At 43.9% G+C, this 71,612-nt stretch overlaps 3 protein-coding genes across 5 annotated transcripts; 1 reads left to right on the top strand and 2 right to left on the bottom strand.

Moving 5' to 3' along the window:
* The first annotated feature begins 1,146 nt into the window (after window positions 1–1,146).
* Window positions 1,147–5,630, top strand: LOC123409802 (craniofacial development protein 1). 3 transcript variants are annotated; one of them, XM_045102674.1, is made up of 8 exons: window positions 1,147–1,253; window positions 1,534–1,610; window positions 1,692–1,765; window positions 1,888–1,952; window positions 3,194–3,274; window positions 4,406–4,530; window positions 4,645–4,827; window positions 5,107–5,630. In XM_045102674.1, the coding sequence occupies exons 5-8, from the start codon at window positions 3,205–3,207 to the stop codon at window positions 5,479–5,481; spliced, it is 753 nt and encodes a 250-aa protein (XP_044958609.1). In that variant the 5' UTR covers window positions 1,147–1,253; window positions 1,534–1,610; window positions 1,692–1,765; window positions 1,888–1,952; window positions 3,194–3,204; the 3' UTR covers window positions 5,482–5,630. The 3 variants fall into 3 exon arrangements, with proteins under 3 accessions (XP_044958609.1, XP_044958610.1, XP_044958611.1); XM_045102675.1 differs by lacking the exons at window positions 1,147–1,253; window positions 1,534–1,610 and having other exon boundaries at window positions 1,673–1,765; XM_045102676.1 differs by lacking the exons at window positions 1,147–1,253; window positions 1,534–1,610; window positions 1,692–1,765; window positions 1,888–1,952 and having other exon boundaries at window positions 3,188–3,274; window positions 4,369–4,530.
* Window positions 5,631–6,385: 755 nt separating this feature from the next.
* Window positions 6,386–10,530, bottom strand: LOC123407493 (protein DETOXIFICATION 27-like). The gene is made up of 8 exons (XM_045100634.1): window positions 10,144–10,530; window positions 8,135–8,676; window positions 7,884–7,970; window positions 7,722–7,778; window positions 7,383–7,621; window positions 7,148–7,266; window positions 6,959–7,045; window positions 6,386–6,771 (listed from the first exon to the last, which is right to left on the bottom strand). Exons 1-8 carry the CDS (start codon window positions 10,429–10,431, stop codon window positions 6,724–6,726), a joined length of 1,467 nt encoding a protein of 488 aa, XP_044956569.1. The 5' UTR covers window positions 10,432–10,530; the 3' UTR covers window positions 6,386–6,723.
* Window positions 10,531–36,050: 25,520 nt separating this feature from the next.
* LOC123407492 (probable LRR receptor-like serine/threonine-protein kinase At1g06840) lies at window positions 36,051–51,496 on the bottom strand. The gene is made up of 21 exons (XM_045100633.1): window positions 51,371–51,496; window positions 50,236–50,423; window positions 49,889–50,039; window positions 49,369–49,440; window positions 49,187–49,258; window positions 48,831–48,974; window positions 48,680–48,751; window positions 48,532–48,603; window positions 47,840–47,914; window positions 47,559–47,627; window positions 47,369–47,437; window positions 47,172–47,243; window positions 40,762–40,848; window positions 40,576–40,644; window positions 39,985–40,475; window positions 39,058–39,207; window positions 38,393–38,676; window positions 37,891–37,942; window positions 37,075–37,325; window positions 36,749–36,883; window positions 36,051–36,620 (listed from the first exon to the last, which is right to left on the bottom strand). The coding sequence occupies exons 2-21, from the start codon at window positions 50,333–50,335 to the stop codon at window positions 36,243–36,245; spliced, it is 2,865 nt and encodes a 954-aa protein (XP_044956568.1). The 5' UTR covers window positions 50,336–50,423; window positions 51,371–51,496; the 3' UTR covers window positions 36,051–36,242.
* Between the last annotated feature and the right edge of the window lie 20,116 nt (window positions 51,497–71,612).

Below are 71,612 nucleotides of genomic sequence, written 5' to 3'. Positions count from 1 at the left end.
TTCCTCCCCCTCCGCTCTTCGGTGGCGACGGACCTTCAAGCCTCCGCGACTGCCGCCACTTCCTCTCCCCTACAGCGCTCCTTCCTCTGCCTCGCGAGCCGGCGCAACCCCTGGATGTGGCCATCGTCGTCGGCACCGGCGCGACCTCCATCCTCGCCACATTGCTCCAGCGCGACCTCCATCTCGGCTACCTTGCTCCGGGGCGACCTCCATCCTGGCCACCTTGCTCCGACGCAGCACCTCCATCCCGCCTACCTTCTTCCCCTTCTCCTCTGTCATCTTCTCCCCCTTCCTCTTCCATCTTCTTATCCAGTTCCCTCGAGCCCCTTCCTTCTCTCCCCTTGTTCTGTTGCTCCCCTGATGTGATGTCGATGTTCTCATCCCTTGTTCTGGTCCCATGAATTACTGAAACACATGTTTATTTTTTGCAGGTGTTGCTAAGGGGAACCCCTGGAGGCTGAGTTAAGATATGGTCTGCATGGATATGTGACTAAAAATTGTGTGGTATTGATTGAGATTTTGTGCTAGTCATATTGTTTGAGATTTTGTGCTATTGATTGAATGATGCATGGTTGTGTGACTAAAAATTCTGAACAGGATTTGGTATTGAGATGCGTGGCCCGATTCCATGAGCAACCGAACACGTGAATTCGTAATCATGTCCATTACAATTTCGGCTCTGAATTAGAAATGGAACAAATTCAATACACAAGTCTCGAATACAGACATCCACACACAGCATTGGGGACTTCTGTTCCGGATGAAGCATGGGGGCTTCGTTATTGGCGGTGGGATTAGTGGGGGTTTCGTTAGCAAGGAATCAATTTTGTTGACAACGTATTTAGACTGTTGATGATGTGATTAGACACTTTAGATTTAAAATTGAATTTGTTCTCTCTTCCTTTTACAAGGGCAGTACATAGATCAAGGGGAAAACACCCTTCATTGACACACAGGGATTGAAGATTTTTTTTTGTGTGCCCTGTTTTGTTGCATAGAATTGAGCATGGAATTAAGGAATCTATAGAATTGAGCCCCTAATTCTTTTGTTTGGTTGTACTAGGAATTTGCATCCGAAAACACACGCCCAATTCCGAGCCAATCCACGCGGGTGCGAAGCGAGCAGCGAAAGATTCCGACGTCTCGAGCCAGGAAATCTCGCGGAATCGAACCGAACCGGCCTCCGGCCTCCAGCCTCCAGCGACCTGCAGGCTCGAGCGACCTGCAGCTCCTCGCCGCCGCCGCCGGCCCAGGTGCGCTCCATCTCCAGCTCTTCCTCCTCTTCCCCGCCCACCTTCTCCTAGCCGCCTCCCTCTCCCCATCTCGCCCCTACCCCTGGCCGCCCCTCCCCATCTCGCCCGACCTGGAAACCCTAGGCGGCGGCGGCGGCTGGGTCGAACGGCGCCCTTCATCTCCTCTGATTTCATGGAGCCCTCCCTCTCCTCTGATTCCTACCTTCTTCACATTCTTCATAGACTAATTGCCAGAGTCTATGAAGTTCTTTCTAATCCGTTCTTCACATTCTCCTTTCAGCCTGCGAGTTCTTGCCTTTCCTCACCAATTTGGTCGCTTCCCAATTCTTGGAAGAGGCCCATAAGTGAAGCCTGAAGGTATGAATCCTGTGTCTATCTTGATTCAGCTACTCCGATTGTTTGTGCAGAATCTGTTTTTACTGAATCTCCAATGCGCAGTTGCCACTGTGTATGTTCAATCTCCATTGCGGAACCTGAAGAAGCGGGTTGAGCAAACAAGAACTGCTTTCGAGGTGTGCTCTCAGTCTTGCATTCTTGTTCCTTTGCCAAGAGTTCAATAAGGGCTTGACTCTGGTTTCCCTGATTCGATGAATTTCTTGCTGATACATTTATTTTCTCTTCTTGCAATCTTCAGGTTCTTGCTTTTCCTTACCAATTCGATTGCCTGCCATTTCCCGCAAGAAGACTCGAAGCCTTCAGGTACAAATCTTTTACCATCTCTCACTAGCTACCGCCTACTGATTAGTAGATGAAGTTCCTGTCTTTGATGTGACCCCTTGTATGCAAGAATGCTTGAAATACAGGAATAAATTAAGAAGGGGGGGGGGGTCATCCGAGAACCAAGTTCCAGTTCATGTATGTTCGTGATGCAATGACTGTGTGTCAGTTCTTGGTCTGTTCTCTTCGAAGAAAAGTTTGATGTGATTCAATTAATGTGTCTGTACAAATGGTGGAACTGTGTGCATGGTCATGTGTTGTTTGCATTCTTAATTTCATAGCGCATCTGTATTGAAAGTGGAAGGTGGTTCTGTACCTCTTGCTCTGTAGATATCGTCAAGTGCTAATGATGTTATAATTATATGGATCGTGTTGCTTGATTTTGGCATTGACTGATTGGATATGATAGTGTTTGGATCAAAGCCCAGGTTCCGATTCCTTGCCAATATTTTGGTCAAGTAGTTCAGATTCACGCCCACGCGAGGGCGAAACGAGGGCGGCCGATTCCTGCACCAAAATATTCGCTCGCCCCGATTTGGCGTGGCAATCTTGGGCGTAATCCAAACAGCCCCGTACACATTATCAGTAGTAACTCGATACAGAGAATAAGTATTTTCATGTGAACTACTACTCCAGTTTGTTCTTTATACATTGTGTGAGGTGAATGAATCACAGATTATATGTGTTGTAATCCAAAAATCTCAACGTGTCTGCATCCATGTTCATATGCCAGAAGAATTTTTTAATTCTTTTTGAAATGTTCCAGAAAGATGGAGCCAAACATTAACTGTTGTTCATCAAGTCAGGAAATTATGGGAACTGGGTAGCTGAAAAATCTGTGAATTTGTTCTTCTCTCCTTGTTGTGATCTTCTTCTATAGCAGTGGAGTGAGCTCGTGATGACTCCATTTTAGGACAGAGGAGTGTGCAAGTGTGCGTCTTCTTAGTATTATTTCTTTTTTGTTTACTCCTCAGATATTTCATTTCCTTTTGCTACAACTATTGAGCTCCAAATCTTCTGTGACTCTTTTCTGTTTACTCAGAAATCATTCTGCAAAGATTTATCATAAAATGTAAAACTTCTGTTGAAATACTCAGCATTCAGCAGCTGCCAGATAGTGCAACTGAAGCCTAATCAAACCCCAAACATTGTTGTTAGCGTGGGCCTTCTTTTCCAATTAACAGTCACTCGAGTAATTCTCATATTGTTTATGTCAATGCCAGGGTCCAAGGCTATGGATGCAGATGAAACACTGCCAGCTTCGGGAGATGCTAACAACTCAGAGCAGCAGCCTCACGATACTGGTCTGTACTATTAATTCATCTCCATGCTTGATTTTCTCTTCTCTGAATTGCAAAATAAAGTTGGTGTTTCTCCAGACATCAATCAGAGTGGCTTAGCTGTTAACCAATGCTGCCAGATATCCATTGCTTGAGTTTGTTTGTAGCTGGGTCGGTTTGGGCAGCCTATATATTGAGGCCCTGTGTATGTGTTTAAAAAGTACTAAGCTTGTGGCAGGATGTTGCCTCTAAAGCATAAATAAAATACAAAGAGCACATGTGTGTGTATCATGTGTATGTGTGAGTACGGGGTGGGGGGGTTAGAGCTGAGTGATTCAGTTCTAACATTTGTACCAGGAGTTGAGCGATTCAATTCTAACAGTAACCGTTAGCCATTTGGCTGCCTTTGAATTTTCCTCATCTTTTACTCCCTCCATTTGTGACATGGACATGGTATCTGATATGCAGCTTTAGCATTAGTTCTCATGTGACTATGCTAGTAAAATTGTATGAATTTGTGATATTATGGAATATTTTCCATGAATATTAGGGCCAGTTCTAATAGGTGGCTTAAAAGATAAGCTGCCTCTCTCCAGCTTAAAACATAATCCGCCTCCAAAATTTGTTGAGACTTCTAAATTAGTTGTCCCATAACTAGTTTAGAAGCTCCAGTGAATAAGAGAGGCGACTTCTGGGAAAAGCTTGGGAGGTGGTGGCTTATTTTTTAAGCTGCCAAAAGAACTGGCCCACATGACCAGACTAAATAAGTTTCAATATAACATCATCCAAAGTTAGACAAGTTTGAACGCACACATTCTGGGACATCATGTTAATAACTGGTCCCTTAATTTGTTAATGACAAGTAGGCATGGATAGCAAAATACCAGTCAAGGAGAAATAGAAGAAAGTGAACATGAACTTTTTTTTTTTTTAAATATTGTTTGTCCTGAAGTGAACATGAACTTGTGTAGGCCACCTGTTTCTATTTCTGAGAACTGGACTTACGATATTCTCAGATGCATGGCCCGTGTTGAACTTTTGACAGCAGTGTAGCATCTCATGCCTGTTTGTTCCTTATGCATATTTTTGTTGTTTTTATTCTACAAATGCTTTTGTAGAGATAAGCACATGGCGTGAAGCTTCATTTTTTGGCAGACAAAAAATCTCGTGTGGAGGATATGTGGAAGAAAATGAACAGTGGTTTGCCTGCGAAGATGCCCAAACCTGCAATGGTTAAGCTCAAAACGGCAGCAAAAGAAAAGAAAACCAAGGCGACAAATGTGAGTATCTTTCTGGTATTAACCATATGGCAAGCTGATGCTCAAACTGTTATGTTTTATATTTCTATTTATGGTAGGCTTATTTTTTAACAGTTCTTTTCTTAAATCCTGTAGAATAATTGGATGACCATTCTGGGCCTTCCACCAAAAAAGGTTTCTGCAAATGATCAAGTCCCAAAAAATGAGCAACAACAGACACAACAGAAAACAAGCGAGGATACCAAAAAACTTGCGGCAAATGCTCTTGCAGCTGTTAAAGATGCCGCCACTGCTGCATCTGGAAGAGGGAAAGTGGAGGTAAAGCTGTACTGTCATCATCACATAATTATTTATATTATTAAGTCCAAGTGAAGCTTCCATCTAAAAATTTGTACCGTCACTGCCGTTGCTTCTTACATTCTTATTTGCTTTTCCGTGTCCATTCCTGTAGAGTAGCTTAAGTTTAACAGGCAACAAGTTTGGAACGACCCTGATAATTGTGGATACAGATGACAAACTTGTGACACTTTGTATGATTTCTGCATCTGATTCCACATGATGTTTCTAATATTCTAGTTTTTTTGTATGATCCAATAGATAACCGAGGTACGGGACTTTGCTGGCAAGGATATTGAAATCAAGAAACTCGTAGATGCGGATTCAAAGGAAGCGGTTGAGAAGGCCAGTGCAGTGGGTGCTGCACCGTCTGCTGTGGACAATATCCTGGAGCAGATAAGGAAGAAGCAGAAGCTGAGTGTCCTGGACAAGACGAAGAAAGACTGGGGAGAGTATAAGGTAGAGAAGGGCGTGGAGGAGGAGCTGGGGGCATACAAGAAGAGCTCGAACCAGTACCTTGATCGGCAGTCGTTCTTGAAGAGAGCCGATTACAGAGAGTATGAGCTCGAGAGAGACGCCCGGTTGTCATTGATGGCGAAGCGGAAGAGCGAGAGTATGCAGGACGATGATGCCTAAGGGCTTTGATGAAAATTGCTATCATGCTGGCAGCACTTTTACCTTCTGTTGGAGTACTTGGTAGAGATTCTTTTGAGATAATGGTAAAGACATTATTTCGTCGATGCCTTGTCCTCTTAATATTATATACAATCAGCTGGTCAATGTGAGTGATGTCCCGCAAAAATCAAAAATAAAATCGAGCGCTAATGAAGAAGATGCGAATGGATTTCTCAATCCTTTTTTTTTCTTACATGCTAGGGTTGGTAACGTTTCTGAAACTGCATCAGGACCAAGGGTTAGTGAATCTTCCTAGCTTCATCTCTCGATCTACCCACCCTTTCTAGTAAATCAAAAAGAAATTTACTTGCGTGATATCTTCATAGTTATATTTCTTCAGAATTTCATCCACAGTTGCTGCGAAAACCAGCACGTTACTGGCAAGATGGCCTGCAATCTTGTTTTGATGATCTTTCCACTAAAAATATGCATGTTTGGCGCTTGCTATAGAAACCTAAGAGTAATGAGCAGACGGAGTAACTTTTTTCATCAAATGTAACTTCTGCTGGTGACCGTACAGAAGCACAAAGTGATGGTGGCTTGTATTCACATAGCAATGGAGATACGCAGAGAGAGAGAGAGAGACGTGAGTACGGCAAACAAACTAACACTAATATTTTTTGGGTCTGCACATTTCTGGTGGAGAAGTTGACAGGGATTTCACTAATTGTCGTCTGTCCGAGAATTGCAAAAATGTTGGATAAAATTGCATATTAATTGTTTCTTCGATGTGATTTGTTTGCGCACAGTTACGAAAATCTAGCGGTTATGATCTGATCAGGTGAATCATGCAGAAAACAGGTCATGAGTGACAGGTGCAATTACGAACATCTAAGGATTATATATACTAATAAAGCAAGGTCCATCAAATCAACGTCTCGATGTTTTGCTTTCGTCTTGGTGGAATTTGAATTTATACCACATTCCTCCTTTTCTCTTCGTACTACATATGGTTTTAGATATCGTAGAAATACATGGTTTTGAGCTCTCTGATACCACACTGAATTTTCGTGACCAACGGATATCTTGAGAAACAGGCCGCCGGCATGCTTGCTCCCTAGCGAAACACACGCCCGCATTTTCTTCTCAACTACTTCCTCCCCATATTCTGAACGTTTTTACTTCTGAACCTCCTGCTGCCGAGCTCCTTTTCCCCTATGTCAAAGGGAGCTGAAAGTTGACAAGAATATTGTCGAGTAGCTCTCATTTTGTGCTGGCCCATTTTCTCATCCGTGCACTGGTGGTCTTGGCCTGCAATCACACAAGCAATGAGCTAAAAGACCCGAACAAGGAAAAGATTGTTCACACTGATAACAGAAAAGAAGATACCTAATAGACTTGAATTCCATGACAAGATAAATCAGACAGACATAAATATATATATATATATATAGAGAGAGAGAAAGAGAGCAGAAAAGATGATGGAGCTCTCACGTACCTCATCGTCCCAATCACATCTCATGGTGAGATAGACCAACACCAGCGTCTGAACAGCGGTCCCGCCAATCAACCCAGACCAAATTCCCTGCAGAATTTAGCCATGAACGATCAGAAGATGCAAACTTTCTTCTTCTTCTTCTCATTTTTTTTGTTTCTCCATCCTTGTGATGATCCATCAATTCCCTACCCGAACTCCGAATCCGAGTGGCCAGCCCAGTATGACCCCGATCGGCACCCCGACCAGGTAGTAGGATCCGATGTTGACATAGGCGACCAATGCTTGCCATCCAGAACCAATAGCCACCCCTGCAATGCAATGCAACCGCCCACAGTTACAGGAGAATACAACACAAGCGTGTAGTAGAGCTTCAGTGGCATTTCTCGAGCTATATATATAGAAGGAAATGTATGTATGTATGTACCAGAGAGTACGGGCTGCACGCTGTTGAGGAGGATGGTGAATGCTAGCAGCATGGAGAGATTGTGCACGGCGTCGAGCACGGCCTTCCCCGACGAGAAGAGGAGCGCGATCTGGTCGTTGTAGGTGAGGATGAGGCACCAGAAGACGAGCCCGATCACCACGGAGGTGGTGATGGAGACGACAATGGAGAAGCGCGCCCCCTTGCCGCTGCCCGCGCCGAGCTCGTTTGCCACCCGCACGCTGCATTTTCGGCAGATCGAATTCGCCGTCTGTTAATTACTCGGGCCAAATGACACACAATGCGGCGCTAGTCGTGTGAATTCGGTTGGCGTTAACGTACCCAGTGGCCGCCAGGAACCCTATGGGAATCATCATCTCCCATCCGTTGATCGTCAAGCTGCATATATACGTTTCAGCCGACAATAAATGAACGCATATTGTTGTGGAGCACTTTAAGAAGCGAGGATTGGAAAGGGGAAGTTTTGTACTACCGCGCGCATACCATATGGAGAGGGCGTCCACGGCGATCTCAGCGTTTGGCAAGTACCCCGTAAGCAACACAAGCACTTTGTAGTACCAGTTCTCCAGGCTGAAAAGTAGCAAAGAGATGTCAAGGAGCCAGAAAGAATTAATTCCCATATACACTTGTTTGTTTGTTGTACTCCAACCAATTAGTGCTAGTGCTGGTATAAGTAACCGTATATATAACAATGAACGGAAGAAACTAATGGACGGAGGGAGGGAGGGACGCACCAGAGCATGACGCCGGATGCGGTGGAGAGCTTGATGAAGTCCCAGAAGTCGGCGAAGGCCTCCACGGAGAAGCCCCTCCACGAGAGCGGGCAGCCGCCGCAGACGACGTACAAGAACTGCCCCAGCACGACGACCCACCACGCGACGTCGGCGGCGACGACCACGCCGGCGTAGCCGAGCTGGAAGCGGGTGACGAGGAGGTAGGTGACGAGGACGTGGAGCGCGAGCGTGACCCCCGCGGTGGCGGCGGTGACCCAGTTCTTGAGCTGGCTCTGCAGGAAGCGGGTGAGCGGGAGCAGCATGGCCATGGCGAAGTGCTGCGGGATGAGCCACACGCTCATCTTGCCGGCGAGGCGGGACAGCTCCGGCGCCTGGCCGAGGAGCAGCAGCAGGTCCTCCGTGAAGACGTATGTCGGCGTCAGCGCCAGCGCGAAGAGGAAGAGCACGATCCATGACCGCTGCAGGTAGACGCCCAGCATGTGGTGCTTCTTGGCCCCGAACGCCTGCCCGCACAGCGTCTCCAGCGCGCTCGCCATGCCCAGCTGCGCTTGTCACCACCAGAAACACAAGGAAGTTCACGACCACGGCCATTGATGAACATCATGCATTACATCACATCAGTTTTCCACCATATATATAGCCTGAGCCATGAAGATTTTCTCTTCTTTTTACCAAACATTTTCACTGTGACGAAGAAATTAAACAGTCCTACTCGTGTTGATGGTACGAGATGGCTATGTGATGCCGTGAGCCATGACCAACTGGACCAACAGGTGCAGACGGTGACCACGACCCAGTACGCCTGATTGGTGTCAGGGCGTGGACACAACACCTGCGCAGGATACAGTGTACGTACCGCGGCAGCTAGCGGCCGCCGATCGGGGCGCCGATCAGTGCATTTATTCGTTCCGACAAACATGTGCTCAACTCAACTAGGACACGCACGGCTCATCTTCCTCTGGCTTGCAAAAGAGCAACATATCTCTGAATGTTACCGCAGACAGCTACAGAAAGCGACGCTGAATATCGAAATCGAATCCCCTACTACGATTCCTTCCCTTAAAATAGCAAAGACCGGGTTAATTACGAGATTGAAATCTGAAAGCTACTCCTACGGTGGCTGTAGCTGTAGCTGTATCGGCAGCAACCACACATATATGCATGATCCCCGCGCCGCGCGCGAGCAGGAAAACGGGATGGTGGTCGGCATGTTTCTGTATTGTGTAAGTTGGGTAGCTAGTATGCAGCTTTACGCCGCGGTGCACAGTCGACGACGACGACGACGAGTTTTCTGTGTGAAGAAATCCGGATGACAACTCCTGGCCGTCCGTGTCGGCAGACAGCTACTACAGCCCACACAAAATGAATTGAAATGCGACACCAGAATATATGCAATCGTGAAGGACGAAGGCCGCATGCGCCGTCCGTCTCCCTCAAAGAACAGTATCGCTCCTGTTCGTCGGTCGAAATGAAGATCTGAAAGCTGCTGGCGGCGAATCGGCGATGCTGCTGCACGGCTGCACCCCTGTTCGTCAGTCCGCAGTCGTCGGCCTAAGTAACAACCACGTGCCCCGCGCGTCTGGGAAAATGGCCGGAGATGGAGGAGGAGTAGTGGTCGACATGTATGCATGTACTGAAAGCCATGTATCCAGAAGATTGGCACGAGCTGGGGCGTGTTGATTTTCGATAGGATACGCGCGTTTTCGGCGTTATCGTTGACCAGCCTGCACTAGTTTACACGCCGCACTGCAAGTGCAAGGTACGTCGACTGTCGTCTGGTTCAAAGTTACAAACCAATTTGGTAACCAACCAAATGCCGTCACGCATTCCTGGCTTAGCCTAGTCGATCCTGTCCCCTGTCTTTTTGGAACGACCCTGTTGTACATATGCCTCTAATCTAGTAAGTACTAATTAAGATCTGATCTAATTATATGCTCCAAATTCAATCAAGACATGCGTCGACGAGCAAGCAAGGAGACGCATATGGATGGATGAATGCTTATGGTTACCAGGAAGCCGAAGTTGAAGCCGGCGATGACGGTGGAGGCGATGGAGAAGGCGGCGAGCTCGAGGTCGCCGATGTGGCCGATGAAGGCCTGCGAGACGACGTTGATCCCGTACAGCGCCACCCGCTGGAAGATGGCCGGCCCCACGATCCGCCACAGCCGCTTCGACTCCTCCCACCACTCCCGCGCCACCCGGCCGCCCTCGCCCCCCTTCCCCTGCTGCGGCACCGGCACCAGCAGCGGCGCCGCCGCCGCCGCCTCCTCCTCCTCCCCCCCGTCGTCCCCTCTCATGGCTCCGCACCGCGCAGCTCTGGCCTCTGCCGGCGAGGCGAGCTCGCTCCTCCGGCCTCTTCCTGGTCTGCAGGTGGTCTGCTTCTGCCTTCTGCGTGTGTGCTTGCGGTGGAATCGATCGGGTGGCGAGTATATACCCGCCCCGCGCGTGCTTAATTACCTCATTTATGTGGAGCTGGCGACACCTGCGCTGCGCGCCTGGCACTGCCATACATACATACGGTAGCAGGCGTATACCGACGGAACTTTGCGACGGCGAGTATATATACATGACATTTTATGTGGACGGCCAGCACGTCCTAGTAAGGAGTACGCGGTCCATAGCGCGCGATCGAGCCGGTGTCATCCACGCACACGCACCAACCAACCATGGGCCACGGTGCTTTGCCACACCCATCCGCCCGGCCGGCCAGAGAGTACGTGCCAGTCAGAGAAACCGCAACGAACCTTAGCCGCTCTCAGGAGAAGGCTAATCTTTTCTAACGCCCCCCCCCCCCCCCCTCTCTAGCGAGCTCCGTCGTCGGCGGCGAGGAGGGTCATCGGATCCACATATGTGGAGTGTTTTTATTCCGTGTAGTCTGGGATTTTTAGTTCGTTCATCGTCTTGCTTTTGGCGACGATGATGACGGCGTTGAATAAAGATTCTCCGTATCTTTTCTAACGAAGCCATTCGGTCCTATGGTTGGGGTTGGATTTAGAAACCAGCATGTTCAAGCAAGGATGATGTGGCGATGACGGAATCCTTATGGTGGACCTGTGTTCTCGGGCTTCACCGTTGCGACGACGTTTGCTCCAGCGTCGGCTTGGAGATTGAGAGGTAGTCCAAGACCGGCTCGAACATGTACTGGTTTCATGGACGACACGTACGGTTTTCTCCTTCGACGTATTAACTAATAGTGGCGGGGTATTGGATCTGGAGTTCAATGACGTGTCTAGGGTGTTGCCCGTGTCTGATTCATTCAACAACAAGGGCTTCATTTGTGCTGAGCCATCTTCAAGGTCCGCAAAGGCATATATCAGCGATGGAGCCGCGTCGAGTTTTAATGAAGAGATAATCCGTCATTTTTTTTCACTGATTGTTGTGATGGTGTCGGAAACAGAAGACGGTCATTGGTATCAAGATCAAAGATGTTCTAGTTTCATTTCATTTTTGTCATGTCGACTGTTATGTTATAATTGATACACTTATTACCACGTAAAAAGCAAACCGCAACAATTTAGAGGATCTTCTGGTGAGCTGGCACGGCAGTCAGCTCGAACGGTGTGGCACGCACGCACGCACGCACGCACGCACGTAGTACGTCCAGACCGTCCAATGCGAAACCGCGGATGAGCTTCGCCGGCGGGATCATATCGGACCAAGATCTAGTACGTCGCTGTTGCGCATCGATCCAACGGGAGCAGGTGCGTTCGTGCATAGGTACATCGGATACGGTCACGGCACCAGGTGGATCCGGGCCATATTGGTTGCTTTCGCTTGTCCTCGTCTACTCATCTTGTCGACAGGTAAAGCTCTCTGGCCGCGCGCGCATCATTTTGATCAAAAGTGAAGACATCAGCTCATTTTTTTATTGCATCATTTGATCAAAAATGAAGACATCAGCTGATTTTTTTATTGTTCATAATATAGGCATATAGGAGTGGATTAAGAACATCTTCAGCCAGGCCACCGACCGGACCGTCTCTTATTTGACCGTCCATACAGTCATATTTTTCAAAAAATTTCTCATTGATTGATTGCACGAGATTGGTGAAGAGGAACAGTGAAAAAGAAAAAAATAAACAAAGAAAAAAGGTGCTTTGGGATGGGGTCGTGTCTTATGTGGCAAATTGACTGGGCGCGTTTGTGAGCCTCATATCCTCCCATAATTGAGATGGCAACGAGGGTTTGTGGACAACTCGTACATATAGGAACGATATGAGGGGTCCGGTTGGGTCTTTTTTCCCTTCTCTCTCTTGTCCAGTCACTGACTGGGAGCGTCCGCGGACATATGAGGGATCATTTTAGGGGTCTGACTGTAGATGCTCTAAGGCCAACTTCAATCGTACGACCCCAAACGGGCATTCGTTAGGTCCGGATTTGTGCCGTTTGGGATGAGAAAACCGGACAACTCCAACGGCGGTCCACAAACCCTTCGCACACATTTTAGACCTCGGAAGCCATTCAATATGGTGCGCCAAACAGTCCGGAGTAGAGCGGAGACCTTTGAAAACAAGTGCATGAATTGTTTCACTCAGGAAAGCACATTGCTCCCTATAAATGTACATCATTCAAGGACGTGATGTGAGGTCGTTATCGTATCGCTGGTATGCTATCCACACGAGGGTCGCAAAGTTTGTAATGTGATTGCTGAAGGCAAGCTGGCCATTGCATGTCGAAGAGGATGAGGTCGTAAGTTTTGCTTCCTCTTGCTTAACTTGTTGATTGATTCGTTCATTCAGTGTTGGTCTACACATTATGTAGCCCGCACGCACTGCCCTGATGCAGCACAGAACAAAGGGATGACTATTTGCATGCACATATTCTTGGATGAAGCTGAAGGAAGGGTATGTGTGGAAGGGCATGATTTGTTGATGAAAATTTTGTTAGACATCTAGTTAATCTAGTCGAATTTAATATATTATTGTACTAGACATAATTTGCATACTATGTATAGATGATTTGTGCTATTTTCTATCCAAACTTTGATGAATACTGGGTGATTTGCATGAATTTCGCGAGTTGTTCAAATGCGGGTTGAAGTGAATGCGGATAACATTAGATGACGGCCTCCCGCAATTTTTCCATGGATTGGTCCCCTTGTTCGCCAACGGATGCGGGAGTAGATTTGTGAGTTGTCGATGCGTGTCCACGAACTGCTCCCTCCTCCCCACCGCTTATGGACGGATGCGGAATTAAATTTGCGAGTTGCCGATGCGTGTCCACGGACTCCCCGCCCCCGGTTTGTGGACGAATGCGCGAGGAAATTTGCGAGTTGCCGATACATGTCCACGAATTGTCCTCCCCCGTCCCTCGTTTGTGGACGAATGTGAAAGAAAATTCGCAGGTTATCGTTGTAGATGTACTAAAAACATCTCTAAGCTAGCACTAGTAGAAATAAGGGCTTTCGTCCCAGCTCGAAAAACACATTAGTCCCGGTTCCTTTACGAACCGGGACTAATGTTAGTATTAGTCCCGGTTCGAGCGGCAAAGGCGCCGGTCGGGCATTAGTACCTGTTCAAATGGGACCTTTAGTCCCGGTTCGTGTCTTGGACCTTTAGTCCCGGTTCGTGTCTCGAACCGGGACTAAAGGGTTTGGAGGATTTAGTCCCGGTTGGTGTCTTGAACCGGGACTAAAGGGTAGACCTTTAGTCCCGGTTCGTGACACGAACCGGGACTAAAGGTGTTCAGATTTTTTTTTCTGTTTTTAAATTCTTGTTTGTAGTTTCTGTTTAAATTGCTTATATCTTTTAGGATATTTGATGTTTTTGATTGATTATTTTTGCATTAGATTCAAAATTTTGTCTAGTTTCTGTTCGTGCCATTAGTTTTCAAATTTGAATGGTTTAAATTTGAATTTGTTTAAATTTGCTTCAAACCCAGTTTTTGAATAACTTGAGTTTACAAATAGCTTTTAATTTAATTCTTTTTGCTCCCACTCATGTGTTAGATTGTTGTCACAGTAAGATTTATTTGGTTATTTTTAGAATAATTTAAATTAGGATTTTAATTAAAGAAATATTGTTTTGCTTATATAGTTGTTTTAGTCAATTAATTGTTGTTTTTTATTATTTTTAGTTAGTTCTTTCTGTAGATTTTAACATGTTGTAGTATGGTGCATATTTAATGCACAAAAAAAATCTACAGTTCAATTAATTTTAAAAAAATGCCTTTGTAGCAGATGGGTTTTCGTCTGAAACCTTGATACTTTGAGTTTTGTAGAAAATAAACAAAAATGATAAAATCTTCAAAAAATAAAAAAATTGATAAAATCTTCAAAAGATAAAATCCTTTGAGATGTTGTTAGGTTTTAGTGTCTAGTCGGTATAGAAATTTTGAGATATGAATTTTGACCGTTTTTGCAAAAAAAGAAAAATAAAATAAACGGCCATAACTTTTGCATACGACGTCCAAAAAAATTAATATATAAAAAAACTAGAAAAAATTGGTACTCGATATCATCCGGGCTTGCCCGGTGAAGTTTTCTCACATGCTCAAAATTCCAAATGGAAAAAAAGTTATTTCAAAAAGAAGTTTTTTGCAAAATAAAAATAAAAATAATTTTATTTAAAAATATTAGGTTGTTTTCATTGAAATTCACTATTATTGTTACTTATTAAGTTTATTTTAATAATTGTTTGTAATTCAAAAAATTAAATCATTTGACATGACATCAAGACCCAAGTTGTTTAGGATTGATAGCTTACTATTGTCAGGAAAACAACAAGTGCACACTTGGCAACTAGGGGCGATAGAACCAGAAAGTTAAGCGTGCTCGGGCTAAAGCAGTGAAAGGATGGGTGATCGGCCCGGAAGTTAGACGATTTGAAATGAGTGATCCACGCTAGAGCAGTGAGGATGGGTGATTAGAGATTAAATTGTCAAATAATTCAAAGATTAGAAAATTGGAATAAAACATAAAAAATATTCAAAAATAAAATTTGAAAAGAATTAAAAAAAATCTACCTTTTCGGATTAAAAAAAAACAGACGAATCATTTAGTCCCGGTTCGTAAGTAGAACAGGGACTAAAGATACTCCCTCCGATACGGCCACGTGGAGCACCTTTGGTCCCGGCTTGGAACAGGGTCGGGACTAAAGGTTAGGCCTTTAGTCTCGCCCCTTTAGTCCCGGTTGGTGAACCGGGACTAAAGCTCCTTACGGGCCGGGACTAAAGGCTATGTCCCCACTAGTGTAGCGCATATGTACAGTGATTAATAAAACAGTTTCATCTTAAAAATCCATCACGTAATGTAAAAAAGGTTTAAAATAATGTATAATGGTTATTTTCTAGTCTTATCTTCAATAATAAGATGTCCCTAAACATGTGGTGTGATAATTGTTGCTGAGAGATCATCTCTTAATTAAAAAAATACAAGCATTTTCTCATGGTTTCTCTATTCTCCATCTCATCATTTACCTTATGAGATCCTTTCCATGGTTTCTCTTTACTCCACCTCATCACTTATTTTATGAAGCCCTCTTAACATAGCATCATTTTACACACCCTTAACTGTTACCTAAGAACTCCTCATTTTACTCCTCTAACCACACCTAACCGACCTCTCAAACCATTAGTGGAGGTGGAAAATTAAGAGTCATTCGTAAAAGGCAGCCCAACTCTTTCAATTATACTCGACTTGCGCCTCGGCGTCTCTCCTTTCGCCCGAGAGCTCGTCACTTCCTGTCGCTGCCCATTCTCCACCACCACCATCGATGCCCCTGATTCCGGCCGCAATACGTAAGTCTTATTTTGGATAAGTTGATTTTCTAGGCTGTTAGATTAAAAATCCAACGTTCAACTTCCTTTCTTCTTCCTCCAACTTTGTTCCTCCTCTCACAAAATTGTCTTATCCAAATTGCAAATCTTAATTCAGAAATAATAATTAATCTTTATGTGCTTCATATATTTTTATTATTTTAGAAAGTTTAATTTTCTTTTCTATTAGTTTTAGTTCTGTTGGAGCAACTTTGTGTTTCTTATAATAAAGCTTCCACAGGAACAGGCGACGGCATTGTCTATCTAGTTGTAATGCTAACGAGCTGCTCATGAGACTAAATATATTGTTGTTTTTTGTTCATCAAAAAGCGGTTTTGGTCAACCCCTACGTATTACTCCCTCCGTTTCTAAATATAAGACCTTTTAAAAATTTCACTATAAACTACATACGGATGTATGTAGTCATATTTTAAGATGTAGATTCATTCATTTTGCTCCGTATCTAGTCCATAGTGTAATCCTTAAAATGTCTTATATTTAGAAACATTGAGCCGGCCGATTCAGCTAGCCCTCGTTCACTACCACTCGTTTGCTAGTTATAGTAGTAGGTAAGTATACCCTAATCATCGATGTCATCGATTAGCGATGCCTCCTGGCTCTCGTGTGCTTGCTTGATTCGTACGTCAACCACGCCATAGTCGCAGTATGACGGCTTCCCCATAAATTGGCGCACACGCAAGCACGAGGCATGCATGCATGGTTTCATTTCTCCTCCTGAAATGGCTCGTATTTTTCTTCTCGAAAAAGACTGAGTTTATTCGAATCCATAGAAAGAGAGAGAGAGAGAGAGAGAGAGGCGCTGCCGCTGCAGTAGTATTGATGATATACAGCTGAACAAATGCTCGCTCCAGGTTAAAATGGTCGGTTTTGCTACGCTTGGATGTGGTAAGCTACAGCATTGAAGCGTTCAACACTTCAACTTGGCTTCGCGGTTAAAATGGTCGATTTTGCTACGCTTGGATCCGGAAAGCTACAGCGCGACTGAACCGTTGGACACTTCAGCTTGACTTGGCGGGGAAGAGGACATGCAGTGGGAGCTCAGCGCCGATTTGCATTTTGCTTCCTTCTCGATCGGCATCTTATCTCACGCGCTGCCTGACGACCTGCTTGCAACGATGTGAGAGGCGGACACAGCTTGCCATCGAGTAAATAGCATGAAACTACTACTTTACAGGTTCAAGACCAACTTCAACGGAACGACTCATTTCGTCTCACGTCGTTCTTTTGGACCGCGGATAAAAAGTTGCTCAACGGACATCCGCCTACCGACTCATTACCGGCCCAATTTTAAGCCTGATTTGGGTCGACGCGGACACAAAGCGGACGCGGACGACGTGCGCTTTCTTCATCCCTGGCCCGCCAGTCGGTGGCACATTGGTCGTTCTCCATGCCTACCGACATCGTCGACAGCTAGCCCTTGCCTCGCTCCTAGCCCTGTCGTCGACGCCGCCCAATTCCGGTGCCTCCCCCTAACCTCCCAAGCGCATACCCACGCCGTCGGTCGAATCGTCGCCTGGGCCACCGTAGCCTCCCCGACCCCAATCCGCCGTCGCTGATCAGCTTCGTCGTCCACGGCCGTAAGTTGTTCGACAATTTGCCTTAAGGTACAAATGGACTGCACCGACGAGTTCTTTTTTTATAATGTTGTGTGCCACTCCGACGATTCCTCATCCGACGATGAGGAGATGTTGCTTGCCGTGTTGGTCCATGACCACCTTAATAGGCAGCGGTCGTTGTTCCGAGGCTCGATTTCGGGGCATGTTTCGGCGTTGAATCGCAACCGGGAGAGCGGTCACTTCCTTCTATGGAAGGATTACTTTGACACAAGCAACCCGCTGTTCAAACATCAGAAATTACGGCGTCGTTTCCGTATGGCTAGACATGTTTTCAACCGGATTCGAAAGGGGGTGGTCGGATACGATGACCACTTCGAATGCAAAAAGGATGCCATTAGAAATATTGGCTTCTCATCTTACCAGAAAATGCACTGCAGCCATCCGGATGCTTGCTTACGGAGTACCTGGTGATCTTATCGATGAGTACGTCCGTATGAGTGAGTCTACGTGTCTAGAGTCGTTGTACAGATTCTGCAAGGCTGTGATTGCACTGTTTGGCCCTGAGTACTTGAGAGAGCCGACTGTTGCGCACACAACCCGCTTGTTGGCGACCAATGCCAGTCGGGGCTTCTCAGGGATGCTTGGCAACATAGATTGCATGCACTGAGAATGGAAGAACCGCCCTTCTGCTTGGCAAGGCCAGTACAAGGGTCATGTCAAGGCTTGCACTGTCATATTTGAGGTCGTGACCTCTTAAGATCTCTAGATCCGGCACTCTTTCTTTGACATGGCCGGATCACACAATGATATCAACGTGCTTCAACGTTCGCCGGTGTTTGCAAGGCTTGTCGAAGGCAACAGTCCGCCGGTCAATTTTAATATCAACGGTCACAACTACAACAAATGATACTATCTAGCTGACGGAATCTATCCACAGTGGACCATTATTGTGAAGACAATCTCTGACATGTCGGAGAGAAGAGGAAATATTTTCCCAAGAGCAAGAGAGTGCTAGGAAGGATGTCTTGTGTGCCTTTGGTGTTCTGCAATCTCGATGGGGCATAGTTTTGTATCCTGCTAGAACTTGGAGCACCAAGAAGCTATGGGAAGTGATGATTGTTTGTGTGATCATGCACAATATGATCGTAGGGCATGAGCGCTCGGAACATCTCCATGATTAAGGGTTTGAGTATCAGGATGACAATGTGGTGCCTCGTAATGGCGGAGAGCATCGTTTGCACAGTTCATCTAATTTCATCATGAAATGCGTGATTTTAAAACTCATATGCAGTTGCAAGATGATTTAGTTGAATACATGTGGGATCATGTTGGCAATCAATAGGTGTATCTTGTAAAACTTTGCTATATTTTATTTTCGGTTGTGAAACTATGCTATATCATTTGCTTTTGAAAATATGCAAAACGTTTGTATTTGTTGAAAACTGACGGTTAGCCGGCCACGCGGACAAATATGGTCGGCGTGTTGGGCGCGTTGCCGACCCAAATCATAAACAGGACGGACACAGAGCCGAAGGACGACCTAAACGGACGAAAAGCGAACAAAATCGCTGTCCGTTAGGGTCAGACGGTTGGAGTTGCTCTAAGGTTTCAAAAAACTACCGATTTTTTTTTATTTTTCTCAAATAACTATCAAATGGATGCTCGGCAATCTCAGAAAACCCAAATCGTCGAGTGCTTTATGATTAATCATGATTACGACGGTTGGGGCCCGCATGTAAGAAAACTGATTGTTTGACCGTTTATTTGACTGTTAACTAATATATGGGACCCACATGTCATTGTCCATGTAAAATTAAAAAAAAAAATCAATTAGGTACACAAACTTAAAAAAGCAATCAGGTCCCTCCCGTGCTGAAGAGCGACAGGAGCGCGCGTGCCGCCGTGAAGAGCGTGCCAGCCCGCTGCCATGGATCCGCAGTGGAGCTCCCTTCCTTCGCGAGGGTCGTTGTCCATGGAGCCGCGAAGCTCCCTTCTAGCGCCGCCGCGAAGCTCCCTTCTAGCGCCGGCGCAGGGCTCCCACCCGTCACCCGTCGCTCGCGCGCCACCGCGAAGCTCCCTTATAGCGTCTGCGTCGGCCACCGCTTTCTCCTCCCGGCGAGCTACTCCTGGGCGCGGCAGCCCGAGTCCCTGCCCCTGGGCCCGGCTGCCCGAGATCCCCCTGGCCGTGGCGCGTGGTTCGCGGAGGCCGATCCCTGCCCGACGGTTTCTCCTTCCCGCGGTCGGCCCTGGCTTGGCGTGCGGCGAGTAGTGGTGGTGCGGTGGTGGAGCTCGGGTCCAGGAGGAGAAAGGGGAGAAAAAGATAAAAGGAACAAGAGGGAACTTACATGTGGGTCCTACATGTAAGTTAATGGTCAAACAAAATAGTCAAACACACAGAATGTTTAGGAGTGGGTCCATCCTGTCAGAAAACGGTTTATAGATCGCTAAGAGCAAGTACAATAAGGTACCGTCAGCAGGCTCTAAGGATTAAAATACTATATTTTTGCTGAGTTGGATGAGAGAGAAGAGGAGAGAGAAGGGAAGCGGGCTCTTCGTGAAGAGCCGACTCTAGCACATGCTCCTAGGTGCTTTGTGAGAATGAAAGGTGGGCCATATATGATAAAAGTAGTACTCTTTTATAGCTAACTATTGTACAAGCTAGCTATAAGATGGGCTATAAGACTGCTTATAGCCAGCAGGTGGCTATACTATTAACCATGCTCTAACGGGGAGCACTTTTTTTATACAACCGACCACCCATTTGATAGTTATCTGAGAAAAATAATTAAAACTTGTAGTTTTTTGAAACCCTAACGTGTAAAGTAGTAATTTTATGCTATTTATTTACTCATTACCATCCGTCACCACTCGCTGCCTTTGTCATCATCACCACAGGAAGGATGCCTTTCGATGAGTATCGACCATGGGCACGTATGCACATCTATGGCCGCAGCGCGCCGCCGTAGCATCCGCATTCGCCTCCTATCTCTTCATCATGTCTGCAGCGAGGTGGGCCTCGACCATCCTCATCTTCTACTTCTCATTGTGGGCACGCTGATCCCTGTAGAACTCATACGTCGATGAACCATAGATGGCAAGGGTAATGGACCGTGATGCTACAGTCCTGGCAGATTCGAGGGCATGTCGCGTAAACACAATAGATTCATGTGGGGCAAATCCCGATATTAGTCGGGCAACGGGACGACCATAGCCTCCTTTGCATGGGAAGACATCCTAGTCAACGGATTCATAGTGATGGGAATGAAATCCGTTGTTTGACATGTGAGAGAGAGTTGGAGTTCATCAGAAGGGAGCATGGGCCGGGAGCGAACGGCAGTGAAGCGGACAAATACATGTAGGGCCGGAATGAGCCAGATCTGACAAGGCGGAGACGGCCAGACCTCTACATCCGTCATAAATTTAGGCTATACTCCGTATATGTGAGGATGTCGGTCAGCCGGGTATTTATGACCGTATGAGCCTATGAAGAGCTCACGTACAATGGGTGGGTCGATGAGATGCCCGGCTCTAAATCAATAGTTTAAAGAACGGGTTATGACAAATAACGACGTATCTCTAAATCAGCTATAACGATCTATTTATATATAATATTATTTAGCGGCACAGTACTAAAAAAAACTATAGCGCGCTATTCAAAACTATGCTCTAAATGCTTTAAGCGGCGATGCAGTGGTGCAATCGAACAAGGTTTACACACAACAGTGGCTTAAACATTTTAGCTGTGATGAAATAGTGGTACTATATACCAGTCGTGTGGACTGTACTATGTTGGTGTGTGATGTCGTGAGCCGTGACGAATTGGCCGGGGCTAGTTTGGATCGCGTCCCATGCGTGGGCAATAGCGTAGCCTGGCGTTGGCGTGGACGACCACAGCGACCAGAGACAACAGTGACCACAATCTACACGCGCTTGTACTGTACCTACATGTCTTTGTCCCGACAAGTGAGCACAATCGCCTATCTGTTTCCGATTGTCTGTTTTTTCTTCGTCTTTTCTGTGATCGATAGGGATCAGCAGTAGAAACATTGCACTCCCTATCGACAAAAGAAACACTGAATATTAAAAGGTGTGGCCAGGTCTCGATCGACTCGGATTTAATCAAGTCTTCCTCAAGTGACATAAACTCCAACTGATCAACCCAAATAAATGGCGATTCTTGTTCGTTTTTTATCCGTTTGGATCGGCCAGTCGGACGTCCGTTTCGATGTTCGGGTCGACGCATGCGTACAATGCTGGCTCGATCCATTTTTACCGGCATGCACCAAACATGCATAATTAAAAATTAAAAGCCGGCCACGAAGGCCGACGAGAGTCCACGCGTTACATTATAAATAAAAAAAGAAAAAACCCTAGACGTCCTCGGCGGCGGCGGCGGCGACGGCGAGGTCGGGCTGTGCCGGAGCGAGGGCGGGTTGTGCCGGCGCGGGGACGAGGTCGGGCTGTGCCAAAGCGGGGGTGGGTAGTGCTGGTGTCGACGGTGGCGCAGCACGGGCGCGCTCGTTCGCCAGGCGCAACGCCATCTTAGCATGAAGGTACGCAGACTCCTCTGGAAGAAGCGCGCGGGGTGGACGACGAGGGTGTTCTGGAAGAAGCCGGACGTAGCACGGGCACGTTCGTGCGCCTGGTGCATCGTCCTCTTAGCCTGCAGGTAGGCGACCTCCTCTGGAAGCATCACGCGGGCATAGACGACGAGGTTGTCGCTGTTGTCCATGGTTGTTGGGTCGTCGACGAGAAAACCGAGGGGTGGCGAGATGGGGATGGGGCAGGTTTTTGAAAGCAGATGGTCGAACCCCACCGCACACTCGGATTAACAAAAGGCCGACCACGGTCGCTGGCGCGTGGGCCCGAGGAGGACGACCGTCATAAATTGTGTTGACCGCGGTGGTTGTGGCGGACACCGAGGGAAACGCTTGGCGTCCGCGCCGACGCATTTCAGTCCTAAATTTGGGCCAGAAATAGATCGGCGAGTACGTGGAGCAGACATGTTTTCGAAATGGGTCGGCGCGTTGGGCCGCCTTTTGTGTACGCGCCGACCCAAACGGACGGCGGCGGACGAAATGGATCGCTCCATTGAAGTTTCTCTAAGGCCAACTCCACCGCACGACCCCATTCTGCCCGGCCCCGTCCGTTTGGGGTAAAAGGGACAAACAGGTCGGTCCAGCGCGAGACGGCCCGGACCCATCCTGTCCGTTTTGTGTCCGGCACGACTCATTTCGAGCGTAAACTTGCGCGGGATTTGGGTCGCGGTGGACATCAAACGGACGCGCGCTCGTCCGCGTCGGGGACGCGTGGCAGGCGGCCACCTACCTCCCACCCGCCCACATCCTTGCGCACGAGCGGCCGGGCCCGCCTGTCATCCATCCAGGAAACGGTCACGATCCTTCTTAAATGGGGAAGCCGTCGACCGGTCGTCATCCACAGTTCCCATCGCCACCCCGCGGCCTCCTCGGAATCGGATAGCCGCGAACCCTAGCATCCTTCTCGAACTCGCGGGCCGCCCACCTCGCAGCAACCATGGGCCTGTGGAACTCCGACCGCAAGGACAACCACGACCGCGAGGCTGGCTCCTCGTCGGGACGCCACCGCGGCTCCGTGAAGGAGGAGGTCGCATCGCCACCGCACCGTGCCTCCGCCACGGCTCCCTTCACCATCGCCCCTAGGCCCGCCGGCCATCGCGACCGGCAGTACCTCGGCGTTGAGGTATGCCGGCGCTACTGGGAGACGAGGACGCCGGTCCCCTGGAGCGACGTCCACCTCCCCAACGCGTGGCACCTCTTCGCCGACCGCATCCCTATCCGGTGCCGACGAGCGGCCGTGCGCGCAGCGAGGAGATCGAGAGCCGCCGCCGCCTCCTCCCCAACGACCTCTACTACGACGAAAGGTACGCCGCCGACTCCACCCTCTCGGACACCTGGCTCAGGGACGAGCACGACATGCAGCATGCCTCCTACTTTGCGGCACGATCTCGGGGCCGCGACGTGCACGGGAGGTGCCCGGGCGTACACGGGTGCGCGGCCTCACGCCTACGCCGTCGCCTTCCCCGTCTCCGTCACCACCTACACCTCCTCGCATGACGGAGGAGGAGGAGGCCCGGCTCATGCAGCGCGTCATGGTGGACTCCATGACGACGCATGATGAGCGTCAATGGCCGGGCCTGGACCGCGCCATGGCCCTCTCTACGGCCGGCGACGTCGCCAACCCCGAGCAGATGGAGGAGGAGGAGGTGGTCGCGTTTTCTCCGGAACTGGTGGGCGCGTCATGGGGCTGGTCGTGCATCGCGCCGGAGATGGCACGGGCAATGGGGCCGTGAACTGCTGCCCCACGCCGCCGCGGTCACCGGAGCGGGAGGCCTCGCCACGGGAGGAGGTGCTGCATGCACCTGCCAGCTTCTAGCCCGCCCCCGCGCACGAGGGACCGCCGGCCTACGTCGACGACGACGACACCGGCGGCCAGTGAAGACGGCGACGGCCACGGCAACGACGGGCTTCTTCTTCTTCTTTATGCTAATTATGTCAAACTGGGCCGTTTTGTGGCCGTGAAAACTGGGTCGTTTTTAATGTCAATGTTTTTATGTTATAAGTTTTTTAGCTGCATTTATTTATTTTTAGTTAAGTTTTCCTTTTTTTAATCAAGTCCAACACGGACATGACTTGAGGTGCAGACATAGGCGAACCCATTACCGTCCCAAACGGACAAAATCTGACGAATCCGGACGTCCGTTTGAGATCGTGCGGTGGAGTTGGCTTAACACACTATAGAGTAAAAGTAAAAACAAAACAAAATAGCACAGATCTCAATGTAAGATCTCACGGAACGAAGCGTACCATGAAATTAAAATATGAAAGCAGCTGCTGCGCTACTACATGCTATCCCTCCGTTCCTAAATATAAGTCTTTTAAATTTTTTTACTAGAAAACTATATACGATATATATTAGAGTACAGATTAATTCATTTTGCTTTATATGTATTATCTTAGTGGAATCTGTAAAAAAGACTTATATTTAAGAAGGGAGGCAGCAGTAGCGATGACGAAGCTATCTGAGCTGCACCGAGGACCGTCGTCGTCGACGCAACAACCGCGTGTCCCGCGCGCGCGTAGGAAATTAAAAAGAAATCACCGCGAGTGACCCGAGCTGGACCCGATGACAAGATACCGTGGCGTGGCGTGGCGTGCGTTGGTTCACCGGCCCCTAGCTAGCTGCACTGCTCTTCACGCGACAATTCAAACGAGCTGGTGATCGAAATCAAATGCCAAGGATACAACGGATTCGTCCCTGTGGCCGACTACGTCCCTGCAAGTAGTTGCCACAACGGTGGATCCATAGCCACGCCGATCGAAACAGCCCGGGTCGACGACCTACGTACGTGAGAGGTGGACACGGCTCGGGATTCGTGACCACATGCATGCTTGACGATGGGATCCATGGCTTGCCGATCACAGGAAGGAGGGACCTTCCGCCCCCCTGGGCTCTCATGCATGCATGCTCGTAAGTAAGCGGTGATGCAACGGTGGAAACGGTGGAAAGGGATTTCACGTGAACCCCGATGGCGACGGCTTCCGAGAAGAGATACTACACCGATGCCGATGGTTTCCGAGAACCGAGATACACCGATGGCGACGACCCGACGGAGCAGGTACGTATGTGCACCCGGCACCTAATAAGCACACGGTTCCAATGTGCAAGGGACAACAAGGTGTCTGCTCTGTGTTCGTCAATCATGGCACTGTGTGTTATTCGATCGGTCGCCTCACTGCAGACGTGAAAGGACTGCGATCCAGTGACCTGTCGTGGATGAGTCATTGATGAACAGTATGGTGACTGGTCTCTTTTCTAGACCGTCAGATCAAGGATCAATGGACGGCCCCGCATGAACAGAAACCAAGCTACAGTATCTCCGTCTACAGTATCCTGCCTATAGTGTTTGCCTACGGTGCCAGCCATGGTGTTTTTGCTACATATTTTTTATCTGGGCTGCACATCCTTCATCCCATGGTGGATGTCCGCCAGTCACGGCGTGATGCCAATCGCTGCATCCCTGTCCGACGTGAAAGGGTTGTGGAAAGGAGCGCGTACGTCCTTAGACGCACAACGAAAGTAATATAAATGATAACATAAGTGCCACCTGAGCAAAAATATGATGTGATAACTAATAAATGAGAAGAGAAAGAAATTGAGTAACGTAACATTGTATTACCTTTATAAGTAACATAGCGGATACCAAGACAAGATGAGTCTATAGCCTAATCAATGGTAGGCTTAATGTTACTATCCATTATGAAGTTAGTAACTTAGACAAATAACATATGTATATTACTACTTTATGTTACTTCCCATTGTGAGTAGTCTTACTCTCATGGGTATAAGCATCAGGATTTGTGAGCACCCCTTTGTAATTTTTGCAGTCATTACAGTCCATCGTTGTGCCTTTTCAACGCCGTGTTATAAAACACCTGCAAATGTCTCATCGCGTCTGAGCAGTTTTTGTCATCCAACGTGATGCCTCAAACATCCACGATGCCTTAAACGCATGTCCGAATTCCGGTAAACTGAAGGCAAATATTAAAAAAAAAATTGTGAGTCTAAATATCCAACTGACCAATCAAAAGCAACCACATACCCTTCTCGTCTGCCTGACTGAAGGCCGTTGTGCTGTTGTCCGCCCAGGCCCGACCCTGAGGGGGGGGGGGCGAGAGGGGCGGCCGCCCCCGGCCCCCGGCCAAGAGATCCTAGACCCCTGCCCTGAATGCTGAGTATTTACTCCCACGTGAAAACTGAGTCTGGATGTTATTTTCATTGCCTCTACGATCTAGGAATAGATCAATCACTGCATGCGATTAACTAGGAGTAATTACGAAAACAATTGCTCCTGATTTTCTTCCTTAACAAACCAGCTGGAAATTGTGCGTCAAATTGTCTTTTGTTTGATAGATGTGCGCCCAATTTTTGAAGTAACTAAATACCGTACAACCAGGCCAAGGGGTCCTTCAAATCGAAACAGATCAATCCAAAGAAGGCAATAATACACGCGGGGAACATAAGTTGAGAGTAAGAGAATATATCGCCGCATGATATGCATCTGTCGTGTGCATGGCAGCGCCTTGAGCTGGACGAGGGCCGGCCGGACCGCCGGAGATATCCATGTCGCTTCCTCCCACGCGACCTCGCCGACTCGCTGAGTGGGCAAAGGCGCCATTACGGTTCTAGAGAAGATACGGTATGCCTCTGATCTTTATGTATGTCGTATGAGATTTTACTACAATCATTTATAAAAAATTACAAGTGATCGCCAAAATTTCCTGTCGTTGCACCTGGGACATTGACATCTATTCATTAGCTATTGTTTAAGAATAGAAGTTGATAATATATACAATAGATATTTTTTATGATACATGTTATTGGAGTTATAATTTATGTATTTGGTGGCTCATCGGTAGTTACTATGAAGTGATAAACAACTACAAATTTATAAGACAAAGATTTTACATAATACGATGTTGACATCAATATGGATCATAACAACGTGAGTAATCATGGGTTGAAACTTGAAAGACCGAATAAACTGATATGTCCAGCAGCTTTGTTATTCAAATTATGCAAAAAAGATGTTCATATAAAATAAAAATTATTGTATTTCCTTCAGTTAATAATTCAAAAAAATCTTTTTCGTATACGTCTACATCAAGGGACCCTAGGTTATAATTTTGTCCCGGGCCCCCGAATTCCCTGTGTCCGCCTATGGTGAAAGGTAATTAGCAATGACGTCCGACGGATGCGTTTGGCGGGAGGATGGTGCTAGCATGGTTGCAATTTGGCGGAAGTCACTAATCACTTTTTTCAATGGATTCACTTATAGCTTTTGGATTTCATTCAAGAAAAAGAAACTTATAGCTTTTGGCCGAAGGATGCGGCTAGCGTGCCATTTGTTTGGCGGGATTATGCGTTTTCTATTCTTCAGTTTTCCCCGTGCAGTTGTTTGGCAAAGGTGATTTTTCTATGGTCATGTTGTTCGGCAGAAGAAGGTACGTGTACTATGGTTATGTAATTGTGCACTTTGAGGGAAGGTTACTACTCCCTCTGTTTCTAAATATAAGTTTTTTTAAAGGTTTCACTGGTATACTACATACAGATGTATATAGATATATTTTAAAGTGTAGATTCAATCATTTTGTTTTGTATGTAGACTCTTAATAAAATCGTTTAAAAGACTTATATTTAGAAACGGAGGGAGTAGTACAAATCACAGATCAAAGCTACCCTCTCCCATTCATATTACTTGTCGCTCAGCGAATGTATGTAGATATATATCCATTTGAATGACAAGAAAGATGGATACACTAGTAGAAAAGGAATCTTTCATTCGGAGTATTAGTCCCTGTAGGGTTTTGGATCGGAACTAATGTGATCTTTAGTCTCGGTTCCAACTGCTAGACTTTAATCTCAGTTTATTTGTGACCTCTAGTCCCGGTTGGTATTACCAACCGGGATTAAAGTGATGGTTGCAGGCTGACGTCAGGCTGGGGCCCGTATGATCTCTAGTCCCGGTTGGTGTTACCAACGGCTAGGCTTTAATCTTAATTTAAATCATAGTCCCGGTTTGTATCACCAACCGGGACTAAAGGGGGTCTAACTTTTATTTCCGGTTGTAGATACCAACCCGGAATAAAGTGTTTTGAAAGTTTCTTTTCTGTTTTTTTATTTGTTGTCTGTTTTTAGTTTCCGTTTTCAAATTCTTATATCTTTTAGGATATTTGATGTTTTTGAGTGATTCTTTTTGCATTAGATTCAAAATTTTATCTAGTTTTTTTTTTGCCTTAGTTTTCAAATTTGAATGGTTTAGATTTGAATTTGCTCAAATTTGCTTCAAACCTAGATTGTAAATAAGTTGAGTTTAAAAATAGTTTTTAATTTAATTCTTTTTGTTCCTAGTCACATGTTAGATTGTTGTCACAGTCAAATTTATTTGGTTATTTTAAAATAATTTAAATTAAGATTTTAATTAAAACAATAGTGTTATGCTTATATAGTTGTTTTAGTTATTTATTTGTTGTTTTTAATTGTTGTCACTACAAATGAACACTGAAAAGGTTGAAACTTGGCATGATATCATCATTTCTATCATATAGCATGTGATACAAAGTTGAGAGGGTTACATCAAAAACTGGATGCACTTCGCGTACAAACTTGACCATCTCCTTCGGAGTATGAGGGTTTTCAAACGAAAACTCATCTGTTACAAAAGGCATTTCATTTTTTTAACTTACTTCAACTCCAAAATTTTTGTGCATTCACTATACACCATTCTAAGCCACATCTTCAAATTTCAATCCTTTCTAACTTCATTTGCTACTTTTCATGCATTTAATGATTTTTTTGAGCTAAATGACTCTGAAATTAAAAAGCAATATAAATAAATCCTAAAAATGTTGAAGCTTGGCATGGTATCATCATTTCGACCACATAGCATGTGATAAAAAGTTGATAGGGTTACAGTAAAAACTGGATGCATTTCATGTACAAACTGAACCATCTCCTTCGAAGTATGAGGGTCCACATGAAAACTCAACTGTTACAAAGGCATTTCATTTTATAACTTATTTCAACTCCAGACTTTTTGTGCATTACTATGCACCATTTTAAGCCACATCTTCAAATTCAACCCTTTCTAACTTCATTTGCTATTTTTCATGCATTTAATGTTTTTTTAGCTAATGATCCTGAAATTAAAAAAGCAATACAAATGAACACTGAAAAGGTTGAAACCTGGCTTGATATCATCATTTTGACCACATAGCATGTGGTAAAAGTTGAGAGGGTTACAGCAAAAACTGGATGCACTTCGTGTATAAAATGGACCATCTCCTTCGAATTATGAGGGATTCGGACGAAAACTAATCTGTTACAAAGACATTTCATAATTTTAATTTTTCTCAACTCTAGAGTTTTTGTGCATTCACTATGCACCATTCTAAGCCAAATCTTCAAATTTCAACCCTTTCAAAATTCATCTGCTACCTTTCATGCATTTAATGATTTTTTTTGAGCTAAATGACCCTGAAATTTAAAAACAATACAAATGGACACTAAAAATGTTGAAACTTGGCATATTATCATCATTTCGACCACATAGCATCTGCAAAAAAGTTGAGAGGTTTGCAAAAAAAATGGATGCACTTCATGTACAAACTGGACCATCTCCTTCGAAGTATGAGTGTTTCGAACGGAAACTCATTTGTTACAAAGACATTTTATTGTTTTAACTTATTTCAACTCCAGACTTTTTGTGCGTTCAATATGCACCATTATAAGCCACATCTTCAAATTTCAACTATTTCTAAATTCATTTGCTACTTTTATGCATTTAATGATTTTTTGAGCTAAATGACCGTGAAATATTAAAAAGCAATACAAATGAACACTGAAAAGGTTGAAAGCTGACACTTTAGTTGGTAGGATTAGTTTTGCTATATTAGAAAGTAATTATTTTTTCCACTTTAATATAATTAACTTTAGTTTCTGTTGTTTGACCATAATTTTGTTTTTGTAATTAGTAAATATTACTTTACTGCTATGTTAGTTCTTTCTAATTTTTTTGTAAAAAAAGGTGTCATATTTGGAATCCTCACATTTTCAAACTTTGATTTATAGGTTTAAAGATATTAATTATGCCATATTAAATGAATAAATGGCAAAAAAATGATAAAATGATATTATTACTTATTTGATTTTCATTGAAATTCAGTATTATTATTATTACTTATTTTATTTTGAACTTTTACTTATTTTGGAAAAAAAATCTATGCTTTTTAAGAATTTTTTTAGCTTTTTTGAAATTTTGCCATTTTTAAAGTTTTAAAAGTTTTAAATTAATTTTTGTTGTTTATTAATCATTGTTGTTTATTATAATAATTGTTTGGAATTCAAAAATTAAATCATGTGACATCAAGAACTAAGGGTTAATAGGATTGATAGCTTACTATTGTTAACAAAACAAGAAATGAAGACTTAAAAACTAGTGGAGATAGAACCGGAAAGTTAAGCGTGTTTGGGCTGGATTACTGATAGGATGAGTGACCGACCGAGAACTTAGATGATTTGAAACGAGTGAAATGAGTGACTGGCCGAGATGTTAGACGATTTGAAAGGATTGATTAGAAATTAAATTGTCAAATAATTCAAAGATTTAAAAATCATAGAAAAATTAAAAAATGAATTAATTTTTAAAAAATCAGAAAAATTAATTTTTTTGAAAATATATATATTTTAATCCAAGTTGCTAACATCAACCGGGACTAAAGGTCCTCGAGCCCCAGCAACCACGTGAAGGGCCTTTAGTCCCAGTTTGTGACAAACCGAGACTAAAGTGGGGGGGTCTTTAGTCCCAAGTTAATAGTTCCGGTTGGAGAACCGGGACTATAGGCCTTTACCAACCGGGACTATAGCCACGTTTCCTATTAGTGATAGAAGGTAGTACAAGATTTCGTGGACTGCTATTTCTTTAAGTTAATAGAAGCATACATTTAAGGTATAGTGTTGCATGGAGGTTTTACTTATTCGGGACGCGTATATAGATGGATAGGGAGTGATTTGACGGATAACATTGTAAAGGCCCTTACTTTCTATGGTGTGTGCAATAGTAGTTTTAACCTCTCCTAGCTAGGTCATTTAGCTCCAATTATCGATTTCAAAACAATTCAACACGTTTTAGATGAAAAAATTGAAAGTACGGAAACAAGTAGTCGAAACTATTGGCGGGGATCACACATAGTCCCTGTTATTTTAAAAGTGAAACCAAGGTGCAAACTAAGCGTAACTTAGAAGATTAGATCCTTTGGGATGGAGTCCTAAACTTGACACTGCTGGTCGCCACATCTTTTAGGATTTATTTTAGCCTGTTCTGTGATGTGCCTTTAGCCGGAGAAGCCGCTTCCATCAACTACAAAGGTATATGTAGCGACTTTTATTAATTTCAAGATGATGTGTCGACATAGTCACTTAGATATGCTCATAAAGATATGATAATATATTTACGCATATATGAGCGCCAATTTTTCTACAGTAAGGTTATTCTCTCGGCCTCCCCGCAGTCGGGCCACTACGCCGCGATGCTCATCCTGTTGAGGGACTTTGGCGCCCGGCCTTCACGATGACGGAGGACACCGTGTAGCGTTTGGCGCCCGCTCCTGACGCCGTCAAGGACGCCATCATACACCATGACGGTTTGTTCTACTCTGTCACATACTCGGGCACACTGCAGGCATGAAAACACGACCCTGACGCTATCGGCAAGATGATTAGCATGACTGTCGCGCTGAGGCTCGCGCTCGCGAACGAGGACATCACGACGAAGTCTGGAACCCCGAGTTTGACGGATGATTACTCATCGCGCCACAAGTACCTGGTGGCGGCGCCGGAGGGGCGGCTGATGATGATGCCGAGGCGATTGGAGGAGCTCTCGTTTAGGTGGACATGCTCCTTCAAGTAACTTCAAGGTTTACGTCCTCGACGACGACGCAGGGTAGTGGGAGGACATGGAGGACATTGTCGAGGCGGCGCTGTTCATTGGGCTCAACAAACTCGTTATGCGTGTCCAGAAGGGAGCACCCGAAGCTCAACGCCGGTCACGTATAATTCACCGACGACGAGCTGAATCACACGGTGTGGCACACCCACGAACGCAACTGTGATACCTACGATGAACATGACTTCCAAAAGCGGTGCGTCGGGGTTTACGACCTCAAGATCGGCAGGCTGAGGAAGGTTAGTATGGCCATGAAGGAGCCAAGCTTCTAGCCGCCGGCAACGTGACCCGTGCGTCCACCTGTCTTGTTGTAGCTCATAGAGATAAGACGTGTGTGCACACGCGCGGTTATAAGAATAGTATATGTCTGTATGTACGAGGGTTATAAGAATAGTATATGTCTGTGCTTATACCGCGTTTAAAACAACAAAATGATGACACAATCGGTTTTTCTCCCTTTTTAAGAAAAAGAGGTCCGGATCTTTTTTTCCATAGAAGGTCCGGAGCTCTTTTCTTTTTCCATACTCCTAAGAAACGCAGTAACAAGAATACCACTGTTTACAAAGCTACAGTTTTTTATATACCTAAACACCTCAAAGTATTCCAAATTACTTTTTTTTTCTTCTAAAAATCATGGTATTCTAATAGTACCTTGAAAATATTTTTGTATCCAAATGGTGCATTAGTAATCTTCCACATTGAGATTGACGCTGAAAATTTAAAGGCAAATAATTCATTAGATCATATGTTGTCCAGTATACCTGGCATGGACAACCCGGCCCGGACGGGCCGACCTGACCCGATCCCAAATTCTCAGACCGGGCCGGCGAGCTCCTACCTGCCGCTCGTTGCAGCTGGGACGAGCTGCAACGCACACGGCTCGCCCCAACAGGGTCGGCCCAGCTTTTTTTGTTTCCAAAAAATATAATAATGTTTTTCTATTTCTTTTTCCCTTTTCTGACTATTTCCTTTCTTTTTTTTCCTTTTTCTGTTCGTTTTTCTTTATTTTTTCCGTTTCTTTTCCTATCTCAAGCAAAAACATTTTACGAATTTGAAAAACATTTTTTTCCTGTCTGTTTATTTCCTTTTTTCGCTCTTTTTTATTTCCTTTTTCCATTTGTTTTGGTATATGAAGCACAAACAGTTTTTGAATTTGAAGAACAATTTTTGAAAAAATGTGAATAAATTTGGAAGCGCAAACAATTTTGTAAACCAGGAATATTTTTTGAAGAACAATTTTGAAAAAGCCCGAACAAATTTGAAAGCGTGAACAAATTTTTAAAGGACAAGAATTTTTGAAAAATCATGAACAAATTTGGAAGAGCGAACAATATTTTAAAGCATGAACTTTTTTCAAATCTTGAGAACAAAATTTTGAAAAACCTCGAACATGTTTGAAAGAGCTAACAAATTTTTAAAGCACTGGCGTTTTTTGAATTTTGAGAACAAATATCGGAACCTAGACTAATTTTGAAAAATTCAGAACAAATTTGAAATCGTGAACAATATTTGAAGCATGAACATTTTTTCAATCTTGAGAACAAAATTTTGAAAAAAGAGAACATTTAAAAAAACCGAACATATTGAAAAGCATGAAAACAAATTAAAAGCACTAACATTTTTTAAATTTTCAGAACAAATTTCGAAACAGAGAATAATTTTGAAAAATCCTGAAAAAATTTGGAAGCGCCAACAATTTTTTAAAGCCCGATTTTTTTAAATCTTGAGAACAAATTTTTGAAACGGAGAATAATTTTGAAGTAACCTAAACAAATTTGGAAGCGTTAACAATTTTGAACATTTTTTAAAACAGAGAAAAAAAATTAAAGCATGAACATTTTTGGAATCTTGAAAACAAATTTTATAAATGAGAACAATTTTGAAAAATGGGAAACAAATTTGGAACCCAAACAATATTTTAAACATGTTTAAATCAAGAAAAAATTTCAAATAATTGTCGAATTTTAAGAACAATTTTTGAAAACGCATAACCTTTTTTGAAAACTTGAAACATTTTTTGAAAATCCAGAACATTTTTTGGAAAATCCAGAGTACTTTTTAGAAACGCAAAAAAAAAAATCAATGTTGAAAAATAATTTTGAAATTCCGAACATTTTTCAAATTTATGATAGAAGTTTGGAAAACGATAAAGTTTTGAAATTTTAAACGTTTTTAAAGCCAGAGCATTTTCTGAAATTTAATTATATTTTTCGTATTTGAAGAACATTTTTTGAAACAAAAACAGAAAATTTTAATAAAAAGAAACAGAAAAGAAAAAGAAAAAATTAAAAAAACCAGTTCAGGAACCTTCTAGATGTTTTTCAAAACTAGAAAAACCGGGATCACTGAAGCGCCAAATGGGCCAGACCAATAGAATCCTTCGCCACCCAGTCATGTGCGTTTGCCCGACTATTTGCCGCAAAGAGCGGCAAATAGGGGATTCCGTAGGGCCGGGCCTTTTAATCGCATCATGCCGAACATGGGCCTGGAAACTAAGCCCAATGGTCAGTTTAGTCTAGGCTTGGGCTGCAAAAAGTTAGTTTCTTGCTGTAGTCAGGCCAGGCCAACTGGGCTGTGTCGGGCTTTTTCAGGCTCAGGCCTGATTGTCACGCCAGGCTCGGGCCTGGGTTTTGTGCACCTGGCTTTTTTTGTTCCGGTCTGAAGCCCAGCCCGACCAAACATATGCCCATGTATAATGCTCGGTTGCCAATATTGAGATTGGATATGAAAGATTAGAGTCGATTTCGAAACAGAAACATTATTGAAGCCGACTACGCAGCGGCGCCGCACTTAGGCGTTCCCGTGCGGCAGCTACTAATCTGCATTAGGGCTCACGCACCTGTCACTCAACTCTCTAGGCCTCCTTATGCACATGCAGTGGCATATGTATCGCATGCATATGCTTTCTTCTTGAAAATGAGGATGACATCACATGCAAGCTTATGCATATGAAGCATCACAAAAGGCCAAAATGAGAAGCATGCATGGCAGCGCTAGGTACAGTGAAAGTAGGCATCCACTATTCTTCGACATGTATGTGCTAACTATCGTACTTGTTAAGTTAAAAATGTTTAGTTTATAAATTAGGAAGTGATTAGTTGCCACATACTGACATACATTACTATTACTTAGCAGCCATGCTAAACATGTTAGTCACCAAGTTTTTAAACTTGTTAAGTTGCACTACATGTTCTCAGTTGCCACATCTATATACATGATTGTCATGGTTAAGCAAGTGTAATTGCCAGATTTAAGTGGATGTGGTTGTCACATATTTTTAGATGCTTGTTAGGTCAAATAGATGTGGTTGTTGGATTTAAACGAGCGTAGTTGTCAGATCTAAGCAAAAATGTGTGTATTTACCTGGTGAAGAAAATTATAGTTGCCAGATTATTATCTCAACGATAAAAACTTTTCCAAATTAATTTTTTTTGTCAGCTACTAATCTACCCTAGGCTTTCAACTTGCAAGCATCTGAAAATATCTAACAACCACAGTCCTTTGGCTTTCCAGGTTCACTAGTGACTAGTGAGTAAACAAGGAAAAAAAGACGAGTTGCAACATGCTATATTATACTCCCCCCGTCCTAAAATAAGTGTACTGAGCTTAGTATAATTTTATACTAAAGCTAGTATAAAGTTAAGACAGTAATTTTGAGACGGAAGGAATATATGTACTATATAGCAGCATTCCTTAGGCAGCGTGACACATGCGTAGTTTGCATGCTATACTTTAACTGCATCCCTTCTCTCCAAACCAAGCTAATCCCTTCTCTCCAAACCAAGCTAATCCCTTCTCTCCAAACCAAGCTAACCGTAGCCGCTTCCGGTATAGCCATCAAGTAATGCGCGACCGAACCAGAGCCGCACAACCGCCGCACGGGAAGTGCGATGTGCACGCCACCATTTAGATTTTTCCAACATTTTTTCTGCTTGCCGTAGAAATAGCAAGTCCGTTAACCATTTTTTTTATCTTCATCCCCAAATGCCTTAGAATTTGATTTACTTTTGATCCACGACCAACTCAAATCAGCCAACCACAATTGAGTAATACAGTATATACCACAACAAGCAAATTCCACACATATATGCAAGCATCTTTATGTATTTACAAACAGGGGGCACAAACGAATTTCGAACAACTAGCAGCACGAATGAAGCTCACGCATTTCTAATACTCCTGCCTAGCAGCAGCACAAACATCCATCACCAACAAATTAGGCTCTCACATTTTCTCAGCGACAGCGAGGGTTGGTGCTGGACACGACGCCGCTGAGGAGGTTGCTGCCGGAGACGTCCGATGACGACATGTACTGGTAGGCCATCATCGACCCCCCGGCGGACGATGACGACGATGACGGCTGCGTGCCTGTGCGGCTGGGGTCCACGGACACCGACTCCAACTCCGATGGCACACTATCCGTCTGTGGCGTCATCTGCCATATCGTCTCCAGCTCCCGCACCACCTCCACCATGGACGGCCTCGCATCCGTCTCGTCCTGGCAGCACCGCAGCCCCAGCGCCGCGAACCTCTCCACGCATCCCCACGGGCACGGCCCCATCCGCATGTCCACTACCGACAGTATCATCCCTGACTGGTTCGCCGCCATAACCTGCATATGTATGTATGTAATGTATTATTGTCACAATTCGGTCTCAGTTTGCTAGCATCACAAAAATTACTACAGATGATCTAAAAAATAATCACTACTGCTCCATCAATTTGAACTTTGATGGTTACCTCTCGGACTAGGTTTTTCCCATGAGAAATGGGTTGCATCCCTGTCAGCAGTTCCAGAAAAACGACACCGAGGCTGTACACGTCGCTCTTGTCTGTCAGATTATGCGTGAGGAAATACTCCGGGTCGAGATAACCCTGCATGGTGTAAACAACGGCAACAAAATCAACAATGCAGTATCACCAACATGACGCCGAGAACTAGATGTTAAAAGATAGTATGTGACACTCAAAACTGATGCAGATCCTCGCCTCAAGAGCCACATGCTTATTTATGCGCAGCTAGTTGATGTCAAGATATGCGATATTATTTGGTACAACCTACTCACCGGGGTACCCTTTACGACAGTAGACACATGACCAGGGGCAATCCCCTCCATTTCTGGCAGTGGAGCAAGCCTCGAGAGACCAAAATCAGCAACCTTCGCTACAAACTTCAAGTCCAATAAAATATTGCTAGTCTTGATGTCACGATGATATATCGGAGGGTCCGCTTCCATGTGCAAATAGAGGATCCCTCGTGATGATCCCAGTGCAATTCGTAACCTCATGGGAAAACTTAGAGCCTCTTTAGCTTTAGCTGTTACGTAAACAAAGCACTAGTTAGAGAAACTTTACAGGACAGACAGCACACCAAAAGCAAGGTAGAGGAATATTCTATGCATACACACAATAAAGCAAGCAAGCAAGCAAAAAAAAAAATGGAGATTTCATTCGCTTGAGCCTGACTATCGGAATCCAAAACATAGATATCCAAAGTTAGGTTCCTTCATACCCATGAGTGATTGAATCTCCCTGCTGTAATCATGTTGTGAGTTCTAGTTGAGAAACTATTGATGGAACAAAGACATTTATCATCAAAATGGCATGCACTAGACTATTGAGGGAAATTTCATACGTTTGTCTCGATATCATTTCTCAGCTCGATCTAACATCTAACTGTGTGACTGTAACTATGTTATCTGTGGCAAGAGAAAAGCCACAGATTGCATATCTGTGCATGGTAGATAAATAGAAAAGGCACCCTTGCCTGACAGGGTAAACATGGAACAAAGTAATTCAATAAGATAAACACATTTCAGAAATTATGATTAAATGTACAATTCTGAGGTGCAGTTTAGTGGCTACAGAAATGAAGTTCTAACCTGAAAGATGATCACGTAGGGTACCATTTGGCATATACTCATACACCAGCATCTGCAATACATGGTTCACAGTATGAGTTTAATCATCATAACGTTGGACCAAACATTAAGTACCATTAGGCATAAACAGCAACAGGTCAGCTTCTGTCATTAAGAATGCCCTGAAGATGAGCTCTCGATGCCAAAGTGCCAATCAACAGAAGCTTACAATGTCTACGGACAAGGAATCACTTCTGCACTAAACAGTAAACAACGTGTTGAATTGATCTAGCAGAAACAGCCTAAACGTGTGTTGATGTATAGAAATGGATTGATAATGTGTGTTGATGTATATGTACTTCACCAGATACATGGATCACAATAGATATGGATATCGGATTTTCCACAGCCCATTAGAAAACAGCTGAATAACAAAGCAGCATTTGATGAAATTAGTATTTCTGATTAATATATATATATATATATATATATATATATATATATAAGAAGTTGGAGGGACAACCTGCTCATCCTCTTCGTCGCAATAGCCAACCAAAGAAACCAGATTCCGGTGATGCAGCCTGGACAACAATTCTATCTCTGTGAAGAACTCCTCTGAACCCTGAAGAGATCCCTGTTGTGTACGTTTTATTGCAGCTCCTGTTCCATCAGCCAGAACACCCCTATATACTTTTCCATACCCTCCTTGACCAATTAGTGCCGAGTCACTAAAATTGCTTGTACAATTTGATAACTCTTCAAAAGTGAGGTCTTTTACACCATCAATTTTCATCAGAATTTTTTTCACTGCAAAGTCAGTAGAATTTTGTCATCGAATAACCATAACAATTTCTTCACAACAAGTTCAGATGAATAGCAACTCATATTGGAAAGTCAATACAATAAGTAAAACAGGGTACTAACAAAATTAGAAACAAAAGAAGTGACAACTGTTTTAAATAAAAAAAGGTGGATAACTGAAATATTGAAAGAGATGGATAATCTAAGACCGTATAAAAACAAAAGATGAATAAAAAAGGTGTACTAACAAAATTATGCAACTCTGTAAGTACTAACAAAATTAGAAACAAAAGATGAATAAAAAAGGTGTACTAACAAAATTATGCAACTCTGTATTGAAAGAGATGAATAATCTAAGACCGTAGAAAGTACAAATGGAGGGTTTACCAGTGCGTCTCTTTGAAACTTGACTTGAACGCCTTCTCAATATAATGTGAGTAACTAGGGATGAAAGAATTGCCGCTGCAGCAAATGCTGCGATGACAATACCAACGATGGCACCTGTACTGAGACTGGACTTTGTACGACGCGGTAGTACTGAAAAGAAAGCATGGGAACATGTGAGTTCTCTCTTCAATAATTGCTACAACTGCTAGATACCAAGCTGGCAACATTTTCATAGTGGTTACATTTGATAAAGAGCACCATATAAGATGGATACTTCCACGACAGTGCTATCCACATCCTCTTAGATACCGAACTATTCCTTTAAGATACCAAACTATTCCTTTAAGATACATTGTGCTCGATCCAATACTTTTTCTTTAATCTCCTGATCAGATTTTGCATTTCAGGTTGTGTTACTCTCTTCTTTGCTTATTTCTACACGCATGTATATATACATATATTGGTCTTTGGCCCAGGGAATACAGCAAGATTCCAGCACAAGGGTAAACTTGACCAATTAATTAAAAAGACACTGAAAATCAAGGCATCGAAGCCCTATGCAACGAGCGAACGAGAGCACACTTAGCACATCAACAAGGGCAAACTTGATAACAGCAAAAAATTTAGGGACATGTTAGGTTGAGGGTGTTGTGTGAAAAATCGTTGCAAGTTCAGAGACATCAATGAAGCTTATTAAGTTTGGACAAGTGGGCAACGGTAATATGCTTATTTGATTGATGTGTGGTTTGGGGATCTGCATTGGGGAAGATGAAAAGAGGAGGCTTCGGCAGCTCGACTGTGTGCACGTAACTGCACGTGTGATCACTAATACAAACATCTATATACGACAAGATAAACATGGTAACAAAAAATTACAATGAAACAAAATATGGAGTGGAGTGAAGATAAAGTAACATATATACATACTGTTTTCATACCACCCTGGGATGAAGTCAATAAGCTCATAGGGCCCAAATATATCCGAGTCCGTGATGAGCCACCCTGTAAACATGTCTCTAAGCCTCAGCACTTCACCTGAGTTAAACAACGCAGTGTTGTTTGGGAAAAGCTTCAGGTTCATCTTCAACCTCGGACCTTCTTCCCACATAAAAGTAGAGACTTCCAATTGGTACGACGATAATGAAAGACCAGATGATAAGTAGTGTTGAAATTCGCCTTCGTACGGAACAAAATCCCAGAATCCTGGACTCTTCAGCCGGTAATCGACGTGAAGTGGAATAGCACATAAGCATGGGATTGGTGACCTTAGTATGTTTTCATGGGGAAGGTCGGTTGAGCATGGCGGACAAAGTGTATTGTTATTTGTGAAACCTCCAGGAACAGCAACTGAAGTTGGTTGACAATACTCAGATATATTCAGTTGATTTTGCGATGTGCATATGGGGTTTCCAGATAACCTAAAAGCATGGATGGTAAAGGAAAGAAAATACAAGCTATTGGAAAAGGCGAATGGATCTGAAAAATGTAACAAGATATTTTTTCTATATAAATGCATACAGAATGGTAAAGTTCGCTGGGGGTGTAAGAGGATTTGATAGATTTGTGAGAGCGTTGTTACGGAAATCCCTGCAGAATATTTAAGGAGGGATATTAGATTACTAGTCCTGAAAAAAATGTCAATTATATACCATTCTCTAGAAGTCAAAAAGGTGAAACGGAAGGTTCAACTTATGATGGTCTTACAATATCAGGCTTCTATTTCCACTGAAATCAATATTTCCCCAGACATCAGATGGAACAGAACCATCCAAGTTATTATTCTCCATTGACCTGAACGAAGACCAAAAAGATCAGCTCAGTCTGATTCAACTGATCATTCATGAACAGTACTGTCATGCAAACTGTTTAAAATTATGGTAGTTGAAAATTAAAGTTGTTGTAATGGCAGTGACGCGCAGAAGATACGGTAGCAAACAATCATTGTTTATGCGAGAATACTCTAAGGCAAGATTATGGTTGCTTGGTTGTTACTTATTAGGAATTTAATGTGCAAATTAATACTCCCTCCGTCCAATAATTCTTGCCGTTGTTTTATTTCAAATTTGAACTGAAACAATGTTGAACCGGTATGACCCAGCCCATACAAGTTATCTCTTAGGGCCCAGGCCCATGTAGTGGGACTAACCTAAAAGGAGGCTCCCAGCCATCTCCCGTTCCTGAGACAGCCGCCACACACAAAACACTTGTGCTGGAGGTACTCCTCTCTCCCTCCCGTACTCCTCTCTCCCTCCCGTACTCCTCTCTCCCCCCGTTCCTACATGGTATCAGAGGCCAGCGACGGCGGGGCCTGAGAAGATGACGGCGACGTCCGGCGAGGTGGCGGCGGATCTGGGCGGGGTCCGGCGAGGCAGCGGCGGATCTGGGAGGCGCGGCGTGGCTGCGCAGGAGATGCGGCTCGTTGGAGAGGAAGGAGAGGTGGAGCTGCTGTGCTGCGCGGCAGAGGAAGAAGGAGAGGTGGAGCTGCTGTGCTGCGCGGCGGGAGGAGGAAGCTGAGGAGCGGCTTGGTCTCCAACGGGCTGTGGTGCTGCGGGAGGAGAAGAGGAGAAGGGTAGTGGAGAAGGGCAGCTCCTTGTTGTGCTGCTGTGTGTGCGTGTGTCTGCAGGGGACCGGGAGCTGGAGAACTGCTGCTGGGGTTGGCTGCTGTTGGAGGCCAAGATCCTGTGGAACTGCTGCTGTTTGCAGAGGAAGGAGGAAAAGAACTGCTGCTGTTTGCAGAGGAAGGAGGAAGAGAATTGCTGCTGTTTGCAAATGAAGAAGGGAGAGAACTGCTGCTGGAGGAAGAGGCTGTGGTTGCTGCTTGCACTTGGAGCTGCTGAGTTGCTGGGTGCTGCTGCTAGCCAGGGGGCGTAAAGGGACCAACCGTGCAGCTGTAGGGCTGTGCTGCTGAGGGCTGCTGCTGCTGTTTACCGGATCGGAGATGGCTGAACCAAATGCGCTTGCTGAGGCTTTCGAGAAGCTCGCTAAGATCCTCGCGGAGTCCAACTCCAACTCTGGGGCCATCGTTCCTCGACAGGAAGTGGCTCAGAAGCTCGAAATGTCACCCCTGGACATGAAGCTAGAGGGGGCCACAAATTATTTGAGCTGGTCCAGAAGGGCATTGCTGGCTGTGGAACAGAAGGAACTTGATGGGCACTTATTGGGTGCGGTTGATGAACCCGGAGACAAGACTACCGCGGAGGGAAAGCGGTGGAAGGTCATAAACTCTGTGCTTGTTGGCTGGTTGTTGAACTCAGTGGTGCCCTCCATTGGTCGCTCTGTGGAGGGACTATCCACGTCCGCCGAGATATGGAAGACTCTATCCACCCAATACTCAGGCAAGGGTAATTTCATGCTAATTGCTCAGATTGAGGGGAAGATCAGTCGGCTGCGCCAAGGCGATGACATGTCAGTGATGGCATATGTAGCAGAGCTGCAGGCTTTGTGGGCAGAGCAGGATAACTGTGATCTCTAGAACTCTATGATGCGGCGTGCATCGAGTCAGGGCGCAAGTGGATTGCACGCAGGCGCGTGCTGAAACTGTTGGAAGGCCTCAGAGGTTGCTTTCATGGCAGGGGGGCTTCCCTGTTGCACCAACCTCTCCTGCCAACTATTGAGGAGACTATTGCAGCAATGTCTCAAGAGGAGGTGAGGCTATCTCTTGCGCATGCAAACGTGAAGTTTGTGCCGGCTTCGACATTTGCAGTCACTGAGCGCATGGAGTGGGGAGATCCCAACAAATGTCATATTTGTGGGGAGGTAGGTCATTGGAAGAGGGAATGTCCAACTCGTGGTAGAGGCAGGGGATACAACAGAGGGGGCACTGGCAGAGGAAGGTATGCTCAAGGCAGAGGTGGATACCCATGGAACTCAGGAGGTCAACTTTCTAGGGGCAGAGGTGGCTACTCAGGAAACTCAGGGGGCAGGGCGCATATGGTAGTTGAAGAGGACACTGGGACGTCACAGGGCAAGGGAGTTGATGAGGCTGCCTATGGAGACTTTGCTCACTGGGCCTCCACTGATGAAGGTAATTCGATGAAGGCATGTCTTCCTCCTAATGAGAGTGCTTTAGAGTGGGTCTTAGACTCTGGAGCATCTAAGCATGTTGCGGGTAATTCTTGTGTGTTTGAGTCTTACCATAAGCATGCTCCTACTCACAAGGGCACTATACAAACTGCCGATGGTACCAATCAACCTGTCGTAGGGGTTGGCACAGTCAAATGCACTTCAGCCATCTCATTATCGTCAGTTTTGCATGTGCCAGCTTTTCCTGTCAATTTGGTCTCTTTCAGTGCTCTCATTGATCAAATAGACTGTCGTGTGATCCTTGACAAGTTCGGTTGCTTGATTCAGGAGCGACAGACGAGCCAGATGGTTGGGACTGGCACCAGGCGTAGGGGGCTCTGGTACATGGACCAGGAGGTGCAACCGGACTTGGTGTGTGCTGCGACCATGGAGGACAAGGAGAAGCAGGCGATGATCCATCATTGTAGAATGGGTCATGTATCTTTTGATAAGATGAGTAGAATCTTTTCGGATGTTATGTGTGGAATAGGCAAGGGCAAGTTGACATGTGATGCTTGCGAATATGCAAAACACACACGAGCCTCATATGTGAGTAAGGGGCTTAGGAGCATATCTCCTTTTATGCTCATTCATTCGGATGTATGGACTAGCCCAGTAGTGTCAATGAATGGAAAGAAGTATTTTGTTACCTTTATTGACTGCTATTCTCGTATGACTTGGATTTACTTGATGCGTCACAAGGATGAGGTGTTTAGCTGTTTTCAGAACTTCCATGCTCTTGTAAAGAACCAGTTTCAGGTGCAGGTCAACGTGCTCAGCACTGACAATGGTACAGAGTATGTGAACAATATTTTTGGGGATTTCATGGCTAACCAAGGGATTCTTCATCAAACTTCATGTCCGGACACCCCACCTCAGAATGGAGTGGCCGAAAGGAAGAATCGTCATATTCTTGAGGTTGCTCGGTCATTAATGTTTACCATGAATGTGCCTAAGTTCTTATGGGATGAAGCAGTTATGACAGCCACGTACCTGATCAACCGGACACCTTCCAGGATATTAGGTATGAAATCTCCGTCTGAGTTGCTCATTGGAGATAATAAGTTTGTTGTTTCCCCAAAGTTGTTTGGCAGTACTTGCTTTGTTCGTGATCACCGACCATCTGTTGGAAAGCTTGATCCTCGGGCAGTGAAGTGTGTCTTCCTGGGATACTCTTCTAGTCAGCAGGGGTATAAATGTTGGTCTCCCTCTGAAAAATGCAGGTTCGTGAGTATGGATGTTACCTTCAGGGAGTCCGAGCCATTCTATGGTACGCCGACTGATCTCAGTCTGCTATTTGCAGAGCTTGACCACCTACATCATGTGCACGATGGTCAAGAGGGGGAGAAGGATGTGTCTCATACTCAGGGTGATTTTGTGGGCAATAACACTGCTAATGATGTGCAAGTTCAGGTCCAACCAATAGTGGGAACAATTCCGGTTAGTACTCTCACTGATGATGATGTGCAGGTCCCTGTCGAGCCAACCGTCAATACACTTAAGATTGGTGCTCTTCGGGTTCCTGTTCGGGATTGATGGCAGACGAACACCCTAGTGTACTCTCGACGGTAACCACGCGTGCAAGGGGAGCAGCAAGGCAGTGAGGCAAGAGTGCAGGGGGAGCAACAAGGCAATGAGGCAAGAGTGCAGGGGGAGCAGCAAGATAGTGAGACGAGCTCATCTGACACAGTGGAGCTGCCCATTGCATTGCGAAAGGCTACACGTGAAGCGGCAAGAAAGGGTGAAGTAGCAAGGAAGGCTCTACCGAAGGATGATGCTTGTGATGATCTTGATATTGGCAATTTTGTGTCTTATAAGGCTTTGTCACCCACATATAAGGCGTTTGTTGCCTCCCTTCAAACTGTGTCAATTCCAAAGGATTGGAAGGCTGCAAAGCAAGATCCGAGGTGGCGTGAAGCGATGATAGAAGAGTTGGAAGCACTAAGGAAAAACAAGACATGGGTGCTAACCACATTGCCGGCAGAAAAGAAAGCAGTGAGTTGTAAGTGGATCTATACAGTGAAGCAGAATCCTGAAGGGAAGGTGGAACGGTATAAGGCCAGATTGGTCGCCAGAGGATATAGTCAAACTTATGGAATTGACTATGATGAGACTTTTGCTCCCGTGGCAAAGACGAACACAGTAAGGATATTGGTCTCCTGTGCTGCAAACTTTGGGTGGAAGTTGCATCAATTAGATGTCAAGAATGCCTTCTTGCATGGTGAGTTGCAAGAAGAAGTGTACATGGAAATACCACCAGGTTTTGGTACTTCAGATACTACGGGGAAGGTATGCAGGCTGAAGAAATCCTTGTATGGACTGAAGCAATCACCAAGGGCCTGGTTTGATAGGTTCAGACGTGCTGTCCGTGGTATGGGGTATGGTCAGTGTAACGGTGACCACACGATGTTCTACAAGCACTCTGATCGGAAGATCACCATTCTTGTTGTTTATGTGGATGACATTATCATCACTGGAGATGATGAGGAGGAAATAGAGAGATTGAAGGGTTGTTTGAGCAAGGAGTTTGAGGTAAAGGATTTGGGTAACCTAAAATACTTTCTTGGCATTGAAGTGGCTCGGACAGAGAAGGGAATCTCTTTGTGCCAACGAAAATACACCTTGGATCTCTTGAGTGACGTGGGCATGATGGGATGTCGTACTGCCCCTACTCCGATTGAACAAAATCACCAAGTGACAGCACAATCAGGAGAGCTAGTGAATAAGGAAGAGTATCAGAAACTGGTTGGAAGGTTGTTGTACTTGTGTCATACCAGGCCTAACATTACGTATGCTACGGGGGTGGTGAGCAGATACATGCATGAACCAAGGAGTGGGCATCTTGATATTGTGCACAGAATCCTGAGATACTTGAAGGGGACTCCGGGTAAAGGGTTGTGGTTTGGGAAGAGTGGACATCTTGAGGTGGATGGCTATAGTGACTCTGACTAGGCCAGTTGTCAAGATGATAGAAGATCAACTTCTGGTTACTGCGTGTTTGTGGGAGGAAATTTGGTATCATGGAGAAGCAAGAAAAAGCCGGTTGTGTCTAGATCAACAGCAGAAGCTGAGTATAGAGCATTATCTCAAGGGTTGTGTGAGATGCTCTGGGTGAAGTACCTACTGAGCGAGTTGAAACTTCTGAGGAAGGGGCCCTTGAAGGTGTGCTGTGACAATCAGTCAGCTATAGCCATCACTAATAACCCAGTTCAACATGATAGGACAAAGCATGTGGAAATTGATCGGTTCTTCATTAAGGAGAAGCTTGACGCCGGGGTCATCAGCCTTACTCATGTCAGTTCTGGGCAGCAGTTTGCAGATTGTTTGACAAAGGGTCTGGGAACAAAGGATTGTAACTTGACATGTGACAAGATGGGAATGATAGATATCTACCACCCATCTTGAGGGGGAGTGTTGAACCGGTATGGCCCAGCCCATACAAGTTATCTCTTAGGGCCCAGGCCCATGTAGTGGGACTAACCTAAAAGGAGGCTCCCAGCCATCTCCCGTTCCTGAGACAGCCGCCACACACAAAACACTTGTGCTGGAGGTACTCCTCTCTCCCTCCCGTACTCCTCTCTCCCCCGTTCCTACAAACAATGACAAGAATTATGGGACGGAGGGAGTATTATTTAGTCAGCCTATCTATTAGACTGATGTTACCTATATGAGCAGATACACCTACATAAGAAGGCATGTTGTACTTACTACTCCCTCCGTCCCTATTTATGTGGAACCGACGTATTTCAAGGTTCAACTTTGACCGTCAATTTTACCAACAAAAATTGAATTTTGTGTCGCAAAAATTACAATTCATATAAAAAAATCCAATGATATAATTTATGACATGTGACTCATATATTATTGTATTGGTCAGATTGACGATCAAAGTTCAATTACTAAATATGAGGGCTAAGTGTAAATACGGACGAAGGGAGTAATTCACTACTATTACGAAATAATGAAGTAAGAGCATCCCTCTTTTCTAAAGATCTATCCCCTATCAAATATTAAAAGACGTAATAGCATGGTGAACGTAATATCAGACTTACAATCTTTGGAGAATAGGAAGGCCGGAGAAGCTTCCAGGAATAGAACCGTTAAGACGATTGTGGGAAAGATCTCTGCACAACTTGCAAAAGTGAGTGTAAACTGAAAATAGAAGTTCCCTTGGGGGGAAAAGAGATCAATAAATGATATTTCAAAAACAAAATGGCAAGAAATCTTTGTGAGGGACTTATTTTTATACATTGTAGTTATGTTGCTTGCTAGTTTGCTAGATGGTATGGGACCCGTCAACTGATTCCAACTAATATCCCTGAAACACCAACGCAACAAAGATCAGAGCAAGTGATAGCTGCCAGATCCCCCTAAGCATCACGTGTCATATTTTTTTCCTAAACAAATATAGGTAGTACGTAGTTCAGAATTCTACGTACAAGTAGCCAAGTTGCGGTATTCCACTGGCATCAAGAGCGGGACCTTCCAAGCTGCAGTTTCTCAAACTCCTGATGTAGACCATATCAATTAGATTAATCTGAAACTGTCATAAATACTTTAAAAGAAAAGCAAGTCAAGATTCTTTACTTCTTTTACTCAACCAAATTAAGAGCCATTCTCATGGCAATAATGATGACCAATGTGAAAATCATTATCATTTAATAATATAATTCATTTGAGCACATGGCTAAAAAACCAGAGAGATGTAGAACATACTTACAATTTCAGAAGTGTGGTGATATTACCATAAGATGAAGGAATTGAACTTCCCGAGAAGTTGTTGTTGTCTAGCTGACTGGGATCATTTTGAAAAGATGTAATTAGACGTACAGTGAGTTTATATATTTCTTTCAAACGTGATATCTCAAAAACATGTAAAAAGCTTAAGAAAATGAACTGGAAGTTACTCGAGTTGCTATGGGTCTTCTTTCCAGTTACTTTGAATTACTCATGGTATATATAACAGAAAAATGCAAAACCGACTAGCAGTTATATTGTTTCAGCAGCATATAAGCTTTTAGTGGTTTACTGCTGGCAAGAAATAACGCCGTAAAGATCAGGGTAAAATCAGAAGTAATCCTAAACAATTAACTGAGCTAATGCCAGTTAAAACAACATACCATTGAATAAGTTAGCACAGGGAACAGGCCAGCAGCTACTTTTCAGTAAAAGAGAACAGTGGAGCAGGCAACTTTTGTTTGCATTGCTCCCTAAGTTATAAGTAAACCGTAAACTATTCATTCAAGCTACAAAACAACAAATACAGAAGAACTACTGCTTATGAGCTTCATTTAAGACTGAGAAATTTAGTCCAATTCATGATCAAGGATTGATATCCAACCCACCCGACCCAACCAAAATAATTAGAAACTGTATATTATTCAAACTACTGCACAATAGTAGGTTTCATACACAATGAGCAGTTTTGGTAACTGTGATAATTCTGGAGGAAGATAGCCCGATAAGTTATTGTTATCCAACAATCTGCAAACCAATTATACTGTCAGTGGGGTATAAATGAAAACCAATATTATGGTACGTCCAGAGGTCAGGTACTTACAGATGAACAAGTGAAGGTAATCTGGACAGTTCAGGTGGAATTTGACCACTCAGCGAATTATTGTTCATGTGACTGGATAGAAATTGTAAATCCATTAGAATAAGGATAAGTATAACTCGTTAACAGAGAGGCTAAAACATATCCTACTTACAAGTGCTCGGTTTTGTTCAGGTTAGCGAATGATTTAGGTATGGATCCGGATATATGGTTCTGATCAATCTGAATCCTATTCAAATTAGGAACGAAGCCAATTTCCTCTGGTAAAGAACCAGTCAACTGGTTCCCATTTAAGAGCCTGCAAATATAAAAAAATCCACACCTTGTTACAGGAGCAAAACCAACTGTGAAATCATCTCAGAGAAACAACTATTTATTGAAAAACCTGTAAGCAATAACTAAGTTAACATATACAGAAAAATTGTAACCTCCATGTCCAACCAGAAAGATATGAAGGAAACTAATTCAGGTAGACCATGTTTCTAATCAGTGATGTAGATTTCGACTTACAATAGTTCCAGAGAAGTAATGTTGCCAACCTCCTTAGGAATGCTCCCACCAATTGAGTTCCACATAAAATCTCTTGAAAGGAAATTAAAAGGAAGTACTCAGTCGCCCCTTTGCATGTAGGACTGGATTAAATGAACAGGCGGTCCACACGATAATTAGCGAGCTCAGCTCACTGCACTTACATTATTTTCATGCGAGACAGCTGGCCAATCTCAGGAGCTAAAGTCCCGGATAAATTCAACCGTAGAAGCTCCCTATAATCACGTAATACGAGGATATCATCAAGTGAAACATATTGTAATAAAATGTCACAGGAATTAGATTCATCTGGAAATAAAATAAGAATGAGACTTTTTCACTTTTGAAAGGGGAAAATGCTCCCTACTCCATCCAAACACATTTTGCATCCTTTTTTACTGCACTTTCAGCTCCATCAAATATGCTCATACCACAAATAAAATGGTTTATTTTGCAAGAAGGTAATGAACGCTGCAACATTTTCCTGGTTTATTTTAAATGAATCTATCAACAGACCAAAACAGAATCAAGGGTGCAAAAATTATCTATTAAGAAAGTCAACAAAATTGTATATACGACCAAGCCCAAGTTTTCAGTTCAAAAGCAAGCCAGAATAGAAGCAAGGGAGAAGGGATGTATAAATGATGTGGACATGATTGACAAGTGGAACACTTTGGCACATACAGTTGCCGCACATGAAAGTATCCATCTCTTGCTGTTACATTGTAACAGATAACACGGGACCAATTTCCGACGCATGGATCTCCACGGTTCCAGTTATCGAGACGTCCCAGTGGATCACTCAAGCTGCCTCTGATAGCTCTCAAAGCATCGACTGCAGACCAGTTGAGCCAAATGTACAGCAAAGTTTCATAATGCAAGAAGAATACAGAAAAAAAAATGTAGCATCCTGGACCTGTGTGCTCCTTTGCATCTCTCCTCAAGCGGGTCACGGTTATGAGGAAAAAGTAAAATGAACAAAAACACCTACCAAACTAAACAAGAGGTATGGGGGTTAAGATGGATTTTACCTTCCCATGGTGCCGTGATCTGTGCAGTCGTCTGTTGCACATAAGCAAAATATAATGCAAAGATAATGTAGCAAAGATAGAACAGTCTGGATCGTGGCATGTTGCCGTTGCAGAGAAAAAATCCCCGATTTGGTGGTAATATTCAGAATTCAGCGATGCAGGTTCCTTGTGATGGCAGAGCCAATTCCCTGAAAAGGAGCAAAGGAGAACCACTTACTTGTCCAGATCCAGGAACACAAAAAATGATCTTGTCAGCAAAGTCATGACGATGTGCCCTTATAGCACTTGGGACTTTGTTGACATGTGTACCCAAGAATTCTCAAAAGTCCGAGGAACACTCTCTGCGAAAAGCATACAGTCATGAATCGCTTGGTGACCAGTAACAACAATAAACAGCGAAGATCAATTCAAGTGGTTATGCGATTGGAGGCATATAAACTTGATATGACATGAGAGATTTGGTGGAAGGAAGAAGCGTCCAAATCCTGCCAGCGATGCTCACCGCACCGTGTGCATATCCACTGAATAAGGCTAACAATCATGGTCATGGCACCATAGCATGAAGGAAGCTAACAATCATGGTCATGGCACTACACCATAGCATGAAGGAAGCTACAATGTCTACGTTTTTTACCGAAGAAGGAACGGATTCGATACCGTGCAAGGAAGACACCGGTGGAGAGGAATCGACCGATACGACGATGAAATGGAAATGACAAGCATAGAAGGAGAAGGAGACGAGAACGGTGGCGATGGGCCAGTTAAAAAGTGTGAGCAGTAAGCAGCACGGAGCCTAATAGAGAATTGCTACGTGTTGTGCTGGAAGTTGGATAGGGGATTGACTAATGGGGAGGAAAGGGACGGCAAGCTGAAGCCTTTCCTTCATTTCCATGTTCTTCCATTCTTGAATCCAATCCAAGACCCGTTCTTCCATATCTCGATCCTGGACAGTTCCTTCTGTCTCTCGCCATTGAAAAGGAAACGAGAAAAAGAATTGAGAGACTGGGGATGTGTCTCCCCTGACCTCAGCAGCACATACAATTCACCGTTGAATCTGGTGCCAGCGGAACTAGATTGGGCCAGCAAAACCTAGGCAAGTAAGAAGATGAACAAGTCAGGAAGGAAGAAGCCGTACTTGAGCGCCACGTCCACCCTGACGCCGCCTCATCCTCGCCGGCGCCGCTGGCCATGCTCGCGGCGCTGCAGCAATGTGTTCCCACGGATCCACCGGGCATCGGTACACTCAAGGGGGTGGAAAGATCAAAAGAAAAAAAAATAGTAGGCTCAAGGGGATGAACGGGGTGGAAAGATGATGTCACTGACGTGAGGGTCCAGCATTATCAAGAGCAATACAAATCTTGAGCCCCTCTATTTTTGTCAAATTTGACCATATATTTGTCTAGCAAAAAATAAGTTATATGTCACAATAATTATCTTGTTGGATTCATATTTGAATTAAGTTTCCAATTATAATGTTTTTCTACATATAACTCATATTTTATATTAGTTTAATTTATGATCAAAATTGGACCCAAAATATGAGGGAGACTTTTTTTTCAAGCAACCGGGAGGAGCTCCCCCTTTTCGTGTAGGAGAAGACAATTGACCAGTTAATAAGAAGAGTTGTTTGAAAACCGGTAAACTACACATGTCAACCCCGATACTGGGAGCAGATGACTGTCATCCACGCGACAAAAGTCAACACGCTACAATAGGATTTGGAGTTGCCGCTCTAGCATACAAACCATAACAACGCACATCGGCACGTGGCCGTTTACCGGGCGAGTCGGCGATTCTGCCTCCCAAGAGACCCAAATCAACACCCTACAACACAAAGCACTCTTGGGAGTCGCCACTCCTGCTTCCACACATGCCCGAGGCCATGTAGCACACAGCTCACAAACTCTATCATTCAAGTGCTGAGACTTGACACTCTGCAACACAAAATATGCTCTCCAAAGCCACCGCTCTGTCTTCCACTCCGGTCTTGAGACCACGCACCTGCCTTGCTAATGACGAAATTTTAAGACACAAACCATCGACGCTTGATAAAAACCATCTCCAAGGCGACGCCATCAAAAGGAAGCGACGAGTATGACGTCGACGCCCGCTCCAGTCGTATAGTCGAAGCCTGGGTTTTCACCCGGAGAGCTTGAGATGCAAGTGCCACGGGAGGTGAAAGGACTCCACAATGATGCCTCCAATGAGGGTAACACCATTCTAGGAAGACGTTGTCGCCGGCATCGATCGAGATCAGTGCTAGGTGTTAACATGGATTGAGACTTGTAATCCCATCTTGCTTTCACTTCATAAATAAACCCTAAATCAAAGTGATAGTGACAACGAGAAAATAGGTCCAATGTGTGTGGTTGGATGGTTACGAGGGTGGTGGTACCCAAACCCAACCACGGGTTACATCGCAAGTTTAACACTTTGATGTCTCGTTAATGCTGGTCATTTTTTGGTGTGAGAGGACATTCTTGTCGGTAGTGAGGCTCTTATGAGACTAAGATATCCTCCACGATACAATAGCAATGGAGGCTGAAAATCTAAACCATTTGGCCGTGTAGGAGGCGAAAATGAGGATTCGAGAATGAAAGCTCTCTTTACAAGGGAGCGTGAGTGAAGTGTATTTCTTTTTCAAATCATTTTTTTCTGGTACAAACTGTAGTGTATGAACTCATGGACAAACTCACTCCACACACACACACACACAATAACACGAAAAATTACACCCTAACTATACATGCTCTAACTGCACCGCATCGTGGTCGTCCTCCGACGCCACCAACGTCGTACTCCAGAAGCGTTAGGTGGTAGAGGAGATACAAAGAGGTTTTGAGGGTGCTGTTGGGTAAGTAGGTGGGTAATATAGGAGCGTTATGGTAATAGGAATGAATGTTGATCTTTGAACTTCATGCTGTTAGTAATGCATATCGACAAGGAGATTGTGCCGCCATTAAACAAGGGCAAGGAGGCCTGATACGTCTCCAACGTATCAATAACTTTTTTATTGTTTCATGCTATTAAATTATCAATTTTGGAAAGTTTATATGAAAATATATGTTATTTTATATCGTTTTTGGGAACTAACGTAGTAACTCAGTGCCTAGTGCCAGTTGTTTTCTGTGTGTTTTTGGATTTTCACGAAACTAGTACAAAACGGAGTCCAAACGCTAGGAAAGTTTTTGAAGATTTTTTCTAGACAAAAATAAGACATGTAAGCTTCGGAGGGACACTAGACGACACACGAGGAGATGGCAAGACAACAGGGATGGCCGAGGGGGTAAGCGCGCCCTGATGCCTTGTGCCCCCCTCATGGCTTCGTCTAACCTAATTCCACCTTCATAAATTCTCTAAAATCGGGAAACCAACAAAGAGCCACCCGAAACACTTTTTTCATCGTGCAAGTCTCTGTTCCAATGGGAGGACATCTAGGGACCTTTTTTGGTGCCCTGTTAGAGGGGGAATCGATCACGGAGGCCATCTACATCAACATTGTTGCCTTCATGATGATGTTTGAGTAGTCCACCACGGACCTACAGGTCAATGATACGTGAAAGGATGTGGATGTTGCCTAGAGGGGGTGAATAGGCGCTTTAAAATAGTTACGGTTTAGGCTTGAACAAATGCGGAATAAAACTAGCGTTTAATTTGTCAATCACAAAACCTAAGACAACTAGGCCCGCCTATGTGCACCAACAACTTATGCCAAGGAAGATAAATAACTAAGTGATAGCAAGATATATAAAATGAAACAATATGGCTATCACAAAGTAAAGTGCATAAGTAAAGGACTCGGGTAAGAGATAACCGAGGCACGCGGAGAAAGCGGTGTATCCCAAAGTTCACACCCTTGTGGATGCTAATCTTCGTTTGGAGCAGCGTGGAGGCACAATGCTCCCCAAGAAGCCACTAGGGCCACCGTAATCTCCTCACGCCCTCGCACAATGCAAGATGTCGTGATTCCACTGATGGTGCCCTTGAAGGTGGCGACCGAACCTTTACAAGCAAGGTTGGGGCAAAGTCGTCAAATTAATTGGAGGCTCCCAATACCACCATGAAACTTCACCACAATGGATTGTGGCTCCGAGGTGCAAATTGCTCGAGGCAATCTCCACAACCTAATTGGAGACCCCCGACGCTTGCCCGGAGATTTACACCATAATGATCGAGCTCCGAGGCACCACCAACCGTCTAGGGCACCAAAGCACCCAAGAGGCACAAGCTCTAGGGTGCCCAAACACCCAAGAGTAATAAGCTTCTCAAACTTCACTTCCACGTATCATCGTGGAGAACTCAAGCTGATGCAGCTAATGCAATGGCGAACACATGAAGTGGTCAAGTGCCTCGCATTCAAACCCCACCACAACAACAAAAGCTATGGAGGAATATGAGAGGAAGAACAAGGAGCTCACATAGAACTCCAATATCTAGATCCAAGGTGTTCCCCTCACATAAAGGAGAAAGTGATTGATGGAAACATAGATCTAGATCTCCTCTCTCTTTTCTCTCAAGAACTAGCAAGAATCGTTGGAGGAATTGAAATTTAGGAAGCTATAAGAAGGTCAACAACGGGGGGCAAACACGAGCTCAAAGGATAAGATGCATTGGGGGAGAAGACCCCCTTTTATAGGCCTCCCCAAATCCAATTGTTAAGCCCACGGTCCGCACATAAGAGGTACTACGCTCCGGATAGCGGTACAACTGCTCGGACAATAGTACATGTAGAGCAGGGCAAAGGCACAGAGTTGCGAGGCAGTAGTGCCTTCGGAGGGGTACTACCACTCGCCCTAGCGATACTACCGCTTATACAAAATAAGAGGTACTACCGCTCACACTATCGTTCAACTGTCGCGCAACCCGACATGAAAAAGTCGAAACCCCAAAAGTAGCGGCAATACGCGCGGTACTAGACAACAGTACTACCACTTATTCGCTTATAAGCGGTACTACCGCTACCTAGAGCGATACTACCGCGTGAGTAGTGAAATACTGATCTGAGAAAGAAACTGCCATAACTTTTGCGTACGAGCTCCGAATTGAGTAAACTCAAGCTTGTTGGATAGAGGATGACAAGAGATATCCAACAGCGATGTGGAACTTCTATGAATGAAGAACCGACAAAAACTCCAACATTGAAAACATCATAGAAGATGCATATATACTCCATTTTCGATGAACTCAAGCTTGTCATGAATATGACCATAAGCTCTAAGACCCACAGAGAGAAAGGTCAAACAAGAACCAAGAAAGATGACGATGCCCTGAATGCAATGGTTTGAGCTCTCTACGAACGATACAACCATGCTACTTACTTGAGAGCCCCCGTTGATAGTACCGCAGTCGATCATATAACCCGATATCCCAACTACGACCGTGAGACCGGGTAAAATACAAAACCTATCAAGGGCAAACCTTTGCCTTACGCATAGTCCACTTGAGTTAGATGATGACGATCGTGTCCTCCTCAAGATGGACCATCTTTCTTGACTGTGCCGGATTGACAAAGACTAGTAGAATTCCCCCATACTCCACTATGGGTGAGCCTCTCTTCAGCACATCTTCACAAGTCCATTGTCACCATAGTGGATGGCAAGCTTCAAGCATGATGTTTTCGTGATGCTCCACTTGAACTTGCACACATCAATCTTAATGACGATCACCCATTGATGTCATCCTCCATGGGTTGTATGAGATCTTCCTCTTGACGCAAGCCCATGGAAACTTACCTAACCCCACATAGAACTCTCGTGTAGACCATGGGTTAGTACACCGAGTGTAATGGACAGTGATTACCACACCATGGGATCACTTCATCCCTCTCGGTACATCTCGTACGCTTTGTGTGTTGATCAACTTGATTCACTCTTTGACTTAGTCTTGATCAACCTTGTATCTTATATTTTCTCTCCATATAGATGATTTATTGAAGGCAAACATGAATGTTCACATAATCTTCTTCTTCAGGAAATGCTTGCAATAACCTCAATTCTCACATGACCGATCTTTGGATAAAACCTTGAATACCACCTTGGTCACCATATAAGGTAAATCTTGTACGCTTTATGTGTTGATCAACTTGATTCACTCTATGACTTAGCCTTGATCAACCTTGTATCCTATCTTCTCTCTTCATAAAGATGATGTCTTTAAGGTAAACATGAATGTTCACACAATTTTCTTCTTCAAGACATGCTTGCAATAAGCTTAACTCTCACATAACCAATCTTTGGATAAAACCTTGAACAACACCTTGGTCACCATACAAACACCTTGAAACCAAGAGATGGACTTCAAGAAGTGCTTATGGACAAATCCTTCAAATATAACTCAAGGCAACCATTAGTCCATACGGATTGTCATCAATTACTAAAACCACACACGGAGAAATATGCTTTGACAATATGTCTCCAACGTATCTATAATTTTTTTATTGTTCCATGCTATTATATTATCATTCTAGGATAATTTTTAGGAATTTACTTGCTAATTTATATTATTTTTTAGCACTAACTTATTAACCCAGTGTCAAGTAATAGTTGTTTTTTCTCCATGTTTTTGGCTTTCCAAGAATACTGTACCAAACGAAGTCCAAATACCCCAGAATTTTTTGATGATTTTTCGGACAAAATAAAGCCCTGGAAGCTTAGGAGGAAGACCAGAGGGAACACGGGGTGCCCCCAAGCCAATAGGGCGCGCTCAGGAGGTGTCACACCCTGTTGCCTTGGGACCACCTCCCAGTGTTGGGGAACGTTGCATGGGAAACAAAAAAAAATCCTACGCACACGCAAGACCTATCCATGGTGATGATCATCTACGAGAGGGGAGATCGGATCCATATACCCTTGTAGATTGCTAAGCGGGAAGCATTAAGAAACGCGGTTGATGTAGTCGAACGTCTTCACGATCGAAATCGCAAGCCGTCCCACGAACTCTGTCCCGATCTAGCGCCGAATGGATGGCACCTCCGCGTTCAGCACACGTGCAGATCGATGATGATCTCTGCCTTCTTGATCCAGCAAGGGAGATGAAGAGGCGGTTGGGTTCTCCGGTAGCACAACGGCGTGGCGGTGATGGTGGTGGAGCTACTCCGGCAGGGCTTCACTGTACCGTACCGAACTAGCTACGGGGTGTCACGAAGTGGCGGAGGGAGAGAGGGTTGCGCCTTGGCTTGAGGTGCCAAAAGCCTCTCTCGCCTCCACTATATATAGGAGGGAGGGGAGGGGTTGAGCCCTAGGGACAAGCCCTAGGGTTCGGCCAGCGCAAGGAGAGGAGGAGGAGTCCTCCTCCAATACGTTTTGGATGGAGGAGTCCCCTTCCCCAATTTTGCCTCACCCTCGTTTCCATGTTCCCTTCGTCCGAATAGGCCTCCTTGGGCTGGACACCATCCCATAAGGGGCTGGTCCGCCACCCTTGGGCCTCTTTGGTTCCCTCCCGGGTGGGTGGCCCCTCCCGGTGGAACTCCAAAACCCATTCGTCACTTCCGGTACTTTACTGGTAAAGCTCGAAAACCTCCCACAAGCCAAATGGACATTCCTATATATCAATCTTCATTCCCGGACCATTTCGGAAACCCTCGTGACGTCCGGGATATCATCCGGGACTCCGAACAACATTCGTTTACCAACATCAATAACTCAACTATACCGAAATGTAAGTGAACCTTAAGTGTGAGACCCTGCGGGTTCGAGAACTATGTAGACATGACCGAGACACTCTCCGGTCAATATCCAGTAGCGGGACCTGGATGTCCATATTGGATCCTACATATTCTACGAAGATCTTTATCGGTTGAACCTCTATGTCAAGGATTCAGTTAATCTCGTATAACATTCCCTTTGTCCTTCGGTATGTTACTTGCCCGAAATTCGATCTTCGGTATCTCTATACCTATTTCAATCTCGTTACTCACAAGTCTCTTTACCCGTCCCGTAATACAAAATCTCGTGGCTAACTCTTTAGTCACATTTCTTGCAAGGCTTGTTTGTGATGTTGTATTACCGAGTGGGCCCCAAGATACCTCTGTGTCATACGGAGTGACAAATCCCAGTTTTGATCCACTCTAACTCAATGGACACCTTCGGAGATACCTGTAGAGCACCTTTATAGTCACCGAGTTACGTTGCGATGTTTGATACACACAAGGCATTCCTCCGATGTTAGTGAGTTACATGTTCTCATGGTCATAGGAATACATACTTGACATGCAGAAAACAGTAGCAACAAAATAACACAATCACATGCTACGTTCATAATTTGGGTCTTGTCCATCACATCATTCTCCTAATGATGTGATCGTGTTATCAAGTGACAACACTTGTCTATGGCTAGGAAACCTTAACCATCTTTGATCGACGAGCTAGTCAACTAGAGGCTCACTAGGGACAGTGTTTTGTCTATGTATCCACACATGTATTTGTGTTCCCATTCAATACAAGTCTAGCATGGATAATAAACGATTATCTTGAAACAGGAAATATAATAATAACTATTTTATTATTGCCTCTAGGGCATATTTCCAACAGTCTCCCACTTGCACTAGAGTCGATAATCTAGCTTCACATCACTATGTGATTTACAATGTAACGAATCTAACACCCATACAATTCTGGTGTTGATCATGTTTTGCTCGTGGAAGAGGCTTAGTCAACGGGTCTACAACATCCAGATCCGTGTGCAGTTTGCAAATATTTATGTCCTCCTCCTTGATGTAATCACGGATGGCATTGAAGCGCGTTTTATGTGTGTGGTCCTCTTGTGAAACCTTGGTTCCTTGGCTAGAGCAATGGCACCGGTGTTGTCACATAACAGATTTATTGGATCCAGTGCATTTGGCACAACTCCAAGATATGTCATGAACTGATTCATCCAGACACCCTCTTTAGCCGCCTCCGAGGCAGGTATGTACTCCGCTTCGCATGTAGAATCAGCTACGATGCTCTTGCTTGGAACTGCACCAGCTTACCGCACCCCCATTGAGAATAAAAATATATCCGGTTTGTGACTTAGAGTCATCCGGATCAGTGTCGAAGTTTGCATCAACGTAACCCTTTACGTCGAGCTCTTCGTCACCTCCATAAACGAGAAACATTTCCTTAGTCCTTTTCAGGTACTTTAGAATATTCTTGACCGTTGTCCGGTGCTCCATTCCTGGATTACTTTGAAACCTTCCCGCCATACTTATGGCAAGGCTGACATAAGGTCTTGTGCACAACATTGCATACATGATAGACCCTATGGCTGAAGCATAGGGGACGACACTCATCTTTTCTCTATCTTCTGTAGTCACGGGCATTGAGTCTTACTCAACTTTATACCTTGTAACACAGGCAAGAACCCTTTATTGGATTGTTCCATTTTGAACTTCTTCGGAATCTTATCAAGGTATGTGCTCTATGAAAGTCCTATCAAGCGTCTTGATCTACCTCTATAGATCTTGATGCCTAATATGTAAGCAGCTTCTCCCAGGTCCTTCATTGAAAAACTTTATTCAAGTAATCCTTTACGCTTCCCAAAAGTTATATATTGTTTCCAATTAGCAATATGACATCCACATATAATATTAGAAACGCTATAGAGCTCCCACTAACTTTCTTGTAAATACAAGCTTCGCCAAAAACTTGTATAAACCCATATATCTTATTGCTATGGTTGGGTTTTACCTTAATGAACGTTAGTAGTTGCGGACGCTTGCTAATAGTTCCAATCATAAGTGCATAGAATTCCAAGTAAGGGATGACATGCTAGCATAGGCCTCTCCCACATGATACTTGTTATCGATCTAGTAATGTAGTCAATTGCTTAGGGACAATTCCGCAACTCCTACCACCACTTGTCCACGCTCGTTAGACACTCGTAGTTGTTTCTTTATCTAACCAGCCCCTAGTTTTATTTACGTGTTCTTTACTTTCTTGCAAGCCTATCCTTTCACTCCTACAAAGTACTTCTAGTTTCATACTTGTTCTAGGTAAAGCGAACGTAAAGTGTGCGTAGAGTTGTATCGGTGATCGATAGAACTTGAGGGAATATTTGTCCTACCTTTAGCTCCTCGTTGGGTTCGACACTCTTACTTATCGAGAAAGGCTACAATTGATCCCCTATACTTGTGCGTTATCAAGACCTTTTTCTGGCGCCGTTGCCGGGGAGCAATAGCGTGGGGTGAATATCCTCGTGTGTGCTTGTTTGCTTTATCACTAAGTAGATTTATTTGCTGTTCTAAGTTGTTCTCTATCTTTAGTTATGGATATGGAACACGAAATACCAAAAAAATTAGGTGTACTTGCTACTCATGGAGATGGAGAACCTCCTAAAACCCTCGAGGCTCGTTATGTGGAAAATATTATGTACTTCTTTAATAATCCTGAGAAAGACCCATTCAATTATATAATGGGATACACGTTGGATCAACGTGAATACTTTAGGGATTATCGCTTGACTCAAAAAGGGAAACTTTTATGGGATCAAATCCATTTGTTGAAATGGTATGCTTGGGAACTATGCAAGAGACATGGTGTTACTTGTTGCTCTAGGATGAAGGCTCCACACCTTCCCTTTTCTTGTGAGTTTAATGATCATAGAACCTTGGCTTCTTATGCTAATGGTATATATGATTACTATGATGTGGATCAAATAGAAGAGTTTGTTGCTTTTATGGGTGCTTATGAAATTGAGGCTCTGTTTAAAAGGTGTGATGATAATGATGACGCTCCTTACCGATCTGAAAATTTGGCTATGCTTAGTTATTGTTATACTAGTTATGAATATAATGCCCATATTGAACGATTTAAGGAGAAATCCTATGCTGCCCAAGAAGAGACTATTATTTTGCAGGAAACTATTGAAGAAGAAAATGCTGAAATTGTGAGCTCATTAGGTGAAAAAGATGAAGAGGAGAGCGAAGAACAAAGGGAGGAAGAGTGGACTAGCTACCCGTGTACACCTTCTAATGAGAGTAACTCTTCTACTCATACATTATTTAATTTCCCTTCGTTCTTACCAAAGGATGAATGCTATGATTCCTTGGATTCGTTTGAAATATCCCTTTTTGATGAACTTGATGCATGTTATGCTTGTGGCCATGTTGTCAATATGAATGATGCTTATGAAGATGAGCTAGCTATAGTCCCTTATGTTAAACATGATGATTTTGATGAATATAATATGCTTCTGCTTGCTGCTCCTACTTGCAATTATTATGAGAGAGGAACTACATCTCCACCTCTCTATGTTCCCAATATGATAAAATTGCAAGAAACTGCTTATGCTATGTATCGGCCTTTACTTGGTGTGCATGAATTGTTCTTTTATGACATGCCAATGCATAGGAAGAGAGTTAGACTTCGTCATTGCATGATATATGTTACCTTGTGCTCACTACTAAATTTCAAATCATTGCTAATTAAAATTGGCTTTGATATACCTTGGGATCCGGGTGGATCCATTACTTGAGCACTTTATGCCTAGCTTAATGGCTTTAAAGAAAGCGCTGCCTGGGAGACAACCCGGAAGTTTTAGAGAGTCATTTATTTCTGTTGAGTGCTTTTATTTAGTTTAAAAACAAAACAAAATATAGAGGGGAACTTAAAACTTTTTCAAAAAGAGAAGCAATTGAAAGGTGATGCACTGCGGAAGTGAGGGTCGACCTTGAACACTTGTGTTCATGCTCATGGAAACAATGTAGAACTTTTCATGAAATTTTCTCACAAAAATAATTATCCCCTTGTACAATTCCTTTGTATTTTAAAAATAATGTGCCAAGTAAAGCCTTTACGATTAGTTTGGGTGATAGTTGTTTGATCACGCCGAGAAAAGACAGAAACTTTCTGCTCACGAAATTAATTTTCATTTTTATTCTGGAAGAGATTTTGAGTTGATTCTTTTTTATGCTGATTGATATGCAAATTTCCAGACGTTCGTAATGTTTCAAATTTTTTGAGATATCAGAAGTATACGGAATATACAGATTGCTACAGATTGTTCTGTTTTGACAGATTCTGTTTTCTATGCATTGTTCTCTTATTCTGATGAATCTATGGGTAGTATCGGGGGTATGAACCATGGTGAAGTTGGATTAAAGTAGATATAATTCTAATATGAATTTAGAATGAGTTCACAACAGTACTTGAAGTGGTGATTTATTTTATTATACTAACGGATCTCACGAAGTTTTGTTGAGTTTTGTGTGATTGAAGTTTTCAAGTTTTGGGTGAGAGCACGATGGATGAAGGAATAAGGAGAGGCAAGAGCCTAAGCTTGGGGATGCCCGAGGCACCCCAAGGTAATATTCAAGGAAGACTCAAGCGTCTAAGCTTGGGGGTGCCCCGCAAGGCATCCCCTCTTTCGTCTACAATCTATCGGTAATTTTACTCGGAGCTATATTTAAATTCGTCACATGATATGTGCAAATGCTTGGAGCGTCTTTTGTGTTTATTTTCCCTTTTTCTTTTATGCACTATGCTGGTATGAGATAGTCCTTGGTTGGCTTTATAGAATGCTTCATGTGCTTCACTTATATCATTTGAAGTTTGGATTGCTTGTTTCCCTACACATAGAAAACCGCCATTTGTAGAATGCTCTTTTGCTTCACTTATATTTGTTAGAGCGGGGCATATCTTTTGTAGAAATAATTAAACTCTCATGCTTCACTTATACCTATTTAGAGAGTTAACAGGAGTTGGTCATTCACATGGTTAGTCATAAAACCCTACATAAAACTTGTAGATCACTGAATATGATATGTTTGATTCCTTGCAATAGTTTTGCGACATGAATATGTGATATTAGATTCATGCTAGTGAGTAATTGTGTATTCGTAGAAATACTTGTGTTAAGGTTTGTGATTCCCGTAGCATGCACGTATGGTGAACCGTTATGTGATGAAGTCGGAGCATGATTTATTTATTGATTGTCATCCTTTGTGTGGAGCTCGGGATCGCGCGATGGTTAACTCCTACCAACCTTTCCCCTAGGAGCATGCGTGTAGTACCTTGTTTCGATGACTAATAAACTTTTGCAATAAGTATGTGAGTTCTTTATGACTAATGTTGAGTCCATGGATTATACGCACTCTCACCCTTCCACCATTGCTAGCCTCTCTAGTACCGCACAACTTTCGCCGGTGCATTACACCCACCATATAACCTTCCTCAAAACAGCCACCATACCTACCTATTATGGCATTTTCATAGCCATTCCGAGATATATTGCCATGCAACTACCACCGTTCCGTCTCATGACATGTGCCACCACTTCCATATTGCCATTGCATGATCGTAAGATAGCTAGCATGATGTTTCCATGGCTTGTCCAGTTTTTGATGTCATTGTTATGCTAGATCATTGTCACGGTACACTACTGAAGACATTTCATATAGAGTCATCATTGCTCTAAGTATTGAGTTGTAAGTGTGATGATCATCATTAATAGAGCATTGTCCCATGTGAGGAAATAAAAGAGGCCAGCGAAGCCCATTTACAAAAAAGAGGCCAAAGATGCCCACCAAAAAAAAAGAGGCCAAAGAGCCCAGAAAAAAAATGAGAGAAAAGAGAGAAGGGACAATTGCTACTATCCTCTTTCCACACCTGTGCTTCAAATAGCACTATGATCTTCATGACAGAGAGTCTCCTATGTTGTCACTTCCATATACTAGTGGGAAATTTTCATTATATAACTTGGCTTGTATATTCCAATGATGGGCTTCCTCAAAATTTCCCTAGGTCTTCGTGAGCAAGCAAGTTGGGTGCACACCCACTAGTTTCTTTTGTGAGATTTCATACACTTATAAGCTCTAGTGCATCCGTTGCGTGGCAATCCCTACTCACTCGCATTGATATCTATTGATGGGCATCTCCATAGCCCGTTGATATGCCTAGTTGATGTGAGACTATCTCCTCCTTTTTTTGTCTTCTCCACAACCACCATATTTTATTCCACCTATAGTGCTATGTCCATGGCTCACGCTCATGTATTGCGTGAAAGTTGAAAAAGTTTGAGAACACTAAAATATGAAACAATTGCTTGGCTAAAACCGGGGTTGTGCATGATTTAAATACGTTGTGTGGGGAAGATGGAGCATAGCCAGACTATATGATTTTGTAGGGATACCTTTCTTTGGCCATGATATTTTGAGAAGACATGATTGCTTTGTTAGTATGCTTGAAATATTATTGTCTTTATGTCAAATGATAGACTATTGCTTCGAATCACTCGTGTTTTAGTATTCATGCCATGATTAGATTATATGATCAAGATTATGCTAGGTAGCATTCCACATCAAAAATTATCTTTTTTATCATTTACCTACTCGAGGACGAGAAGGAATTAAGCTTGGGGATGCTGATACGTCTCCGTCGTATCTATAATTTTTTATTGTTTCATGCCAATATTCTACAACTTTTATATACTTTTGGCAACTTTTTATACTATTTTTGGGACTAACATATTGATCCAGTGCCCAGTGCCAGTTCTTGTTTGTTGCATTTTTTTGTTTCGTAGAATATCCATACCAAACGAAGTCCAAACGTAATAAAAACTTACGGGGATTTTTTTTGGAATATTTATGATTTTTGGGAAAAAGAATCAACACGAGGCGATGCACGGAATGCCCACAAGCCCTGTCGCCGCGACAAGGGGGTGGGCCCGCGGCAGGCAGGCTTGTGGCCACTCCTTAAGGCGGTTGGAGCCCTTCTTTCGCTGCAAGAAAGATAATATCTGTAAGAAAATCGTGTTAAAATTTCAGCCTAATCGAAGTTACGGATCTCCGGGAATTTAAGAAACGGTGAAACGCAGAATCTGGGAGCGCACAAACAGAAGGACACAGTGAGAGAGATCCAATCTCGGAGGGGCTCTCGCCCCTCCACCGCCATGGAGACCATGGACCAGAGGGGAAACCCTTCTCCCATCTAGGGAGGAGGTCAAGGAAGAAGAAGGAGGGGGGGGCTCTCTCCCCCTCTCTCCCGGCGGCGCCGGAACGCCGCCCGGGACATCATCGTGTGACGGCGATCTACACCAACACCTCCGTCATCTTCACCAACATCTCCATCATCTTCCCCCATCTATATTCAACGGTTCACTCTCCCGCAAACCGCTGTAGCCTCTACTTGAACATGGTGCTTTATGCTACATATTATTATCCAATGATGTGTTTCTATCCTATGATGTATTAGTAGATTATCGTTGTCCTATCGGTGATTGATGAATTGCTATGATTGATTTAATTTGCTTGTGGTTATGTTGCTGTCCTTTGGTGCCCATCATATGATCGCGTGCGTGGATCACACCATAGGGTTAGTTGTATGTTGATAGGACTATGTATTGGCAGGCTAGAGTGACAGAAGCTTCAAACCTAGCATAGAAATTGATGCATATGGGATTGAAGGGGGACCAATATATCTTATTGCTATGGTTGGGTTTTACCTTAATGAACGTTAGTAGTTGCGGACGCTTGCTAATAGTTCCAATCATAAGTGCATAGAATTCCAAGTAAGGGATGACATGCTAGCAGAGGCCTCTCCCACATGATACTTGTTATCGATCTAGTAACGTAGTCAATTGCTTAGGGACAATTCCGCAACTCCTACCACCACTTTTCCACACTCGTTAGACACTCGTAGTTGTTTCTTTATCTAACCAGCCCCTAGTTTTATTTACGTGTTCTTTACTTTCTTGCAAGCCTATCCTTTCACTCCTACAAAGTACTTCTAGTTTCATACTTGTTCTAGGTAAAGCGAACGTAAAGTGTGTGTAGAGTTGTATCGGTGGTCGATAGAACTTGAGGGAATATTTGTCCTACCTTTAGCTCCTCGTTGGGTTCGACACTCTTACTTATCGAGAAAGGCTACAATTGATCCCCTATACTTGTGGGTTATCACACTACAAGTTGTGTCCACAATGAAAAAGCAAGGTTTAGCAAAGGGGTTTTCGAAAGTATGACAAGCTTTATCATCCCTCTTCTTCAAAGCATAAGTATCCTCACAATAATCATCATAGATAGGGGGCCTGCTTTCATTAAAATGATTTTGATCATTCAAAGTGGAAGAACTAAAAAGATCATCTTCATCAAATATAGCATCCCCAAGCTTGTCGCTTTGCATATCATTAGCATCATGGGTATTCAAAGAATTCATGCTAATAACATTGCAATCATGCTCATCATTCACATATTCTATGCCAAGCATTCTATGTAATTCTTCTTTCAGCACTTGAGCACAATTTTCCTTCCCATCATGCTCACGAAAGACATTGAAAAGATGGAGCATATGAGGCATCCTCAATTCCATTTTTTGTAGTTTTCTAGAGAAAGAACAAGAAACAAAAAGATTTGATTGCAAGATCTAAAGATATACCTTCAAGCGCTAACCTCCCCGGCAACGGTGCCAGAAAAATGCTTCGTTGACGGGATGTTAGTGCCGCTTACCTAGCCTCCCCGGCAACGGCGCCAGAAAAGTGCTTGATGTCTACTACGCAACCTTCTCCTTGTAGACGTTGTTGGGCCTCCAAGTGCAGAGGGTTGTAGGACAGTAGCAATTTTCCCTCAAGTGGGTAACCTAAGGTTTATCAATCCGCGAGAGGCGTAGGATGAAGGTGGTCTCTCTCAAGCAACCCTGCAACCAAATAACAAAGAGTCTCTTGTGTCCCCAACACACCCAATACAATGGTAAGTTGTATAGGTGCACTAGTTCGGCGAAGAGATGGTGAAACAAGTGCAATATGGATGGTAGATATAGGTTTTTGTAATCTGAAATTACAAAAACAGCAAGGTAACTAGTAACAAAAGTGAGCACGAACGGTATTGCAATGCGTGGAAACAAGGCCTAGGGTTCATACTTTCACTAGTGAAGTTCTCTCAACAAAGATAACATAACTGGATCATATAACTAGCCCTCAACATGCAACAAAGAGTCACTCCAAAGTAACTAATAGCGGAGAACAAATGAAGAGATTATTGTCGGTACGAAACCACCATAAAGCTATTCTTTCTGATCGATCTATTCAAGAGTTCGTACTAGAATAACACCTTAAGATACATATCAACCAAGACCCTAATGTCACCTAGATACTCCATTGTCACCTCAAGTATCCGTGGGCATGATTATACGATATGCATCACACAATCTCAGAATCATCTATTCAACCAACACATAGGACTTCAAAGAGTGCCCCAAAGTTTCTACCGGAGAGTCAAAACGTGTGCCAACCCCTATGCATAGGTTCCCAATGTCACGAACCCGCAAGTTGATCACCCAAACATACATCGGGTACTCACATGAATCCACGTGTGCCAACCCATATGCATAGGTTCCCAATTGTCACAAACCCGCAAGTTGATCACAGCAGATAGACACATGCAAGACATACATCATGTGTTCTCAAAGACTCAATCCGATAAGATAACTTCAAAGGGGAAACTCAATTCATTACAAGAAGGGAGAGGGGGAAGAACATCATAAGATCCAACTATAGTAGCAAAGGCCACGGTACATCGAGATCAAGACATCTCAAGAACACGAGAGAGAGAGATCAAACACATAGCTACTGGTACATACCCTTAGCCCCGAGGGAGAACTACTCCCTCCTCGTCATGGAGATCGCCGGGATGATGAAGATGGCCACCGGAGATGGATTCCCCCTCTGGCAGGGTGCCGGAACGGGCTCCAGATTGGTTTTTGGTGGCTACAGAGGCTTGCGGCGGCGGAACTCCCGATCTAGGTTTCTTTCTGGGGGTTTCTGAATTTATAGGAATTTATGGTGGTGCAATTGAGTCAGTTGGGCCCACGAGGAGGTCACGAGCCTGCACGGTGCGACCTGGGGGGTAGGCCGCGCCCCATGGGCTTGTGACTCCCTCGTGGCTCTTTTGGCCTTCTTCCAAAGCTTCAGGGGTCTCTTTTGGTCCAAAAAAATCATCGTAAAGTTTCATTCCATTTGGACTCCGTCTGAAAAAGGGTCAAAAACACGGAAAAAACAGAAACTCGCACTTGGCACTGAGTTAATAGGTTAGTCCCAAAAAGATATAAAATAGCATATTCATGCATATAAAACATCCAAAGAAGACAATATAATAGCATGGAACCATAAAAAATCATAGATACGTTGGAGACGTATCATGGTGCATGTGAGAGTGTGTGTGCTTGTGTGTGTGTGTCTCACACATGTCATGGCATGATGTGCCATGACAAGCACATGCGTTCTATGTGTAGGGTAGAGAGGCATGATGTGTGTGTAGATAGTGGTGTGTTCTATTTAGCATGTGTAGGTGCTTTCTTGGTAGTGCTTGATGGTGTGGTGTGTGTGGTGTGACAAGGCACATGAGCATGAGATCTAACCCTCATGTGCACCATTGATGTTGTGAACACGTGCATGAGCAAGACCAAGTGTTGTTCTAGTGAATAGCACATGTGATGATACACTATTCACTATATGTGATTCTATGTAGGATTTCTTTTCTAGTTTGTGCCCATTTGTTCTATGCAAGTACATAGGTTTTATATATGTTTTTGGGGTAGAATCATCCCAGGAATCCAATGGTGGGTTCAGATTCTACTTTGGAACACTTTCTGGGAATGTCATATTTTAGATTTGTTCAATGTTTGGAGCTTGGTTCCATGAGATGTGGTGAGCCCAAGAGGTTGATTCCTTGTTGTGGCATTAGAGGGTGACCCCCTCTATGGCATGTTTTTTTTTCATGCTTAGTAGTTCATATGTGCAAGTGGTGCTTAGTCAAAGTAGGCATGTGGCTGAAATTCCAGTTTAGTGAAAATCTGTGTTTTTCACTAAGTATCAGAATCTGCTTATATTTTTTTCTCGTGTTGTTGTGCTTGTAGAGGTCCATGTGTTGTGAGTCAGCCTTTGCTAACAACTGGAAAGTTGTAGATTTTGTCTTTGTCTAGATCTCTGTAAATTTTCACTCCATTTGGAGTCCTGTAGATACTGTTTTGGTTGCTGTAAAAATGCTTCAGAGCATAAACAACTAGTGAGAATCTGGAATTTTCACTAAGTCCCTAAAAACTGATATTTTTGGCCAAGTTAGCAGTTGTGTAACTTTCTGTGTGAAACTCCTTTGCATTATGTTTTTGCTTATGCTTGTAGTACTCTTGGATAGATTCTGCCACATATCCTATTTGACATATTTGGCTAGTTGTAGGTGCTTTGCATGTAGCCCTCAAACTGCTATGATGTTGTTTATGGCAGCATGTATAGTTTTGATGTTTTGATGCTTGTGAGTGCATAGATGATGGAGTGGTGATATTCCTTGCACCACCTCATCCATGTTGGTTTGTTTTATGTCTTGGCAACCTGGAAATACCAGAAGATGCCATTGGTGTGTGTTGTGATGATTTGGATACGTATGACGTCATTTCTTGTTTCGTTGTTTCCCGTTGATCCGTAGCTCCGTTTGTAACGTTCTTTATATGGTTTTGTATCGTTTTCACGTGACGCATCTGTTCATGTCATCCTCATGCATGTCAGAATAGCTTAGAGTGCAGTTCTATCCAGGAACTTGTATTTTCTCTTATGCTTGTGCTAGTGAGTAGAATAGGGATGCATGTTCATATTCATCTCATGCATCATGTGCTTGTTGCATTTTGAGGTGATGTTGTTCATTGGATGCTATTTTTATGTTGGGTAGCACCGGGACCGGAGAACGAGTACGTGGATCCGGGAGAGTACGGGCAGGACGAACAAGAGTTGTTCCAAGCTGAGGACATCACAAGCAAGATGACATGACCTTGATTCCATCTCTAGACTTGTTATGCTAGATTACATTTCTTCATCATATGCTCGCTGCCTACCACTGAAATAATTGCCTCCTGAATTTCCATGAAACCCAAACACTTATCCCTTCCTAGCAAATCTTGAATGGCTAAGTAGGCTTTGCTAAGCTTCTAATGTTAGCGTTGCTAGTTGCAGGTGCTTTGTCTCATGTGATAACATGAGCTTGATATCATTATGTTAAACCTGTTATTTAATTAATGCACCTATATACTTGGTAAATAACGGAAGGCCTAGCCTTTTGCCGGGTGATTTGTTCCGTTATTGCCGCCATAGTTACCAGCTACCGGTGTTTGATTCCGTAACTGATCGCTCCTAACACGTTCGGGGTTGTTATGGGGACCCACTTGATAAATCGTGTAGTGTTAAGACTTGTCCGGCAGGACCCAACATTGGTTTAAATCTGCTAATCACTTAATAATAATCTGCATAGGGAATAGCTACCCCTAGGAATTTAATCAACAACCCGGGCCAGTGCTCCTCATGAGTGTTGGTCCACCCACCTAGCAGTCGGCAATACCACCTCGGGGAAACTTGAGGTTTGATCATTGTCCACTATGCATAGACGGTGTTGTCCTGAGACTGAGACACGTGGCTCTTATCAGGGTCGTCGACACACCGGGAGGTCCTGCTAGTCTGGTCTTACCTTAGCGATGTATCTTGCGTATAGGAATCCCGGTGAAGCTTTGGTTCTCCCCAGAGTTGTGGTTTTCCTCTAAGGAATCCGACGAGATCACGAGATTCGTGATAGAGGATTACTTTGCGTCCCGTGATCATTTGTGATGGACTAGTTGGAGCACCCCTGCAGGGTTTAATCTTTCAGAAAGTCGTGCCCGCGGTTATGTGGCAACTTGGAATATTTGTTAACATCCGGTTATAAACAACTTAAACATAACTCTAATAAAATTGCCAACTGTGTGTGTAACCGTGACTGTCCCCTTTGAAGACCTCTCTTCGATCGGGAACACGGTGGGGTTATGATTGACGTAAGTAGGTGTTCAGGGTCACTTAGTTATCAGTTAGTAATCGATCGCTGGTATAGACCACCTTCAATTCATGTTCTACGTAAGTTAGTCACCATATATGCTTAGGATGCTGCAACCTAAATACTTCACGTTTCCTACCTAATAACCTGACTAGTTCTGGCACCAAGGTCATAGGTTGTTGAGTCCCCGTGGCTCACAGATTCCTTCACAACACCAACAGGTTCAGGTACCCCCGAGACAGGTGATCCCGACGGCACGCAACTGGCGTGGCAGTACGATGAGGAGAACGACCGTATGTACGTGAACTATCCAGAAGACTGAGGCGTGGTCGTGATCGTGGGCAAGCATGTAGGGTAGCATAGTCATTTCTCATGATTTGTAGTCTGTAGCGGAACTACCTTGTTTGGATGCATGATGTAACTCTGATATATTTACGAGATGGCAGCTGAATCCCTTATTGTCATTCTACTATTATTATGTATGTGCTATGTTACCATGCTTGCGAAACACTTAGATGCGCTTCTTTCCAATTCGGGGCCTCGTTCCCTAAATCGGAAAGGACCGCATCTTAGTCGTTACAAGTTGCGGTCCTTTCTGATTTAGGGAACGAGGCCCCGAATT

Source organism: Hordeum vulgare, chromosome 7H (genome assembly GCF_904849725.1).
Source record: "Hordeum vulgare subsp. vulgare chromosome 7H, MorexV3_pseudomolecules_assembly, whole genome shotgun sequence".
Lineage (NCBI taxonomy): Eukaryota > Viridiplantae > Streptophyta > Magnoliopsida > Poales > Poaceae > Hordeum > Hordeum vulgare.
This window is presented reverse-complemented; position numbering and strand designations above follow the sequence as displayed.

Coding starts and splice junctions, on each gene's coding strand:
- LOC123407492 (XM_045100633.1), bottom strand. CDS start 50,335: ATGCCACGATCCAGACTGTTCTATCTTTGCTACATTATCTTTGCATTA. Junction 49,441..49,888: donor TACTTTCATGTGCGGCAACT/GTATGTGCCAAA, acceptor ACGTGATTATAG/GGAGCTTCTACGGTTGAATT. Junction 39,208..39,984: donor CCCAGGGTGGTATGAAAACA/GTATGTATATAT, acceptor CTTTCTTTTCAG/TACTACCGCGTCGTACAAAG.
- LOC123407493 (XM_045100634.1), bottom strand. CDS start 10,431: ATGAGAGGGGACGACGGGGGGGAGGAGGAGGAGGCGGCGGCGGCGGCG. Junction 8,677..10,143: donor GCTTCAACTTCGGCTTCCTG/GTAACCATAAGC, acceptor TGACAAGCGCAG/CTGGGCATGGCGAGCGCGCT. Junction 7,622..7,721: donor GGGTTCCTGGCGGCCACTGG/GTACGTTAACGC, acceptor CCGAAAATGCAG/CGTGCGGGTGGCAAACGAGC.
- LOC123409802 (XM_045102674.1), top strand. CDS start 3,205: ATGGATGCAGATGAAACACTGCCAGCTTCGGGAGATGCTAACAACTCA. Junction 4,531..4,644: donor AGAAAACCAAGGCGACAAAT/GTGAGTATCTTT, acceptor TAAATCCTGTAG/AATAATTGGATGACCATTCT. Junction 4,828..5,106: donor CTGGAAGAGGGAAAGTGGAG/GTAAAGCTGTAC, acceptor ATGATCCAATAG/ATAACCGAGGTACGGGACTT.